The 72,089-nt window shown below is 33.0% G+C and overlaps 1 non-coding gene and 1 pseudogene across 1 annotated transcript; one reads left to right on the top strand and one right to left on the bottom strand.

Moving 5' to 3' along the window:
* Positions 1 to 24,912: 24,912 nt before the first annotated feature.
* On the top strand, positions 24,913 to 25,031 carry LOC120590675 (5S ribosomal RNA). The gene has a single exon (XR_005649741.1). It is a non-coding gene; the product is annotated as a 5S ribosomal RNA (ribosomal RNA).
* Positions 25,032 to 36,548: 11,517 nt separating this feature from the next.
* Positions 36,549 to 36,667, bottom strand: LOC120590677 (uncharacterized; annotated as a pseudogene).
* Positions 36,668 to 72,089: the final 35,422 nt, after the last annotated feature.

Genomic DNA, 72,089 nt, shown 5'->3' on the forward strand with positions numbered 1-72,089 from the left:
TCTGCCTCTCCACCCACAGTTTAGATTTTGAGACTTCTTCCCCTGAAATTTGGCCCAACTATAGCTATATGTAACAGTAGTACACAACTGAACCAGTCATCTCCAAGGAATTTGTAATCATGTAACATGAAAAAATGAATGTCTCTATGAGGAACAAGAAAGTCACTTTTATACTCTAAGAGCTGTAGAATGGCCGTGTTACACCATGTAGGACTATGAAGAAACAGTTTCATTTAGTCACACAGAAAGAACATTAAAAAGTGTCATACTCTAAGTAGATATGAGAGATGAAATGGCTAATGGCTTTCAGATCCTTATATTCAGTCTCTTCTTGAGTAAACTCATCTTTGCCTTTGGTTTCCAAGTATATGCAATATGAATACAGAAAATCCAAGCCTTGCAAATTGTAAGTCCTATGTGATGACTCTTCTTGCTTTAGCTTATGCAGCAAATATATACATATATGTGTATACACATGGATTTTTTTCAATAAATATATTGAAAATTGGAGTGTGACAACAATTTGAAAACTTGCAAACATACTTCATAACAGAAATACTGAAAAAAATAAGAAAATGTTATTCATGTCATGAATGCATAAAGTATATGTAGATATTAGTGTTTTATTATTTACTACCATAAAATATACAAATCATAGTTAAAATTTATCAAAATTTATGCACACAATCGTAGACCATGCATGGTGCCATCTGCAGTCAAGAGAAATGTAAACAAATGTAAAGATACTGAATAAAATTAACTGTAGTACATACTGTACCCCTGTAATAATTTCATAGCCACCTCCTGTTGTGATTGCAGCAGCTCAAGTGTTTCGAGTATCTGATTAAAATGTCATGTGATGCTAATCATTTACACATGAGCAGTTTGTCTCTCCAGTAAGTTGCGTTTGGCAGTAAAAAATGATCTCTCATGGTTCTCATGTACCTTTCATCATGTTTACTACAATACCGTAAAGCTTGAATAAGAACATGGTTCCCACATGAAGTGTCACTAGTGATACTGAAGTGCTTCCAAGAAGCAGAGAAAAGTCATGACATTACAAGAAAAAATTGAATTGCTTGATATGTACCGTAGATTGAAATCTGCAGCTGCAGTTACCCACCATTTCAAGATAAATGAATCCAGCATAAAGATCATTGTAAAAAAAAAAAAAAGAAAAAAGAAACCAGGAAATTCATGAAGCCATTGCTGCAGCTAAGCCAGCAGGTGCAAAAAAAACCTTGCTCTTTTTATGGAATACCTTTTCATCATATATTGAAAATGCAGCTTTTATGTGAGCATGATTGCCATAAGAAAGCATACCTTTAGACTCTAGGATAATATTAGAAAAAGCAAAGCATTATATGACAACTTAAGCAAAAGAAAGATGAAAGATCTAATGCTGGAGAACTTAATGCCAGCAAAGTAAGTTTGATAATTTTAGAAAAAGGTTTGGCTTAAAAAAATATCAAGATAGGAGAAGCAGCTTCTACCAGCCCAGAGGCAGCAGATGACTCCCCAGACACCATTAAGAGAATCATGGAGAGAGAGGATATTGCCTAAACAGGTATTTAATGCTGATACAACTGCCCTGTTCTAGAAAAAGAAAAAAAGCCACAAAGTACATTTATTAGTAAGGAAGAAAAGCAAGTACCAGGTTTACGTCAGTAAGGGAGAAGATAATTCTCCTGTTTTGTGCAAATGCAGTAGGGTTTCTGACCAGGACTGCCTTTATCTAGAAAGCTGCTAATCCCTGAGCCTCAAAAGGAAAAGATAAACATCAGCTGCCAGTCTTTTGGCTATACAACAAAAAGGCCTGGAGATTGAGAACCCCTTTTCTGGACTGGATCTATCAATGTTTTGTCCCTGAAGTCAGGAAGTACCTTCCAGTAAGAACTGCATTTTAAAGTTCTTTTGATATTGGACAATGCCCCTGGTCACTGCATGAGTTCAATACCAATTCAGCCTCTAGATCAGATGTCATAAGGACCTTTAAAACTGAGTACACATGGTATTCTATGTAAAAGACTGTCAATGCTATGAAAGAAAACCTTGATAGAATATCATGAAATGATGATGAGAGACCATCATGAACATTGTATGAAAGGATTACACCACTGAGGATGCCACTGTCATAGAAACTTGTTCCTGATCTGAGGAAGAAAGGCATTCAGTGTTTCTCTACTTCATATGGTAGTAGCTATAGATATTTTATAGATGCCCTTTAGTAAATTGAGAGTTTCTTTTTGTTCCTAATTTTCTGAGCGTTTTTATCATAGATATTTTTCTCTTAACTTCTTAAAACTACAGTAACTTAGAAAAAAATGCTTATGCTTAAATATATATGTAAGTGATACTGGATATATTTAATATGTAATTATATATGTATGCAGATAAACAAGTATGTATATGCATCTATGTGCACATAGATATTTAAATTGCTTCACTGCTATGGAAATCTATCAATAGGCAGCCAGAACAAGTTGACTTAAAAAAAGATAGTGATAAATGAGACAGATAAGTTAATTTGAGGAAAAGCATTACAGTCCAAGCAGGGACTACAATCTGAAAGTCAATATGTCTTTAATGTAAACATCAATGCAAAGTCTTCTAGTCACAAAGCCTCCTCTGCCAGCCACACTTGTAATCATACAATGGTGATCATCTAATATTAAAGGGAAAATAAAAACAGTTTAGATCCCCTTTTCAAATTTAAAAAGGCATGCATTAAAATTAAATAGCATAACCACAGACAACTTTACATCATCAATCTGTTAGTAATATGAATAAACTTCATTTCATAAGCATTAATAGAAACATGATGCTAGAGAAAGACCTGTGCCATTACTTATGTAGTATATTTAATCTGGGGTCAGAAGTCTTAAGAGCCACAAACTGAAACAGACAACAAATGATGAACATCAGTATTGGTTGTTGGAACAGAGCTCCAATTAGATCCTTGGGTAACATTACATGTTCTAAAATTACTTACAGAATACATCATCAAAACAGAACATTAGGCTTTTTCTTAAGTAGAACAAGAAAAATTTTTTCAGATTATTGTAAATCCAATTTTTTCGTTATAAAACTGTTTTCAGAGTTGGGTTAATGTTCGTGAAAAAAAATTATTTGTAAAGACCTCCACAGAAAGCTATTCTGAAATTTCCTTTGATAAACAATTATAGTATTAAAATTTTTTCATGGCTTGGAAATTTTCATTGTTATTTTACATAAACCCCATATTCCAGTTTTATTCTGAATGTGACTCTTCTTTTAGAAAATAGAACTCGTTTTATTTTTGAGTTCCACATGAAGACTCTTGATATTAAAAAAAAATCAATAACATAGTTTTCCATCTTTCATCCAATACATATTTATTTCCATTTTGTCTTTTGACCATGTAAGAGAAAAGATCCAAATTTCACTGAGAAGCAGTACTTAGAAATAGAGTGCGTGACCTAAGCAACGACTTCGGCCGTTGTCCTCTATGTAGTATCCTCATAATTCTTATTATGGTTGGGTTTTACTCTCAGGCCAGTCACTTTTATGTCTTTGAAAATAGTAACTGCTAAGCTTTGAAGGCTTTCTAACATCTGTCACTGCCCATCCCCTCCCACCTCCACCACTAAAGTGTAAGGTTCTGGAACAATACAATATGTGAAGAGAAATGTTACATAAAACATGATACTAATAAAGGGTAAAACCTTAAGCACATATATCCCTGCTAAAACGGGTGTGTGTGTGTGTGTGTGTGTGTGCGCACGCACGCGCGTGCACACATTTTTTATGAGGATACCTCCTCTCTAAATCCTCTTTACTACTTTGCATTTTGCAGCAGTTCTTTGTTCACATATATCTTCCATTCTCACACTTAAATGAAAATATTTTTAATCCAATCAAAAATTCCAACTGCTATGAGTTTTTCAAACCTTTGCCTTTGAATATTTTGCCCCTAGCACTTTAATCCTAATTGGACCTTTCACAAACCAGGAAGTTTCCAAAATATAAAGAGCTACAAACCTGCACAGCTCATTTACACTTTCATTTAACAAATAATTATTGAGTAAGGTGCTAAGGTTTGGGGAAACACTGGTGAGAAAACATGTAGTCCCCCACTATACTTCATTTTGTTTTCGTTTGGCTCTGTGATCACAAACATGATCTCATCATATAGTCATTGGATTTGTATTTTGACTTGCATTCTACAGTGTTTAAACACTAGACTTTCCAACACAAATTGACATGGCCATCCCCATGGCATTTGATACTCTATTAAGTCTCTGGAAATACGTTCACACTCTAGTTCTGCCCATCATGGCCAACTTCCCACCTTAATGAGCTTTGATTCTTCCCTCACACACAAACACACACAGGCCCGGTTTAGAGAACCAGGGTTATTCTCAAGTCTACATAGTGAAGCAACCTCTTCTGATTTTCTTTTCCTATCCTACTAATCATACTGTCTCCTTTCACTTGCCTCCCCTCTTTGCTTTGATCCTAGAGCCTAATATTTAATGAGGGTGTTATATTACTGCCTTTACATTTTTAATTCAAAAATACCTTGGCTCCTTGATCTTCAAGATTTCAAAACCATAACATTTCTATAATTTGCTTTTATTGTTAGACTTTGTTATTATTGTAAATTTAATTTTTTATACTCACCCAGAGACCATGGCAATGGGTGCAGTTTTATAAAACTAAAAATTAAATGAGTAAATTATAAACAGATGTATCATTTCTTGTATATGTGTTCAGAGACTGAGGAAATGACTACAATTTCAAATCAGTATATAAGTAAATAAGCATTTCAATATTTAAGCACAGTGTCATTATGCAAATTACATTCTTCACTTCACATTTTAAAATGTCACCTTCCACATCTGACAAAGACAATAGGAGTATTACATAAAAAAATAAATTAATTAAAAATTAAAATGGCAAGTGCTACCATTACTCTTATCCTCACTTCTGAGAAATGAATTCTTAGTGCCATTTTCTCTGCTTGTGAAGCCATCAGCATTTTAATGTTTGGTATCCAACATGGAAAATGGTGGGAAAGAAGAGCTGTGACCTTAGTGTGCAAGCTCTCACTTATACGGTCATGGCAAAGATATGGGATTCAACAACCAAACAGCCTCCCCTAAAGGATAAACCACAGTAGTCTGCTCCTCTCACTTAAACATTAGCAACTGTATGTTATACTGTAGGCCCTACAGTATAGGGGCAAAGATTATAATGAGATGTGGCACAACATAAATACATCCTTACACAAAAAATAGCAAGGAGAACTGAAAACCACCAAGAAGTCTTCTCAGAAGTCTTCTCTGTTATTATTTGATGGCAACTTTATGGATCTTCCCCAGAGCTTTTCCTGCCTCTGAAAAATAGATACAGCTTTCTTTTCATTTTCATTCATTGTTGTTCACAAAAAATGAGAGCTGTGATTCTTATATCCATTATCCCTCCCGTTTTTTCTGGAGTTATAGTAGTGTTCATAGGTAGCATCTTTCTGAAGTAGTGCTAAATAGCAAGGTGAAAAAAAAATAATGATAAGCATCATATAATACAACCTTAAGCATGCACTTAAGAGCAAAAAATGTTTTAAAATGTCTTTTTGTCTTTGTTATTTCACAGAATCCTGATGCTTTGGGGGAGGGGGATATTCCCTGTGGATTTTTGCTGCATCTATCTTATAAATGATTCTCTTTGATCAAAATCTAGTGCTTTTTTTTTTTAGAGTCATAGAGGCAATGATTTCATATCACAATATTTTGACTCTTGACAGCTCAGTGGGAATGAGGAAAAGTAGGAAGGGGATTATCTAAAGGAGAGGAAAAAATGGGGGAGAAGAATTCAAAGTCAGGCCAAAGATGACAGACAAAGCATAGGAGCAGCTGTAAAAACTGTTACTTGATCTCTTCCAGAGATTAGATATTGGGGTGAATGACAATTTCTAATTAAAAAGGTGGCTGATTATTATGTAAGAAATGATACAATTTGTCTAAGACCTGGAGAAGATGAATTTTATTTGTAGAAAATTCTAATTTAGAGATATGCATTTTTAGCTGAACATCTGTGGTGTGTTTTTGATGGGAGACGTGTGATAATTAAATCCTTTTTTATTTTGTGCCTGAAATGTAATGTTCTTGTTGTATTTTTGTCATGTATCAATTTTTATATTTCTATAAACAAGAATAAAGCAAGTCCTCAATACTCACATGCAAAATTGAGAAGTTTATGCAATTTAGGAGTGTTATAATTAGATACCCAGATTATCGCATATTCATATCTCACCATGAAATCCTTTGGAGTTTTAATTTTCTAAGGTAAATGATCTCCTTAGTAGACTTATATGCATTAAAGCTAATTTGTAGGCCTCTTTCAGGGCAAATGTATATGCCTGTCCTCAAAATACTTGCTGCCAGGTGTTTTGTAACTTTGGTGTTGTCTTTTTAATATATCTCTTTCAGAGCCAAGAAGCATTTTCTAATTATATATGTACAGAAAATGATTTTACCATTCCAAAGGAAAGACATTCCTCTCTGAGTGTAAATCATTGTCTATAATTTGGCAGAACTTGTTTGGTTAAGTTAAAGAATACCATATGGATAAGCAAATATTTCAATAAGATAAATAATAATCTCAAATAAGCAGACATGAATATAATAGCATATATAAAATGTACTATATATTAATATATAACATTATGTATCATGTATAATATATACATTTTATACACACATGAACATATAATTATACATGTTATATATGACATATACACATGTATGCACATATTATATTATACACATCTTATGTATACATGGATAAATCATTTATATTATAGTAGTATATATGTATGTATATGTATGTATATATGTATATGTATATAATATGGATGCATGTTTACATATATATTAGCATTTATATATGTCATAATGTATATAATATGTATCATACAGACCTATAGTGTAGATATATGACCTATATGACATATGTATATATCCACACACCTTATATATTCATGTGTATATGATATAATATCAAGTATATGTGATGTGTGTGTGTGTGACACAGATATCAAACTATGGCTGTGAAAAGCAAGTAATTGTCCCATTTGTTTTTCCAATGGGCTCCCTCTAAATTTGGTTCTACACATATTGGCTGCCTTAAACTTGCTATTGCTACTCTGCTCTAGTATGTACAGATATATCAGGCATGACCGAAATTCAGTTGATCTCATTTACCATGTGTGATGATTATGATGAGAAACAGAAACTACATGTGCTCCCTGCACCTATCTGAATCATTTGCCAAGCAATTGTATATTTTATTTTCTTCTCATCAGATTTGATTTCTCTATTACATTGTGTTTATGGGGTTGGTATATGTAAGAGAATAATAGTGCTGTATCCAGATCATCCTATAGTTTTATGTTTACTATCACTGGTAATCCATAAAGTTTTCTTTTGGAAGAAGTACCAGCACACTCCTAGATTTCCTTTGGAGGGAATGGAGATAAAAAACAAGTTACATGTGGTTGGAAAATTGGTAAGAGGTAGAGCTTGAACTCAAACTCCGTTGTTTTGATTCCGAATGTTCTTTGAATTATACTAGGCTGCTTGTTTTCTCAGTTTCTGAGTCAAGACTTGTGGAATTGTTCACCTGTGACGGCCCCTGCAGGGTCCAGAAGGAGACTGGCTGACAGTGACTCATGAGCTCAAGTCCCATTTTAGGAAAGCTCCCAATCTTGACTCCATGTTGTTTCCTTTTGCATTTGCTTAATATATACATTAGTTTAATCATACAGAGAAAACTGGGACTTAAGTATAACAGTTAAAGGAGGATCATGATGCTAGATGTTCATTTTTTGGACTCTCCTTTCCCCAGTGATAGTTTTGCATCATGTAAATAAACCAAACATGCTTTCATTTAATATACAAGAAGATAACAATTACCTTATATATTTATTGGCGATGAAAGAGAAAATTTCTCAACAGTGGTAATTATCAATCAATGGTTATAAAGATAACTTTGATACACAATTATCTTTGGATGAGGTTCAAAAGAGACTCATGCTATGTCAATTTGAAGTCACATCTACAGTGAAGAAGTTCTATCTCCCCTCATAGTCCTGTACTTCTACCAGTGTTTACAGAGCACGTAGTCTCAGTCACAGACCTAACTGCTCATATTGATTCAATCAGAGAGAGGGAGGGAAAGTATAAAAATATTCTGTCCAGGGAAGCTGATGGTAAAAACAAAGCTGGATATGAGACCTAAAAGTCAGTGATCCCAGAAGACTTCTACTAAAATCACAGTAGCCTTTGAGAGTTAAAAGAAATTCAAGCTTTCCATTCTATCTCCCTTAGTAATTCTTATTTTTTTCCAAATATGTTTACAAACCCCAAGTGTTCTACATTCTCTAAGTTCTTGCAGCCATGGAACTCTTAATCTAACTTCCATCTCACATCACATTGCTATTCTCTTTGTATGGTTCTACGTTAATTTAAATAATAAACCTAACCTCCTTTAACTTAATGTCTCTACTGGTGTGACTACTTGAATGTGTTTAAATGTATGTGGGAGGAGGAAGAGGAATGATGAAGAAACAGAATTTTTTTGAAAGTGGTTTAGTTGGTATAATAAGAAAACACTATGAATACCACACTGACCATAGATTTCAGCTCCTACTCAAGTAACAAACAACCTAAATGACTTATGTATGCTTATTTATAACAATTACTCAAGAGTTACCTTTAAAGTTCCAGGTTAGCACGGGATTTTTGTTGAGAAATGTAGCTAGGGAAAACTTTTTTTTCTTAAAATTTCTTAAAACAATAGAGACAATTGAGAAATAATAATGAGTTGGAAATCGCTACTTCCAATTATTTACCATTTAGATTAGAAAGTCTTGCTTCAATAGCAGCCATATTTAGAAGGGTAAGGTTCATGTAGCATTGCTCACTATATACTTAACAGAGTCTGGAACAAAATGGGAGCTCACATATATGTACTGAATGAAACAGAACTTTTTTCGGTTTTAGCATTTTGTTTTATTTCTTATTATTTTTTCCATGCCAACTTTGAGCTTCTGATTCTATTTTAACATTGGTATTTTCACTTCCTAAGAATTTTTTTGTCTCTGTTATCAGTTATACATAAATTTTAGCTTCACTATTAAAGGGTGAAACCATTAAATGTGTCAGGACTGAGGAGGGAGTCAGTAAAGTTCATCCATGCAGGGAAGATGTTGGAGCAACAAATCAAGTAGAGATCTAAGGCAAGTAGTAGAGGAAACACAGAGAAAAAAAAGGGTAGAAAATGAGAACTAATCATGTTAACATTTATTTATAGGAATTATACTGCTTGACAGAAATTTTCTTTTAATCTTTAATATAATAGTCTGATATGTTCCTTATCATTTCTACTTCAGAGAGAAATTTTTAAGATCAGAGAAATTGTTGGATTGGCAATGGGAAAAGACATACCAAAGTATACTTTTAAAAAATGAATTGAATAATTAAAACTTAGATCCCTAACTCCCAACACACATAGTAATTCACAACAAATCAAAACTTAAATGTAAGAGCTGAAACTATAAAACTTCAGAAGAAAGCATAGCGATAGATCTTCGTGATCATGGATTTGGCAATGGTGTCTTAGATGTGACACTAGAACTATAAGTGAAAAAGGAAAACAGCAGCTTAATTGGACTTTAATAAAATTTGAAATTTTTTGTATTTTAAAGAACTCTATCAAAAAATGAAAAAAATCTACGGAATAGAAATCTACAGAATAGAAAAAAATCTACAGAATACATGCAAAGCATGTATTTAAAATTACTTGTATCTACTTTTGACTTTAAGGCTATTCCCTTTATGTTATACAATGTTATGTTTGTACCATAATGAGTCCATTATGAATATATAAAGAACTCTTACAACTCAATAAAAAAGACAACTCAACTAAAAATGATTTGAATATATTTCTTCAGAGATGTAAAAATGGCTACTAAGCACATTGAAAGGTGCTCAACATCATTATTCATCAAAGAAAGGTAAATCAAAACCTCAATAAGATATCACTTCTCACCTGCTAGGATTATAATCAATATGTCTGGTAAGTACAAGTGTTGGAGAGGACTTAGGAAAATAAGAACCCTCATATACTGCTGTGAGAATGTAAAATGGTATGGACACTTTGAAAACAGTCTAGAAATTCCTCAAAAAATTATAGAGTTATTATCTGATCCATCAATTCAACTTCTAAGTATAGACCCAAAAGAAATGAAAACATTCGTATACACAAAAGTTTATACAGAAATATTTATAGTAGCATTAGTCATAATAGACAAATGATAGAAACAACACAAATGCCCCTCAACTAATGATTGGATAAAAAAAGTGATACATCTATACAATGGAATGTTATTAAGCCATATGTAGAAATATAGTACCGATAGATGCTATAACATGAATGAACCTTGAAAACATCATGCTAGGTCAAAGAAGCCAGTCACGAAAAAATACTACATATAATTCCATTATATGAAATGTCCAGAAGCAAAATACAGGGAAAAAAAGTAAATTAGGAGTTGCCTAGGATTGGGGGAAATAGGAGAATAATGGTGATAGTTATAGGGTACAGGGTATCTATTTGAGGATGATGAATATATTCCAAAATGGATTATGGTAATGACTGAGCTTTGCTTGCTCTCTGAAGTGCATTTTGTTGTAATGAGTCACTTGAGTTGTATAAATAAGTTGCAGTTTTTGAAATAATGCCAACTCATATTTGTAGTTCATAAATGGACTCATTATGGTACAAATATAACATTGTATAACATAAAGGGAATGGCCTTAAAGTCAAAAGTCAAACCTATTAAGGGTGGTCTCAGAATGTGTAAGCAAATATTAAGCTCTAGTATAAATAGGAGCAACAGGAAAAGGAAAGGAAGTAGGAAATAAAAACATTTTCTGAAGTCATGTTAACATTTAAAACCATAACATCAAAAAAAAATTGTAAAAGACAACCAACTATAAAAGCCAAATATTCCATCATTTCCTAGGATCCTAAATCCAGTCTTAGAATACTTCCAAGACAGCATTCCAACAAGCCAGATTCAGTTAATTAAGGGTAGAGAACAAGGTATAACATTTTGCCTATTATACACCGCGGGTAATTCGATATTTTTAAATTCAGTTCATTCAATGTGCTAGTCATAGAGGTAAAATGAGTGTGACTATCCTTGTCCTGAAAAAGCTCAGAGTCTACCTGTAATTATGTGTATCTACACATACACACATACACACACAAATGTCAACAATGTCATGCACACTAATGTCAACAGGATATTGCATGTGGAAATAGATCCATTAGCTAATTAACATTAATTTTCATGAGTGACTTCATGTGGTGGATATGAGGTATAGTAGAGTGGTGATTAGAGAAAAACACATGTCATATAAAAGATATTTGATCCAGATTTTAAAAGATATGTATGTGTTTAATAGATAGACGAGGTTTCAAAAGAAAATTCTAGGCAAAGTGAATTAAGTTCCTATATAAATGGAAGCTTTGGGGAAAATTACAAGGTAACTTTAAATTGCTAGTGAGAAAAACTTCCAAGAAAAAAGTCCAAGAAAGAACAAAAAGAAATAAGTCCAAAAGCATAGGTAGAATTAAAGGTCATAAAGAGCCCTGAAATAGCCTCTTTAGAATAGAAAGTACAGACTTTATCTTATTTCAGTGATTAGAAATTACTAACAGGCTTTAAATTAGGTTTTGATAATCAGATTGTGGTTCCAAAGTAGGCAAGCTACTCAAAATTATCAGGTTATCAGTAAAACAAGAGAAATAAAATATTTTTTTTATTGGAACCTACTATAAACCAGATACTACGTGAGGCACTATAATGGATTAATCTCCCAACAGTACTGCATTAACTGATGAAATATACCAGTATACGTAATTCTCCTATAACAAAGAGATAATAGTGGGAAAGATTCAAACCCCAGGCAACTGATTTCAAAATCCAGGCTTTTCCGACTATGTCACTCTGCATCCCCAAACATTAATATATTACAGGATGCCTATAGAAGTGTTTATGATCTAGAACTAAACAGGCTTATCAGATAGAACAGATTCTCAGTAGCAGTTTTGAGGGTAGGTATGGGTTGGACATCGAGGTCAATATAAGAACATGATATAATAAGACTTAATCGCTAACCTTAAAGGATGTTAAGGCATGGCAAGACTAAATGAGGGCACAATAAAGAGAAATGTAACAGATTTGGGAGCTACTAAAATTCTAAAATTGAGCAAGTAAGAGACTTGGCATATCTGTTCTCAGTCTAAATTCCCCTCAGAGATTCTAGGAGCTCTGACGGATATTGGAGAATGAGAAAAATAGTCTAAATTCTACAGGATGTGGAGCCAATAGAGATGCTAGAAAGGGCATTAGAAATGAAGCTAGCATCCAAAATTAAGCAGAAAGACCAAGAAAATCAACAATTTTAAGATGCAGTTTTATAATCAAATTTGTAGATGTAGCAATATTACATAATATATTGAACTGTAAGTTTACCATGATTTGACATCAATCCAGATATGTAAAATATTCTATTCTAAACACAACAAAATATTTGCTGGACTTGTAAGGAGGTTCATGACAGGTGATGTAAGTTGGAGCTTAGAGAAGTTTCCTATGGTTCTAGAGTAGATCTTAACAAGTTATTAATAAGGATACCCTGTTTACAAGTGAGGACAAACATTTCTGAAGTTTGTAGCATATTCGGTATGGATTGGGAATACTGGTCAATAGAGTACATTCAATCAATCACAGTTCTCTAATCACAGGCAGAGCAATTAAATGCCAGTGCCTGGCCAAGGGGGTGAGTATGGCTGAAATTCATCCATGATCTGCATATCAAGGAATGTACCCTTATTTGGGGTTGAATCTGCCCAGAGGAAAGAAATCTATGGATTACTTACCAAGCAGCAAATCCTGATTTTGGATTACCTCAAGGGAGGGCTTTTTACTACTCACCCACTCAGACCTTCTTTTTTTCCCTACTTGCACCAAAACTCTCTACAGTCTAGCAAATTGACCACAATACGAGCTTGGAGTTCAGTGGAAAATCTCCAGTCATGAGGTAAAGGATGGATTGGATAATGCCCCTAGACAAAGACTTAGAGACTTCAACCAAGACTTCTGGGTTAGTTTTCAGGGTAAATTATAGGCACAGAGGAGACTCAGTTATCAGAACACAGACTACAGAAAGAATGATAGACATGTAAAGGAATAATTATCACATAAGAACAAGAAATCTGGAGTCATCTTTAGTTCAAATCCAGATTTATCATCTACTAATAGTATAAAATTAAGTATGTTAATTAACAACTCTCTTCCTAAGTTTTCTCAAATGTAAGTGGACAGAATAAAAATCTATTATTCAAAAGTTTTAATGAAAACTAACAAGGTAATACACAGTAAAGTGCTTAGCAAAAGGTGTGGTACAGAGAAAGGACTTTTTCTCTTTCTCCCTCTCATTTGTGTTTAAACATGCACATACACAGACACATAGACACACACCACATATGCCACACACCACATACACACATGCAAAACTTGAGCCAGCCATTTAACTTCTTTAACCCTCATTTTTTACATTTCTAAAATCAGAATAATATAATTTCTTTCTCAAAAGGTATCTTGAGGATCAAAATATTGTTAAATTATTATGCCATATATCACAAAAATGCAATTATCAGTAAGTAGAGAAGAATGGGTGGCAATATTAGTAGAAAATTACAGTAATAAACTACAGGACTGAGCAATACATATTGTGTTCACTCAGACAGATACATCAATTTTACTTAAGTTTTTAATCAAACAAGATTACAATATTTAAGTAGGACTTCAAATAATAAAAAGTAGAGCATAGTATTCCACACAGAAGAAATTTAGTGAAGACAAAATAGGAGGTGGGAAAATAAATGTCTGTGTCCAAAAGGGAGATCAGACAAGTGAGACTAGACTATGGTATACAGAATAAAATACTTGAAGGCGAATCTGGAAAGATAGTTTGGAACCTGATCATGAAGTATCTCAAACTGCAGGAATTAGATAGCAAATTGGGTTTTATTTGCTTTTCTAAAAGATAGCATCTAAAAGATAGTATTTTATTGATACAATTTACCAGCACCGAACCAGCCTAAGAATTGATTTCCAGCTCCTGTAACCTATCTCACAGTTTTGATTTAAATATTGCATGGCATGACATGTCGAGAACCTAGTGCACCCTTGGAAATCAATAAATAATAGATATAATTACAATGCATGTAGGAGGTCATTTTGAAAATACACAAGATAAAATCTTTTATCCTGTAGATCATAAACATGTAAAAATTATCTAAAAGAATTATGTATATTATATATTTAGTACTTTGCTTAACATATCAGATCTTTAAATTCATTTACACATATTCACATTATTAAAGATAAACATATTTATCTTTAAATATATTTACAATAATTAACAACACTTTTATCCCAATGAGAATTAAATAATGTATATGAAAGTCTTGCTGGTTATACGACGTGACTTCAAAAGCAACTATTTAATTAAATATAGGTTCAGGTGAGGGATTTTTCGGTAATAAATTCATAACCAGTTAATGAAACACTATAAACTCAATTGGTAAAGGCTTACATAGCAGTGGGAAAGTTATGAAACCAATAGATAGAATGTGGTTTTGGACTATGTGAGATTTTAGTTTGGCAGTGGCCAAGAAATGAAGCCAATTTTTTTCTTATTTGACACGCAGTAATTGAGCACCTACTATGTAAAGGCTCTTTGGCAGTTCTTGCTGTGACCACACAGAAATGACAGTCAAAAATTCTGTGCCAGTTTTATTTATCTTTTCAGCAAAAACTTACAGCCTTCCTGTTTGCCAAGATATGGTGCCCAGAGCTAAACAAGCTCTACTGAGTAGTCTGCAAGATGTCAAATGGCACTAAGCTGGTTTCCCTGGCCTAGGAGAGGCATTGAATTACCCACATTTCCTTGGGGATATTTTGTCCACAGCTCTCAGCTCAGGATATCAATCAAGAATCAATTATACCACATCCTCCGCATCTTCCTGCCCTCTTTCTATCAATAATATCCTTACTGTGCTCCAGGTTAACGCCTCAGCTGTCAGTACTTACTTCTAGTCAGCCTCTGACATAAGCAAAGTCAATCCAGAGCAGTGACAGTAACACTCCTGCTGGAACCAGACTACTTCCACCATGGTTACAGCTTCCACAAACTGCAGTTTTGAAACAAACTTAGAATAAATGCCATAGACAAATTCTGCTAAATAAAATGAAAATTTCAAACAATCAATGTTATACTGTACAGTTCTTTAAATCTGATTTGCTTTTCTTTGAATTGGCCAGTGTAATTCAATATAAACAACTACATTGGCCTATTAGTTCTCTCTCTAGTTTCCCCCTGAATTAGTGTATCTATCCAACAAGCCTATTTTGAGAACCTACTGAATTCTAATAACTATAAATATAAATAAGATATAGTTCCTCTTCTGAAAGAGCACTTAATTTAAAACTATGAGAAGTCAAGCAAAATTATAACTGCAAAGAAAGAGGCAAAACCTGAGTTAAGGGACAGGAAATTACCTGGGATGTGAATCTACACTGGGCATCCTTGTGAATATAGGAACAACAAAACCAATGCATTCACCAATACATTCAGCTAGAATTATTATTGAAAGTAGCTGGGAGAAAAGCTTTGATAAGTCACTGGGAGTGGAAAAATAACACCTGCAAGGGAAATATTATTTAGACTGAACCGCTTCTGAATTGGGTTAGTTGTGGGATTTTTGTTTTACTTGACGTAGCACAAATAGTAGAGAGGAATGCTTATAAATGATGGAGGAAAGGCTGTGTGCCACCATACACATTATTCAATATTCTCTCTATATACTATACAGGTCCTCTCCTGTAAATAAAAATTAAACAAATATTAATTTAAGAGCTAACTTCATATCATCCATCCTCCTCAAAATGACCATAGCCTCACTTAGGTATTTTATTAAATTGAAAAAAATAAAAAGCTTCATAATTTACTGATAATACAAAAGGAAAGGAAACAGGATTCTATTCTGTTCCAGATAAGTCTATAAACCTGTCTGTATCTGAATCTCATTTTCTGAGCCTGCCCTCCTAGTCCAATAGAGAAGTATATCGGTCCCTCTAAAATGTATCTCTGCCTGTGATCTGCATCTCATACTCCTCTCCTTTAAATCCCCAACTTTCATTTACCTGTAATGTCTCTCTCATTCTCATTCCCTCCTTTTTCTCCCTAACACCCTTACCCCTCGCCACTTTCCTATCCTGGATTAGTCACTTAGACTAGCAGTCCTCAACCTTTTTGGCACCAGGGAACAGGGCTCCTATGAAAATCTAATGCTTGATGATCTGAGGTGGAGCTGAGGTGGTGATGCTAGCACTGGGGAGCGGCTGCAAATACAGATGAAGCTTCGCTTGCCAGCCCGCCACTCACCTCCTGCTGTGCAGCCCAGTTCCTAACAGGCCATGGACCAGTGACAATCCGTGGCCCAGGGCTTGGGGATCCCAGATTTAGACTAAAAAATAAACTTCATTTGAAGTCACAATATGACTTGGCTCCTGACCTTCCCTCCAAAATCATCACATCTTTATCCTGAACCACAGCCAGTTTCTGATTCTCAGACACAGTGAGTTTTATCTCCTCTGGAAATTTATGCTTGCTTCACTCTTTGCCTGTAGGAATAATCTGGAATAATCAGCCTTTGCAACTATTATAAAGTTTGTTTGTTTTTTTTTTTAAACATACTTTGTCATAAACAGCTTTGGTCTTTAATCTAGGGATGGGTGGTTCATTATTCTATTCAGGTATTCCTACCCATTTAATCAAAATCTAACACTGCAGTATTTGGGCCATCTTTTTTTCTTCTCATCATCAGATGTTTTGCTAACAATAAAGTGGAAATTAGAAAAGGACTTTATCGATAAAATTAATGGTATTCAAGATATATGGATTAGCTAAAACATTTTAGAGATAACTATTCCTTAAATGAAAGCTTTTGTAAATTCTAATAAAGCCTTCACTCTTAATCTTGTGGAGAAACACTCGACACTTAATTCTAAAATGGCCATGTTCAATCACAATGTCAGAAGATTTTTATAACTGACAATGACTATAAAGTTAGCTGAATCCTCACTATAGTTTGAAAATTGTGTCTGTCTTAACTTTTTTATTCATTGATGATTTTACAAAAGCACTTAAAAAGACAGAGAACTGAGATAATGATTCAAACAGAATCATTGTAGTATTTTTTTTTGTTCCCCTTTACTAGTATATTTATCTTGATAAATAACTGTATTGAGAACCACCACACAGCTGTCTACATTATAGTGAACTTATTATTTCATTGCCTTCAGAGACAAAATCTTACTATTCTTAGAAACTCTTGGTAAGCAATTTCTTGTTTGTTGTAGAAACTTTTCAAATAATCCATTGACTCTTCAGTAAAAGGCATCAACAGATAGTTAAGACACACTGAATCTATCAGCTCGAAATCCTTGCTGTGGTATTCCCATTAGTACTAAACCAATATAACATGATCAATACCAAATCCTAATCAAGTCCTCAAATTAAAAGACACACCTTAAACCAAACTTCAATTTCTCAATAAAAATCAACCTTGCTCTTCCCCATTCAAGATTCTACCAAAGCTATGTTGAAGTAGTGTTTTCTCTTTGAGGTAAGAAATAAATTAAACTATCCCTTATCAACATACTATGTTGGAGACAGTCAAATCTATGCAATGGAATACGGTCTAAGACTAGCATTTATTGTGATTAGGCAGAAAATTTGAGAGGGAATAGTTAGCCTTTGCCTATATCAATATTTTGCCAAAAATAACTAAATAATTATTTATAACCAAGCTAAGTTGGGCCAGATTTTAACAGGGTCTATAATCAAATGTCATATTTCAAAATGGCCTTTTCTGACACTGGATCCAAAGTTGCCTACCCATTTAGTCACCACTTCATCACCTTTTTGTTTTTGTTTCATAACTCTTATTATAATCTGTTACCTTATAAATTTTGTTGTTTATGGGTTTTTTGTTTATGGGTTTATTATTTGCTTTCTCGCTCCTTCAAGCATTCTACAAACATATGGCCTACTATGTGCTAGGTAGTATTCTAGATGATGATGTTATAGGATGTTTATATATACTTAAGAACAGCTAGAATTTTACTTATTTTCTTATTTTGTTTACATCTTCATTGCCAGAACCAAAGACTTGACTGGCATATATTAGTCTCTTATTAAGTTTTTGAATATATGAGTAAAATAAGTAAATGAATAAATGAATATCCACTCAAATGAATGCAAAATATTTAGCCTGCACCTGTGCATCATTTTTTCTATGCCTTCTTACTTCAGCGTGCTCCAGTTTATTCTCTTATGCCAATAATATGCATCTTTGTGCCTGAAGGTATTCACCAAAGTAGACCAGAAAAATCAGAAATGTTTATATCTGTTAAGAATCCATAACCAATGACTGAGAGGAGGTAGGGTATAAGTATCTTCTTTGATTGACCTGCTTGTGCCATGAATCTGAGGGGTCAGATAAATGCTGGTTTTCTAATGTTGCCTTTATAATGCACTATATTTTGGTCCCTTCCCTTGCTTACTTCACTTCATTACTCCAAGGCCTCCTTCACCTACCAAGTAAACTACTTTTACTAGTATCTCATCATCATGATCTGCTCCAGGGGTATCCAAACTAAAACACTCAATTCCCAAATATATTGACTCAACTTTGGAAAGATACAGGCACTATAGGTACTAAGCAGCTAGGAGAAGCATTTGGTAGATCATAAGGTATTAAGAGACAGCTGAATTCTTCAGTGGAAGAGGTCTTCAGTTTATTTTCTAGCCATTCAGTCTCCTCTCATGTATAATCTCCCCCTTTCAAAACACTTGAAATATTTCCCAAGTTGAATCCTGGTTCTCATTTCCTAGTACATGAATTCTAACTTCCTTTGCTCATCTTCAATATTCATTTTAAAGGCTTCCTTTATTTTGCTAGGGGGAGAAACAACCTATAGCCTATTTTCACTTAATCTTCAGCTTCATATACCAGATTCATCTACACATCGCGAGACCTTTTCAAAGAATGTCTAATCCTCCGCCTATTACTGTATATGTTTATTCAAAAATTAACAATCCTACATACTTTTTAAAAGTATATTTTAGGCTTGAATATTTAACACATGGTCTTGGATTACAAACTTTTAATCTTTATTTATTGAATCATAACCTTAAGTGGTATAGTTCAATGCGTATTTATGATGTTATATTAAATATTTAATTATGATTCTCATTTCACTGATTATAACCATTATCTACCATAATCAAAAGTAACATTTACTTCCTATGCATAGCTTTATATAAAGCAAATCACCTGTGCTGTGGCATTTAATGCCCGAAACATAAGATATTAATGTGCACAAGCATCTAAAATAACATGCACATATTACTGCATTGATGTTAAATAAATACTGGTCTACTTTTTCATAAGTAAAATAAAAATATTAACATTTGGAAGGTATACTTAATTCACTCTACCAAAGTGTTTTAAAATTTTACTTAGAATTTCTTAAAATAATCACTTTATTAATAAAATTAATGTTTTTTAATAAAACATTGACACAACTTTTCAGAGCCACACTCACTTACTGTTGCTCTTCAGTTGTAAGACATAAAAAACAAAGGTAGTGTCTATATTACTACTTACATCTATTTGTAAAAATAATTTCATGTACATATTATATAGCAAAGTAAATTAGTAAGCCAAACCAATACTTTAGTAATTCAAGGCTACATTATTATCTCATTCCCAATTATGTGGATATATTAAGTCAAAGAGATTTTATGTGCTTGAATGATGCCAATAATTGTTAATTTTGAACTTCACTTGGTTATTACATAGGAATAAAGAGCTTTAAAAATTAAAACAAAACAAAATCAAAAAGATGGAAAAAATTGCACATTCTTTCATATTCTCAAAAAGGATGGATTTCAAGCTCTTATTTTGTCATTAAAAAAATGGGTTTAGCTACTTGGACAGAGTATTTTCCATTAACTTGGATGAGAGAGAGTAAAAATAGGAATTCTCTATTTAGATAAATACTACATTCCTGGAATGGAGAAAGAAGAGGAAGAAGTAAAATATATATTTCAATAGTATGACTCTTGTGATACTAAAACATGTTCGCCAAATTCTTTGACGGTCCTTACATTAAGAATTGGAATCTATGGTTCATATTCTTGAATATCAGGTAATTTGTGGCTGCTTTAAGCAACAAAATAGTGATATCATTTGATCTGCAAGGTCACAAAAGAGAGCAAGGAATTTAAAACCTATTTGAAGACATAATGATGGGAAACTTCCCTAATCTGGCTAGGCAAATAGACATATAAGCAGACAGTCCCAAACAAGATGAACCCAAATAGACACGTATTAAGACACATCATCATTAAAATGCCAAAGGTCAAAGACAAGGAGAGAATCTTAAAAGCAGCATGAGAAAGCAATTAGTTATCTACAAGAGAGCTCCAATATAACTTCCAGCTGATTTCTCAAGAGAAACTCTGTAGGTTGGAAGGGATTGGCAAGCAATATTCAAAGTAATGAAAGGCAAGGACCTACAACCAAGACTACTGTACCCAATAAAGCTATTATTTAGAATTAAAGGAGAGATAGAGCTTCCCAGACAAGAAAAAGTTAAAAGAGGTCATCAACACCAAACCAGTATTAACAAGAACATTAGAGACTTAAGAAAAAAGATAAAAAATATGAATAAAATGGCAATAACTAAATATCTATCAACAATTACTTTAAGTGTAAATGGATTAGGTGCTCCAATCAAAAGACACATGGTGGCTGAATGGATAAGAAAACAAGATCCTTACATATGCTGCCTACAAGAGACTCACTTCAGATCAAAAGACCCACACAGACTAAAAGTATAGAGATGGAAAAAGATATTTTATGAAAATGAAAACAAACAAAAGCTGGTGTGGCAATACTCATACCAGACAAAATATACTTTATTATTTTTCCCCAGTATATTTTCTAACTTATTTTATTTTTATGGTGACATTGGTTAATGAAATCCAGTAAGTTTCAGCTGTACATTTTAACAGTAAGGCATATATACACTTTAAAACAAAGGCTATAACAAGAGATAAAGAAGGACCCAGTCATCCCACTTCTGGGTATTTATCCAAAGAAACATAAAACACTACTTTGAAGGGACATGTGCATCCATGTTTATTAATGCATTTTTTACAACAGCCAAGACATGGAGGCAAACTGGGTGTCCATCAATAAATGAATTGATAAAGAAGAGGTGGTTCATATATGCAGTGGAATGTTACTCAGCCATAAAAAGAATGAAATTTTGCCATCTGTAACAACATGGATGGACCTAGAGGGTATTGTGCTAAGTGGAATAAGTCAAAGAGACAAATACCATATGATTTCACTTATGTGGGAGTCTAAAGAACAAAATAAACAAAACAGAAATTCAGAGATAGAGTATTTTGACGATTGCCAAATGGGAAAGGTGCTGGAGGATGGGTAAATAAACAGAAAGAGATTAAGAAGTACAAATTGGTAGTTAAATAATAGTCATGGGGATGTAAAGTATAGGATAAGAAACAGTCAACAATATTGTAATAAATATATATGGTACTAGGTTTGTTGAGGTGATCACTTTGCAATTTATATAAATGTCTAATCACTATGTTGTACATCTGAAACTAATATAATACCATATGCCACTTTTAACAGACAAATAAAATATTTTTTTAAAAAGTAGTCTAATGTAATCAACCTCTTACTAGGTAGCTAGCTGAGTGACCCAGAGAATGGTGCCATACTGGGGACTCAGTGTTGGCCTCTGTGGACAGAAGGGCAATTACCAGTCGCTGTACCCAGGTTAGCATTGATGTTTCATTGTTTCATGGTGCTGAGCTCATATATAAACTCCATTCATGCCACCATGGGCACTTTGTTCTGAGCCCCTTAGGCAATGACAAAAATGCCTGGGAAGAAAGCTGACTGGTATGCAAAGTATGGCTCATCCTAACCACTTATTAAAATTTTTTTCCACTGAGGTAACACTTTGCTGAGCATTCACATAAGATGCAAACATTTTCATATTCTTTGCCCATCAGAGAGGTCTATCTACATACATTTTTTCCAGACTTTCTTAATTTCAATTTTCTAATCATGTTCCTTCCAAGTCACTTACAATTGAATCAGATTACAGGCCACAGCCTATAAATCAATAAACATTCATACATAGGGCCACGTCTTCTTTTAAGAAAAATAAACAACTTTGCATATAGCTCAAATTCTACCAACTAGAAGGAATTCTCTTCACTATTGTTCTTCAGGGATGTTCCAGAAAGAAACTGTAGTGTTACAGTTGTCTATTTTTAGGTAGTGCTTGCATATCATACAGAACCATTTGTATGATCTGTAAACCAGGCCAAAGTTCTCTTCATTAGTAAACTGATCATAGGGAACTCCCTATGAGGCCAATGTCCCCTTACCATTGGACATTGAGCCATTAGTTTCTTTAAATCTAATCATATTAAAAATCCAATTCCAGAAATCTCACAACTCATTCAGAAAACATTCTTGTGATTAAAGTAATTACAATAAATTGTGATAAATCTTTCATCGTTATGTAAAAAAAAGAAAGAAAAGAAACACTATTCTTACCGGTAAACATACAGAGTTCATATTTTCTTTCTCCAACTCAAAACTTATTTATTTTTTTGTCAAGGCTTTGCAGAATCTTTGATTTCCAGACACAGCAGAAGAATGTTTTTTTGTTTGTTTGTTTGTTTTTGTTTTTTTACTTAACAAGTGAATTCAAAGCCTCTACCAGTAATAAAAAGTTATTATTTTAACAGAACTTCTTACAGCTGTCAAGGCTACCACAAACTATGCCTGGAAACCAAAAGCTTTGCAGAAATCACAGAATAACTGCTTAACTTAGATGCTTCTAAGCAAAAGTCAAATATGCTCATTCTCAAACTGTCGTACCCAAGGGAAAAAAATGCACTGAAGCCTTGATTTCTAAATTTAGTAAACACTTTAAAAAGACTTCCTGGATTCTTTGTGCTTCCTTATATTGACCATGATAGTTGGAGCTGTTAGTTCTATAAATACTCACTATTACAATTTTCCTGTCAATCGAGGGCTATAAGTAATGACTTCACATGGGCAATGACAGTGGGCTCTAAAGTTTAATGTAGAGAGAATGTGAAGTGTCACTTACCACGTTGCAATATACACAAGCTTATAGACAAAGTTAGGAGGGTGTGGTAAAAGGAACTGACATTATAAAACTTTTATCCTCCATTTTTTATTTGTGGACTATTTAAAAGACCTCTGTGAACCGAAACTGGTAATATCTCTGATACTAGTGAGTCTTGGAGCTATCTTGAATATTTTCAAAGAATGCCAAGGTTTACTGCTTGTTTTTGATGAAAATAATGCCATGCACTTACCATGAACATGTTTTCCAGGACAAATGGTTTCTATACTTCCGTGAAATAAAGTAGGGAGAAGAGCAGCTTACTAAAAATGAAAATTTTAGATTGATGTCTGCTCTGGCAGTTAGTTATAAACTGCCTATCAAGTCTTTGATCTTGGGATGGAAAAAAATTAGAACCCCAACAGACCTAAGGTTACCCCCCAAGATGACATGAATTAGAGGCTGCTCTAGCTAAAGTGCACATCTTCAGAGGCCCTGGAGTACACTTAATAACCTTGGATCGGTGAAGAACTCTTCTAGCTCCATAGAGGCCATGTATATTTATTCCAACTTTGTAATGTTAGACTAGTGATCAAACCAAAATTTGCTGCAGTGAGTAGCCTCAAGAACTACACAGAAGACTTAGGTACATTCCAGAGGGTGCCATTTTCCCATGTGTAAGCAGAATGAATATTGTAACATAATATTAAAGAAAAAAAAAAAAACACCAAATAAACATTGAACACAATGTGACATAATCACATTATCAGAGTATGTAAGATAAATGCTCATATGTTCAGCTCTTTTTAGTTACTAGCTTAATTCAAATGACAAATTCATACTTCATCAGCCATAATCAAAACAAATACAGAATCCCTTAGAGAATTATAACATTGTTGTACAATTTTATTATAGTATTGCTTTAAATTTCAGACCTTACGGGTTTCCAAAATAGTAGAGAACATATCGTTAATCAAAACACTCAGTATAAAGATGGGCACTGAAGCTCTTGATGACTTGAAGAAGAATTTATCTAGGGATTATGGGATGAACTGGTAGAAGGAACACAAGTTTCTCCATAATCTTAACTCCTTGCAATGTAAGTATATGCCTATTTCAAAATACCTGTAAGGCCAGTCCAGCCTAGGTTAGCTCCCAATAATTTAAGCAGTGAGTTCTGGAGAAACTGTTAATAGTATGTCTTTATTACATAACTTTGTCTTTTTAAAGGAACCTATGTAATGATAGATTAACATTCTTGTGTATGGAAGTCTTTTTCTTTCCCTGGTCAGCAGCAGAAGAGAAAAAAGCTAACTGAGGAAATATGGATCCCATCACCATGTATAAGAATAGAAATCTCGCGTCTTCTCATTTTTCAGAACGTGTTTGCAGAACTGATCATATCAAGTCAAATTCTTTCATTTTCTTGGCACTATGTAAACATAATGATTCTCTTATTCAGTTAGAGTCTTATATAGCCTAAAACACAGAGCCAAGTTAAAAACAGGAAAAAAGTTGTCTACAGCCATGCCACCCTGAATGTGCCTGATCTTGTCTGATCTCAGAAGCTAAGCAGGGTTGGGCCTGGTTAGTACTTGGATGGGAGACCACCTAGGAATACCAGGTGCTGTAGGCATTTAAAAAAAAAATAGAAAAGAAAGTAGAAATTAGGAATCTGAACATTGTCATTGTAATATATATAATGTTAGTAATAATAAAAGGTGGTTCTTTTATAGTTTTTTCCATACCTGTACTTTTGATGATTGTTTTTATTAATTGGATAAATGTTACTATGTAATTCATGTATATGTGATAACAAACAGTTCAGCCTATGTCTTAACATATTACTGTTCTATATATATTATATAAAACATTGTTATTGAAGTAATCATTCTTCAATCAAAAATTTTAAGGCCCTATATATTCTTGGCATATTCATGTAGCATTGAGTTAAAATCATAATTTAAATGCTTTCAGTTGGATGCAAAGCCTTGTATACAAAATTTTATATCAGCTTTACTCAAATGTGCACACCTGAAAAACAACCCAAATATCAAATTATGGAATAACCATAAAATGTAAAACTACTAAGCAATAAAAATGAATAAACTATTGATGTGACACAGAGTGAATGAATGTAAAAAGTATTATGGTAACTGAAACACTCCAGACACAATACACTATGTATGGTATGATTTCATTTATTTGACATTCTGAAAAATGTAAAACTATGGGGGCAAATCTATCAATAATTGCTAGGTACTAGGGGTTGGAGGAGGAGAGGACTACAAATGGACATGAGAAGTTTTGGGGGTTGTTATAAAACTATATACAGTTGTCAAAATTCACAAAACTATACATATAAAAATGACTGAATTATATTACACGTAAATTATATCTAAAAAATGTGGAATTACAAAAAGTAGTCTTCTAGAAGTAAGGGCATATGCTTGTTTTATTCGCTCCAAATATGCAATGAACATACTGAAATTTCATCAGTACACTGGCAATGATAATGATGATAATGTTGATGGTGCTGCTACTAATACTAATGATGATTAACATCCTTAAAAGCACTTTGGGGGGAAAAAAGTGGGGGGGATCTTAATGACAAGTAAAAAAGTTTGTTCTTACCTGAAAACATTATCTTATATTTTCAGGAGTTTGATTTAGCTAAAATTTAGTAATGAGATATAGCTGAGTATACACTTTACTTCATAGTTTCGCAGAATTTACTTTGGGATGCTGTAAGGGCTCATATAAACCACTTCTTATACTTTGGTGCTGCTGAAGCCACTGTCAAGCCCCATCCCCTTTTCCTGCCAATGTTTGTTTTTGCTTTCAGCAATGTTCACCTTCAATCAGTCTAAAATAACTAGTGAGAAATCAAAATTTCATAATCAGCTATAAAGAAAAACATATGTAGAACTGATCAAGATATAATCACGGACGTGACAATATCACTCTTTTTTTAAGATTCTACTTTTAATATATTTAGAGATTTAGAAGTTCTTTGGGGAGCTGTATAGGAGATTCTTCCTTCGAATAGTTTGTCATTCTCCTGACACGAATTGTGATAAGCTGGTATATTTTAAAAATTAGTGGAAATGTTTACAACATAAATATTATTTATAAACTTTTAATGTTTGTATAAACATTTTCAGAGTTAGGTATTTGTAGATATCATTTTATTTACAGTATTTTTTTTCCTATTTAGAAGTGTCAATGTGTTATTTATTATGTTCCACTAAATTATATTTATATGAACTTTGGGCTTCTACCAGTTAAATGCTATAACACTACTTCTGGTTTTAGATGATGGTGATTACATTTAAATAATTTTTATCAATATTGCTGTTTGTCCAACTGAAAAAAAATTAAAGAGAAAGTGGATAAAGCCTCAAAAAATAGAACAAGGGAATAGATGGTTTTGAAAGAAGTTAGACCATCAGGAGAAAGCACTTAGATTTTGAGGCAGTAAGACAGTTAAATCGAAGCAAAGGAAATTAAGCTTTTTCTACTCCTAGAACTAAAATTGTCTCAAGTAGATATTATTAAGCCATATTTTAAAAGCGCCAAAACCAAAACAGAGGAGTCAAGAAATGTGTCAAAGTTCTCAAAATGTACAAGTTTTTAACAAGTTTTTATAGCTAATCATGCATAATCAGTTTTCAACTGTTTTCAATTAATTTATTTCAATAGAAATAAAAACATTAATACAGCAAGAAGGTAGATATTCATCTGAATGTGTAAGTATATACCTGCCCACTTTTACAAACACAAATAGAACACCTGCTACATGGAAGATGCTCCATTGGCCTGGATCTTATTCTTAATTAGGTTAGAATCAAAGTCTTTTATATCATAATGATCTTGAAAATAAGATTTCTGGTGCCCACCAGAGATCCACTAAATATGAAATTCCCAGTGGTGGAGCCAGAGAGTTTGAATGTTTTACCAATTTCTCTACCCCTTCATCAGCCTATAAAAACAAAAAAGCAGACAATCACAGGGTTAATAAAAGGTAATAAGCTGAAAGTTGATGATCACTGTCTTAGAGAATTTTGAAGGTAAATCCTGGACTTGAAATTTTATATATTTGGTAAAAGTGATAAAGAAGAGTGTTCTAAGCAAGTGCTTCAGGCCATTTTCTGCCTAAGTTAACTGTCCAGTGGCATGATTTATTCAGTCACTTTCCTTTAGCCTTTAGTTCCTTTTATATAGCCACACAGACTAAACCTTTTAAACCTGGCTTTTATGACGTACGCATCTGCCTATCTGATATTATGTTCACTGCAGACCACCTACTTTTTCATAAAAGCCATCAAAAACCTTAGCAAATTGACTTAAGACCGATAAAAATCAGTGATCTGGGGATAAATAATATTATTGCTTTATATAAAATACCAAAGTTGTGAGCCTTCAGCTTTTTTCCCTCCCATTATTAAAAAGGACATGCTGATATATACCAGCTGAAACTTTTAAAGCTTTCTTTTAATCTTATGCTCTGAGAATGATCTTCAAATTCGAATACCAAGTTTATGTTGGCCTTGTAAATGCCAAGGTATTTCTTAGAGATACAATCATTCTGGCACCAGAATTCTCTACAGATAATTTTTTTGGAAGAAACTTAAACATGGTATTAATCTGAGCATGTTAAAAAATTACCTTTTTAGGAATTTTGTTCTACTCAGGGACAGAATTCTGCATTGAGGGTTTATCTTTTTTAATGATGTGAGAATATGAAAAAATTTAAATAAAAATTGATAGATTCTAAACTCTCATTGTAGAACATGTTTACGAATAACCAAGCACGAGAGAATGATACTTTGTGGTTCGTCATCCCAAACAAAAAGCACTAAATCATTTGTCATTTAAGCCTTACAGCTGTCAGAATAGGTTGTATAATTGTGACATTATAATACAACCCCACAAAATTTCAGTGGCTTAAAAATAGCAGACATCAATTTCTCATACACACTAAAAGTCCAATGAAGGTTTGCAAGCAGGCTCTGCTTTCATAGTCAGTCAAGGACCCAGAATGATGGAGGCCCCAATTTGACTGAGGACTAGAGCAAGAAGGTGGGAATTTTGCAATGGCTCTTAAAACTCCCAAAAACATATGAAAGATGTTTATTCTGCTCATAGTTCACTGGCCAAAGTACACTACATGGCCACATCTAACTTTAAAGGAAGCAGAGAAGTGTAAGCCTGCCACCTGCTTGGAAAATGTAAGTGGGAAATATCTCCTGAACCATAAGACCATCACAGGTCCAGGACTACACTTTTCAAGAGTTTGGAGAATGGCATCACATAATACAGGCTCTGATCACGGCACAGATCTGGTAAATGAGGCAACAACCTAGTGAAGTGCTATATCACAAGTAGAAAAGCACATGAAACTACTACCTAAGTCACCTGTGAAAAGGATGCTAGGCAGAAGGGTGACTTGACATTGCAAAGACTATAGATTAAATATGTAAGAGGGCAGATGGAGAAAGTTTCAAAACAGAGAATGGAAGATGGGACTTGGAGCATTTTCTCTGCTAATTCATGGTCAAATACAGAAAAGAATTTAGGTTACCTTGGATTTCAAGAAGAGGCGTAAGCAAAGTGGACACAGATAGCACATTTTAATTCAATATCACATACTTCAGAGCTATGTAAGCTCAAAACTACATACTAGGTTTATAATTATAAATTAATGGTGAAACTAGTCATACTAGAATTTAAAATAATTCAATTTGAAATAGTGTCATAGTCGCTTCAAATTAGAATTCATTTCTAAATTATTTTAGTTGGCAAAGTGATACTATTTGATTACTGCTACAATAGCTCAGAGACGATATTCCCTTCTGAGAGTGGTTCTGTTTTCCACCTTGAATGATTGAGAAAGTTAGACCTGTTAATTGTGGTTTTAACATTTTGAAGATTGATAACTATATTTCGCTGATCATGCAGCAAGATAGATATGACTAAGATGGCCCTTAAAAAATACCAGAGAATAAAAAAAAAATTAAAAAGGCATGATCTAGAGTATCACCAAGGTCTTAATAAAGAGAAAATAAAAATACTTATCTCTATTCTTTTACTTCAAATTCTTTAATTAGACAAATGAAGCACAATATACCTGTCTTTTTCACTAAACTGAGGACTCCTCAGGGTAGAGATTATGACTTTTTTCTGTGTTCCCTAGGGCAAACTGTGTGTGTGTGTGTGTGTACACACACACACAGGTACATATATACAGGTAGTATATAAACATATAAACATAAAAACAATATTTTAATATGGGTTATATGTGTGTGTGTGTGTGGAAGTGATGTGTGTGTGTGTGTGTGTCCAGTGATATTATGGAAAACATGAGAACAATAATTTTTGCCTTTGTGGCAGGGATATCTATGAAGACTTCTGCGACTTGCCGAGCAAATAAAATGTGGGTAGAAGCGACACCATGTCACTTTTGGGTAGAAGCTTTAAGAGGCAGTTTGGAGTTTACCGTATCTCTTTTCCCACTGCTGCAATAATGGTAATGTTCCAGACAGAGATTCTACTAATCTGGGTTCTCAAGCAAAAATAATGTGGACCAGGGCTCAGCTGACTAACAATGAACATGAGTGAGAAGCATCCTTTACTCCTGTAAGCAACTGAGGTATTAGTATGATTTGTTACCTCAGCATAACCTAGCCTAGTCCTGACAGACATACTGTATATTCAGAAAAAAGAAAAGACTTCAAAAAAACAACAAAATGCTGTTAAGAAACACAATAGTTAAAATAAAATCCACAAACTAAAGTTTATGCCTTAATATTTATAGGTAATTTCTTAGACTCAAGTTTAAATTATGAAGCTCAGAAAGTGAGTCACTTGGTCAATTTCACAAAGGGACTTCAAAATCCTTATTTCTTCCACTTCATGTAGGTTTTATTTTCAATTTGCAAAAAGGAAAACTGAGTTGGGATAGTTAATTTGTTACTAAGAAGGAGCTCAATTGACTTCACGTCTGGTGTTAATTTCATTGCTAGACTAAGAATGATGCTTTCACTGTTGGAAAGAGTATTTGAAATTTGTAGAGAACTGGTGTGAACAGCTGGCTATTAGCTATCTTAGTTGCACACTTTCCATCCCTTATTCTTCCCGCCTTCTATGCATGTAGTGAATCGGAAGGGGCAAAGCTCAGTTCAAACTTCAGCTCTGCCTCTTAGTAATCATATTGATGTAAGTTGCATACATATAAAATAAAGATAATATGTAATGCCCTCATACACTGAAACAATGCAGACAATAAATAAATATGAATTTTCTGTACTTTTGTATAAGAATCCTAACATAAATATGTATATGGCCAAATATGAGCAAGTCATAATTAGAAATGGGCCTCAAAAAAGTGGGTGTGAGGTTTTTTTCCTTCCTATAGTACCCAGCCAGTAAGAAAGGGTATTGCCCTGACATTAAAGTTGAGAATTAGACAGATTATAAATTAAATGTAATTTTCACATTTTAGAGATGTTGAAAATAAGACAAAGATTCAATTTTTCTTCTGCATTAAACTAGTTAAACACCAGAAATTTTCTGAATCTACTCCAGGTTAAGGAAGCTGACTGACAGGACTCATAAGGATTCTAGAGAACCAGATAGTCAAGTATGAAAGTGAGGGGCCTGTTATAGACTGCAGGTTCACAGTCTGTCACTCAGGCTCTACTCACCAGGGCTCAGAGAAAAAGAGAAATGCCTTAATGGGTTTACTGGCCCCTATTGAGATCAAAGGCAGTGGGGAACTTAGCCAGCTTCTCTTCTGCCTTTCCTAGTCCTTCTGCCCCTCAGATGATTCATCTGAGTCCAAATCAAGGATTCTTGAGGCCTGAGTGAACTTTCCATAGCTCTGAGGAAAAATTTTCTCCACTTAAAGGAAAAATTGTTATTCTCAAAAGGACATTCAATATTAATATTCTATTAGCAACCTTGCCCAGTTTCTATATACTCTGTAACCTAGTAATGTATTTATTTGACATTTATAAAAGGCATCCATGTTGTATCATGTTCTTTCCTCTGGGAAGCATTTATAAAATTGCAAGAATGTCTTCCCCCATTGTGTCTAATAGAATGCTAGAAACTGCAGGTAGAAAGAAGTTATTGTATTATCTACTCATTCTCTTGGTGAAAAAACATTTCAGCGGCATTTTTATCTCAACTCCCTCTGGTATAGCACTCACTTCATTTGGACGAGATTGGAACTCTGCTACTGCTCCTTATTGCTATACTCCAGTGTCTTCTATTTGCTCAGGTTTTTTTTTTTCCCCTCTCTGAATTAAAGTCAGTACTTTAAGTCCTACAGAAAGTAAATGTATCTGCTCTCCAAGGTTTCCTCACTTTGCAGGCATAAGATATATGGGTTATTTAATTTCCATTTCTATGCCTACAAAAATACACTACTTTCTTTTACTTGCTCCACAGTGGGAATATATTTGATTTATCTTTTGCTTTTCACACTAAACAGGAAGGCTTCAAGCCAAGTCTTTTCCTTCTGGAAAATACTTATCTTTTATTGGAGAATTCTTTTTGTCAATGCTATTCTAAAGCCATTACCCTTTGAAAACTGGCTCAACTGCTGACCAGGTTGAGCAATAATATAAAGTGGTTACCATGGTGGCTAGTGGCTTAATGAAAAAGAATCAGTGGGTTGCATTTTGCATCAGCAAATCAGGTCAGAAAGAAAATAACCTTTTTTTTATACTTCAATCATTTTAGTTTGGATCCTAAAACCTTTGCACTATTTGAAAAAATTCAATTATCAAGTATGGTAGAATATGTCCATATCTTTCTTCTTCTATAAGCCTCCTTTATAGACTCAGGACTTTGAGGAAGGCTCAATAATTTATTATTTCTAATTTCTTTTCTCCCAACAAAATATGCATTGGAAACTAAATTGCTTATATTTTACTCTTAGATATTATTGTGTGGTATGTTTTAGGTAGCTAGCTCATTTTGTTTAGAACTAATAAATAAATCAAGGGTTCTAAGTTCAAATCCCAAGTGAGTCAGTTAAGTTTGCTTGCCCCTAGCATTCCCGACAGCCTGCACTGAACAAGAATGTAAGTAAATCACCACTGGTAGACAAATAATCAAAAGTACCCACTTCCCTTATGAAAGGGTAATAGCTTCATTCATATGCATTAAAGAGAATCACTAAAAATATCCTGAAATCATTCTACGAGTAGTCTCAACCTTTCTGATAGCCTATGTATATTTCAATACTCTTAAAGCAAGACATTTTCTATAATCTTAGAGCTGGAAGTCATCATAGGTCTTTGGATCTGGCTCCCTGCCATCAAACAGGTGAGTACTTAGCTCATTCTCCTTTTGGAGATAGAGAACAAGGGTAGACATTTTCTTGGTAATGACCTTTAATATTCTTAAAGACAATAATGTCACTCCTTTGTCTTTTCATTAAACAATCCTAATGTACAATTTTTAGAATTTCACCTGCATATTTTTAGTGTGTTTTGTTTATCTGCTTTACTTATTGCATTGATTTTGTAGATAGTTATTAAATAGAAATAATTTTCCTCTCTGACCTTGGTCTACAATGACCAAATGGAGGGGCATGAATCCAACTCTGGAGAAAGTGACTCTTTAAAATGGGCTCATTGGGTACACCTGAACCTTACTGGATTTCATTAATTAATGTTACAATAAAAAAAACTACTTAATTTGCATTAAACAATAAATAAAATGTGCTCATTGGATTACTTGAAGTAATTTTCTTACAAAGAACGATAATCAAAGGTATTTAATCATTTGTATCCTATCGTATGCTTTTTTGAGGATTAAGAATAGTTTCCTTAATAATCTCAACATTTTTTAATGTAACTAGAACTATTTTATAATACAATTATAATGTATTTGCTCTAAAGACATAATCAGTCAGGAGGGTCCATGGGAGGAACTAGGGTTTACGGCGGGGCAGGGGGAGGGGGTTGGCGAAAATTCTCCCACTCTATTTAATCCTCTACATAATTCAAGAACTGTACAGGAAGAACTCTGTTTACAGTATAGCTCTATGATTGTAAGTGCCCACCTCTTAACTTCCTTTTTTCCTTTTATAAATATCTTGGCACACAGGGAAGTGTGTGCACATGGCTTGCCATGTCTGCATGTACTGGGTTGCAAGCCTTCCTTTTTCCCCCAAATAAATTTTTTTGGTGATGAAACACCCAGTCAAAATTATTTTTCAGTGAACACAGTCTTAGGTGAATTATTATTTACAGAATAATCAACACAAACAGGAAAAAAAGTACTAATCTGTTAGCAACATGAATAATTTCTATCAGCGTAATTACAACAATATTTAAAAAAAAAAAAAAAAAACTAAACAGCCAGAAAATACATCAGAAGGAAACATTTCAAATCAGAGGGTGTCTCAGTGCAGGAAAACACTGAGCAAATCTTAAAGCAAGAACTGATTATCATTGTAGGTGGAGAAGGACAAATTGGTCAATGGACTTTTGACAAGAAAATAGAAGTTAAAAACAATGGAAGAAATATCAGTCACAGAAGAGAAAAGCCCAGAAATTAATCTTTGTAGTTCTTTTACCTCCAATGCTAGAAAGCATCCATTTCACAGTTGTTCCAGAAAGGGTGAGAGTTTCTCTTGTGGCTACTCTGAAAGTTAGATTTGCTAAATTTGCTTTGGTTCACAGGCAGAAATGGGTCTTATATACCTCAACTCAAAAGATAATGTGGGCTCCATTGAAATGCATTTAATTGTTTTCAGCCAGTGAAGGGAGTAACAAAGGCCATTATCATCAGATTATCTAATCCTCAGTTTGCATATAGATGGAAATTCTGAGAGGTCCCTAATTTTATTACTTTTGTTGAGAGTTTCATGATAAGTTTACATATATTTTAAGCTCAGTATTCTAAGGCTGTTCCCCCATTTCTGACATTAATGATTCCTTGACATCTCCTCTAGTCATACTTAACTAAAATCAGGTCATGTCGATTTTAAAAATATTAACTAAATAAAATTAAATCTTATAAATCTTTTTTGCAAATAAATCCTGGGTCAAGATGTTCATTGGGTACATAGGAGCAATGAGAGAGACTATCCTTGTCTTTTTTTTTCTTCTTCAATAAATCGTTCTCTGCCTCCATTGCAGAAGTAATAGCATTTCTTCATGTTCGCAACACTTGTGAATTTAGATTTCCCAAGTCATTAACATAAAAACATCTATTTTAATGAAACAGATATAAAGAGTGCCACTTTTGTTAAATTCTTAATTTATTCTTAAGGCTGAATTAATTTTTTTTTAACTAAAACTTTCACTGACAACTAATGATGTGGCACAGAGTCCTTTGGACTCTCATAATTTGGTAATTTTTAATATCCGGAACAGTGGTCATACTGTATCATAATTCTTTACATAGTCCATGAGATGTTTGAAGGCAAACAGAATTATTTAATCAATCATCAGTGTAATCCTGGCTTCTACCACAATGCATAGCACATATGCACTCAATAAATGCGTGTTAATATGGACTGAATAAATAAAAATTTTATCTCAATATTGCTGAGTTAACCCACCAATTACATCTGGCTCCTGAACAAACTTCTAACACTAACCACTGTCATATAAACAAGGTATATTTGCTTTGTTTCCTAGCCTTTTATCCTGAACTACGTGGCTTGGCCTATTGTCTTAAAGATGCACATCAGAAACAAGGAGTATAGATATCCGCTCCTTGTTTTGATGATGTGTGTATATGTGTGTGCATGTATACATGTATGTATGCATTCATGAATATATATAAATATACATACATATATGTATATTAGATATAATAAAATCCTGTGTAAATCAGTGTCGATACTGCAATTACAGCAGAATATGTAAACATGCCATTTGTGACTTTTAAAAGAGAAGCTTAAGCCTATTAAACTAGTTGATCCTTTCTTCATTAACTATATAATCTTTAATAAGCCCCTTAACTTTTTGGTGCTTTAGTGTTTTCATCTGTAAAATGGAAATATTTCCTACCTTATAGTGTTACTGTGAAGTTTAAATGACATACTATATACTAGGTGCTTAGAATAGCAGTGCCTAATGCAAAGTAAGGATTGTGCTATTATTACTATTATTTATGGGAAGAACACTGCCATTAAAATTTTATAACTATCTCTGTGAAATATCTTACTCATAGTTGTAACATTCACTACTTTAACCAGATTTCATATTGAAATATTAAACTCTACAGAAAACTTGAATTATTCAATAAACTTCCATATAATATTCATCTTTATTCATATGTACCATACCCACGTACATACCATTACACCTACATACACAGAGGAATGTAAGATGCTCTCCAGATACAGTTTTGAATAACTATATTCTAGGGAATTTTTTTATTATAATTACAACCAATAGTTTTGTTTTGATTTTAGAGACTCCAGTTATACATACATTGGGACTCTAGTTATATAAACCTTGGAACTTCATGGCCTATAGTCTATATTTATCTTGTCTTTTCTACTTCATTTCACTTCAATTCTAAGGCTGATTTTCAATTTTTTTTGATATTATACTTTTTATCAAATCTATTAGCTAGATCATTTTGTAAGTTTCTAGATTTTTTTGAAGTTTTATTTTCGTTATTGAAATTGGACACTTTTTTTATATATCGCATTTTTACTCAATTCTATAATGAGATTTTGAATTTCTGCTTTCATGTTTGATTTTGTTTGACTGGTTTTTTTTTTTTTTTTTTTACCTTGAAATGTTCCTTTAAGCATATTTAATTCAGAATTCAGAGTGTGGAATACATTAATTTTTTTAGAAGATGGCAGGGAGACTTTTAATCAACTGAAATGTTTTAATTCTCATTTTCTGTTTTGTTTTCTTATAGTAACTTCCATGGATGTCACTTTTTTTACTTTTGTTTGTTTTTCAATGTTTTACTTTCCTTATCAGAGTTATGTTTGTATGTAGACAGTTATAAGTATTTTGGGTGACTTACTAAACTTCGAGAGGTTCCAAATGTCCTTCTGCTGATATATAATAGGTAGGTTCCATAATCAATGCTGTAACTTTTTGGAAGGCAGGTATTGCTATTCCTTCTGATCTCATGATTGAATTTTTTTTTTTTTTTTAAATGCCTACAGCACCTGGTCTTCCTAGGTGGTCTCCCATGCAAGTACTAACCGGGCCCAATCCTGCTTAGCTTCTAAGATCAGACGGGATCGGGCACATTCAGGGTGGCATGGCTATAGACGAAGCAATATCTTTTAACTCCTTTTCCACCAGGCCTCCAAGAGATCCCTTTCATTTCCAAAACATTCTCCTGCCTCCAAAACATTTTCTAAAAAAAAAAAAAAAAGTCACTTCTTATTCTGTATGTTTTCAAATATTCTTTTTGATTTCCCAGTAGACAATGCTCAGATATGCCAGGCCTCTGATAAGGGGCGATATGGTTTCTGCATTTCCTTCATCTGTCTTGCAGTAAATTTATCTGTTTCATTATCCATGGACTCCATATCTTACTCCTGTCTTCTAGATTGAATCTGCTTAACTCTTTACTGAGTTGTAGGTTCTGGAGCTGGCTCAACTGTATTTGTGCATTTATTTCCCTACTTACAAGTAATCTTGAAAATTTTAAGTATTCTAGGTATAGTCTAGGATGAGATAATGTTGGTATAATTTGCTTTTTGGTACGTGTGCTTGTATGTGAAGTGGGGTGATGTGGAGATATTCAATTTTAATAGCCTTTTGATCCTACAGAAATCATTTTTTCAAGCTCTTTGAAGTCCAGTCCTGAGTTATCTAATGATTTCCAAAGGAATTTGTATTCTGATGAAATAAGGGAAGCAAATGCATTTAAGCCACAAGAGTAGCAAGGAGACACGGCAAAAGGGGTTACGTGTGTGAAAGTGTTAAAACAAAAATGCAACATTCCATTTAACAAATGCATTGAATACTTGTGTGTGTGACAAGGTACTATATTTAGTACTAGTGACAACATGGTGAATAAGACAAAATAAAGTCTTTCCTTCCTGGAATTTATAGTATTATGAGACAGATATCCAATAAATATCTATAATAACTACAATGTCTAAAACTAAACACTTTGACTAACATCTAGAACATACAAAATAAATAAAATGTGGCTAATAGAAATAAAAGCATGATGTATATAAATAGGTCATTCAGAGAAGGAGAAACCTAAATGGTAAACGTAGGAAGAAATTCTCAACCTCATTTACACTGAGATAAATTAATATTAGAACTTTCCTGGAATAATGCTTTACACCTACTAGAAGTGTTTGAAAGTAGTACAATACTACATATTGGCAAATACTGTTAATGGTCATTCAAACTGATACAGCAGTTATGAAGAGAATTTGTACAATAAATTGGCAGTAATGTGTACAATATATAAATGTTCCATGACATAGGATTACCGTGTGTGTGTATCCAAGAGAAAATAATACATAATGATGTTAACTGCATAAGTCCTGGAAAGGACCATATTCAAGGATAGTGTCTGTGATGAAATGAAATAGGAGGCAGTATCACTGTTCATCACTACACCGTCAATGAATGAAATATGATATGTATAATGTCAAATGCTATTACAGCTCTTAGAAACAATCAACTACAGCAGCACTGAAGATCTTAATGAGTGGGAGAAAAAGTAATAAACTAAGGACATATAAATTAAATACATTAAAAAGGTTTCCTGTGATGAGGAGTTGAATAGAAATAGAAATCAGTTATGAAGGGATAAGAAAATAACCTGATAAGAGGGAGTTCTTGCAAGAAACAATGAATGACTGGTCCAACTCTCTATACCTAATATCACAACAAACACTTGAATGAAATATAACAAGAAAGACAAACTTTGCTCTTAATCATCCTTTCTTGATTAAAGGTATATATACAAATAAGCATAGTTATTAAAAATCTCATTCTTGATACATCTGTGACTTTTGTTAGGAAAATATTGGCCATTTTTTGTTTTTATTCATTTATTTCTTTCCAGCTATAGCTTTTAAGGCACATGAATCCTTGTTTTTTCTTAAGTTAGCAAATTTGTATTCTGATTATATTTACTGGAGAGCATTGAAAAAAAATACAAGTCATAAAAGTGGCAAATTGGTTCAAAATTTATTAGTAACTATTTACTCTCTAGTTGGCTTAGCTCCCTCTACCTAGCACAATTCTGCTACAGGTGTAATCTTCACACGCTTTCTACTTAATGGTGCTATTTCAATTTCTCACATCGATTTCTTAGAAATATGGTTACATTAGTCCTTTTAAAATTATCTTTTAATATGTACTGCTGTTTTGTACTTGTTTTTCCTCTTCAAGCATTTAATGTCCTGTGACTCTTTAGCAAAAAACAGTAATTTAGCAGATTCTATAAAAATGTATGTCTGAAGTGATGACTTGGAGACTTTAAGATCCTAAATTATCTTCTGAAGTATTAAAGATTAAATTACTTAAAGATTTTAGTGTTATTTTCATTTAATTGGAACATTTAGTCAATTAACAAACTCTGCTTGACAATTAGCAGAAAGGTTTTCTTCAAAGTCCAGCTCAAACATTACTTCCTGTATAAAAATCTCCCTCATTCATTCCATTTAATTTTAAAGAAAATTAATTGTGCATTTTTCTCTAATCTTCTATTACTGTTCCTCTTTGGCCTGGAATATGCTTTTTATGCTTTTAACTGTGATCTTTTCGCTATGTTTTGTTTTTTGTTGTTGTTTGTTTAAAACTATTTGCTCTCTATTTCCTTTAGTTTGGCAGATTTTCTTCAGTTTTGTTGTTCTTTTTTGGGATTAATTGATTTGAACTACAATTGCTTGATGTGTATTTTATCAATATTAGTTTTAGTTATATTCTATAAAATTCTCACTCTCTGCTTTATCATTTAATGCTCTGAATGTTTTTGTTTGCTTAGTTCTTCAGTTTCCTTTCTAATAATAATCTATAATATGGTTCCCAGATTGTATCAGTGTCATATGAGGAGCTTGTTAAACATATAGCTTCCTGATCCCCAACCTAAATTCTTTGAATTAGAATTTTGAGAAACAGATCCCTTAGATCTGTATTTTTAAAAACAGCTACATGTGACTATGATGTACAATTAAATTAGTTGGGGACCACTTTACCAGCTGTACTTTTATTCAGGATTAATTCCCCTTTATCTGTACTGTTATGATGTGGTTATTTTCTTTCAGTGGAAAGAATCATTTCCTCACTGGGTACCCAGATTATTTCCTAATATATAATTCTATGATTTTCCTGTGTCACATTCCCTGTGAATACTAGTATCGCCTTTGTCTAGTACTATTTTAGACCTAGGGAGAAGTCCTTAGCTTTGGGCTACACATTTTAGATAGCCTTACATTTCACAAACACACAAAAATAACATCACTAAGAAATACATGGTGTCTTGAGAACTCAGAATTTGGTGCCCAGGTCTGACATAACATGTCCCATGAGCCAAAATGTTTACTTTCATATTTAACAGCATCTAGACCTCAGGGAAACATTTCTTTCCAATCCTTGCCCTATAGCTTTGAATGGAAAGGCAACTATGTCCAAATGGTTTGAAGATTTGTCAATAATGCTGCTGCAGATGTGAAGAAAGTCTGCTCTTGAATAAAGGGAGGATTTGAGCAATTCAAGCTCTTAGATAAGAGGGGAAAAAATAACAATAAATCTTTTCAGAGAGCAATAATGCGATAGATTCTTACATATTTATGATTGTGTGATATCTATGTGAAATTGTATTGAGGACAAGAAAATAGTTTTTAAACATATAACGCTTTTTAATTATGCATATTTGACTACACATCAAAATAACATTCTCCATCAATAGGACATCAGACATATGTTAAAACTATTAATTTCAATCACGTTTGCCATCTGATAGCATGTAATATATAATTTTGGTTTTCTAAATTGTTATTAAGACTAACAACTAATAAGTTGTTAGTCTGATTTATAAGTTTTAAATATTTGAACACAGGCTCTGTTGCTTCCCTTTATATTATTGTACCAGGCCCTATAACTAGCAATCAAAGCTTTATCCCTAGTAACAGTTTCAGTAGGCTATTACTTCTTCTGAGACTCTGGCAACCACTGTATAGCAACAGCAGTATAATGCCACGCTTATGACCAAATGGAAGGGCTGCTTGTCATGACTTTGTTATAGACAGAGGGCAATGTTAAGAGGAATGTTTATCATTGTGTCAAATATATATTGTATACTTAATAAATGCTCACTGAGTTGAATTGAACTCATTTTCTCATGCAGCAGGACATTGGTAGAAAATCTCTTAGACATTAGAGGGCCTAACAAAACCAGAGGTTAACTAGCTTACTTCTTACTCAGGACTCATTTCTCACATGGACTATAAAGTCATCTTTCTAACTTTCCTCCGTCTTTTGTCCTATCTGTCACAAAGTTAATCTGAAAGCAATAATGTGCTATGATAAAGTTAGGGAAAACACATTAGAAAAGGTGTCAGGGAAGTCTCTGAGGAAGTGACATTATTTTTCTGAGCATGGCATGATCAAATGGAAAAGAGGATTTTTGGCAGAGGGAACAGCAATGACATGCGCTAGCAATGAGGAAGGGGCTTGGGCATCTCAGGGCCCATGAAAACGACAATGTTGAGCAAGGCGAAGAAGTACAGCACAGCTTCGATGGAAATGGAGGTAGAGACCAGGTAAGCAGTATCTCCTTTTAAATCATGATATGTGATTCAATTTTATTCTAAGTTGAAAAGACATCGATGTTTTGAAACAGAAATGTGATATGAGTATGATTCACTTTGTAAAAAAAAACCATCATCGCTTATGACAGATATAGCCAAAATGAATATCACACCATTTCAATTTTCCATGTAAAATCTTTCAAAACCTTCCTATTAAAAAGAATAAGTCCAGTCCCATTTTTCACAAAGCTATCTACGATCAGGCTTCTGTCTTCCTACCCTGTTTCTTCTGCAGTCATCTCACAGGTCTTCTGTAGCATTCCTTAAACATAGATATGCTTGTCATTCTTTGGATACAATGTGTTTTTCTTATATACATCTATGCTCCCTAACTTCTATGTCATCAAGGGGAAACATTATCCTGCTTATATCCTTGCAAGCTAATTTAAACATGTATATGTGAATATACATATGCGCTAAGTGAATGAATATTGTTTCAGTTGGTTATCAAATGATTCAATAATTAAGATAGTTGAAACTCATAGGGTTAGAGTAATTTGCCTGGGTGTGTATCCCATAACTAGAATGTGGTTGAAAAATACATTCTTCTTCCTATTACACAAAATGGTTTTCTCTCCTATTCCTTAAAATAAATGAGTAAAATCTTTGTTAAGCATATAATTCCGCTCTATAAATTTATCAGATTGACTAATTAAGGAACCAGGGATCACATTTCCTAATTCTGGAAATAACTCTAAACTTACATCTTCAATTTGTTGCATGTTTAAAAGCATTAATTTATTCAGGCCACCGTGATTCTTGAAATCTGAGTTTCAATGCTTAATTTGCAATGCTAATTTAACTTTTTCAAAATTTGGTAGTTAGATTCTAAAATAGGACAAAAGTTACAAGAAATTCATACTGTGAGCTCATAACTTTAGAGCAAAGGTCCTATTAGAACATAGAGACTGCATTTAGTAATTTTTCTCAAAGAGTATAAAACTTCTGGTTTTATATCGCTTTCAGCAGACTCAGTAACAACTATGCAGATAATTATATTTTATTCACTGCATTTGAGTTTCAAAAGTTTGAGTGTTGTATTATTTTACAAACTAAAAATTATAATGATAGCTCTCATTTAAAAGAACTTTTGTAGTTCAGAAAGTACTTTTATATGCATTATTTTTCTTCATGACAATCCTCGTGAAGTGGATATTATCACCCATCACTTCACGTATGTTGAAACAAACTGAGAGGGGTTGCAAATCACTCAGTGCTAATCAGTATTACGGCCACACTGGGGCCCATTTGGGGGCTTGAAATACATCCAACTTTGTAGCTTATTATACAATGACTAGATCTCTGATAGAAAAGAATTTGAGAGTAGTTGCACTGTTCAGTAGAGCAAGGAAAGAACTATATATTGCTCTGTAATATATGTTCAAATTTCTTTTATCTTTCAGAATCATAGGACTATAAGACAAAACAAGGCCTCTCTAGAACATAGAAGCAGAATATGTCTAACCTGAAAACAATTCAATAAGCAAAATGTTACTCATTTTGGCAATAGGAAAATGGAGTAAAACTTTAAAGATCTAAGTCAAGATTATTCATTTAATTTTTATTGGGAACCAATAGTCAGTGCTGAAGGCCTCCACTTCATTCTTTAGTTTAGAAACTTTGGTATCTCTCAAGGACTGCCATTATTTTCTTAAAGCAAAATAAAAATTTTTTCTTACTCTGTTCAAAATATGTGTTTAATATTATAGAATATAAAAACATGGAGAATAGGGTGAAGGGTTAAAGAAGTATAAATCAGTAGCTGATAGTTGGTCACGGGAATGGGGAGCACAGCATAGAAATTTGAAAAATTTCAGAGGAATCCATGCAATACCACGAGCAATGCAGTATGTTCTCTATATGTGGGAACATACCTAGAAAATAAAGTACTCTATAATGTAGGTTTCTAAGGATAACAAGTCATATAGCACGGAAGTGGAATTCTGAGACCCTTGGAAAAGCAGGCATCTCCCTACACAACTGAAGACCCTTGGAAAAGCAGGCATCTCCCTACACAACTGAAGGCAGATCGCCCTCAGGAAGAAGAGATGAGACCCTTAGTCAAAAGCATAGCATCAATTGGATGATGTCATAAAGTTGGCCTAAGGCGAAGAAAAACAACAAAGTGTTCAACCATGGAACCTACTTCTACCAACTGAGTGGGAAAGGAAAACTAAAAGGTAGATTCACACAAAAAGGTGTGGGCTGGGGAGAACATCCAGAAATACAGTCTAAGAAACCACAGTTGGGAAAATAAAAAGACCATATAGGGTACTGCACAATTCAAAGCCAGTAACTCAGGTAGAGAAATAGATGAAAAGAATTCATAGTCTTCAGAGTTTGGTGCTGTTATGTGTAAAGGAGATGGCTATATACTTTACTTATATTGACAGGAGGTAAGGGCAGGTGAGAACATTAGTGAACACTTTAGGAGAAAATCTTAATAAAAGTATCTGCCAGAGTTACTTTTCTTTGTGCTGAGTCACAGATAAATCATTTAGTATATGTGTGTCTCTTATACAAGTCTTCTACAACCATCACTAACCTGGATCCCAGAAAATGAAAGAGAGAAAAGTTGATAAAGAGGGATCAGAGGTCCAAACTGAGAAAGAAAGGTGGGTAGGGTGGAAGAGAGGAGAGAGAGATGGATTCACACAAAGATGTTATGTAAGTGCTATAAATATCAGCCAATTGGGCAGAGTGTCTCTTCAAGTACTCTCAAGGAAAGGCTGAGTCTCTTCTCACCATTATTTCAGATTCTTTCTGTCTTTATTTGGCATCTTCTCTGAATTATACCCTGATCAGCCCCAGAGACATTTTGCTATGATAGAACAAGAAAGGAGGAAGGGGAAGTAGGACAAGGAGGAAGAGAAAGAAGAAAACATAAAACATATTCTAAGTCTATTTATATGACATAATTCAGGTTTTTGGCTTTGAGACAATTGCTAAGAATACCATATTTATTATACATTTATATTTCAAGCTTCACTGTTAGATTTAAACCAAAGCAGCAGCAAATTCTAATATATATAATTTCAACTAACTCTCCCTAAAGTCCAATAAGAAAAGGAAGTTTAAGGCAAATACAATTATTTATTTCTCTCCTTTGCCTCACTTGGCCAAGCTTTTGTAGAAAGCTTTTAAACAAATGTTCCATTTCATGGATATGATTAAAATAACAGAAATCCTATAAAGACAGATTGAAAGGAGATGAACGCCTTAATCAACGGATTGGAAAGATATAGAACAAAAGTAGGACTTGCTAGTTCCTTCTGTGGCAGGTAATTTTGCCTTGCTGAGTTTATCTGAAACAAATAATCTGTATGGTTCTTCGAACTCTTCCATTTACTAAATTTTGTCAACAACTTAGAAAAACATTTTTAGAGCCATATAGTACAAAGAAAACTACAATTTGATAATTATTTAGCAAATTTGACCAATATGGACACATTTATACAAAGTTAAACTCTGTTATGAAAGGTCTCAACCCCCAGAAAGCAGCAGGGCGAAATCATTATAGTGAATAGAGAACTGACTTTCTAGTCGCGCCAATTCTAGATCAAATCTCCCTTATAATAGGCTATGTAATCAAGTAAGTTATTCAATTTTCCTAAGTTTCAGCTTTCTCAAATGTACGATGGAAGTAAAACGAACATGTACAGATATTACGAATTTTAAAAATCACATGTACATGTCTAAAATAGCTGATATTCAGAAAATGGTAGCTTGCTTTAATATTGTTAGTATCAAAAAATTCATATCTAGATTTTTGATTAAGCATATGCACCCTTCAAATTGAACTTAGTTATATGAAGATATTGCAGTATGTTTAATGTTATAAAATTTTTCTATTTTTATGTAATTAAGCTAAATATGTAATAATGACGGTTGTTAAATTAGTTTTGGGAAGTCAATTTAAAATGTTTCAGATATTTATCTACCCAAATTTATGAAGGTCTATGTAAGAATCTGCTCACAGAGGTTATTGCTTGAGGGAAAAATTAAAAGATAGTGTCAAGTTGGGAACTTTTACTTTTCATCTAATAACTTTGGCATTATTTGAATTTTTTACCTTGAGCACTGTGTGTTTGTGTGTAGTTCAACATAATGCATGTTAACAGTGTTAATTTCTAGGTGAGTGGTATTATGAATGTTTACATATAGTTTTAATTGTCTGTATATTCTGTAAAGCCTAATAATTAGGGGTAAGAAGTGTGGAATTAAACACACCTGGATTTGAGTTGTTTTGGTCGCTTCTTAGCTCCAAGACCTCTGGCTCATTGTTGACCTATCTACTATGCAGTTTTTTCATCTCCAAAATAGGATTAGTAATAATTTCTATCTAATGGGAAGATGGTGCAAATCAAATAAGGTCATGTTGAGAAGGCACCATTGTTTGTGGCTGATACATAATTAATGTTGAATAAAGAATGAACATTATTTCCATAATGATTATACATTAATTTTATGAAATTAACAGTTATAAATACTTTATTTTGGAAAATAAGTTACTATACAAAACATAAGCAAATTAGAAGTTGTCACCATTCATTCATAAATATTCAAAGTAATTTACTATCAATAGGTTCACCAACTCCTCAGAAAAGAATTATTCTTTTGAACCTTGACAGCACCTTATCTGAGATGCTCCCATTCTGTCCTGTGTTTTAGTAATTTTGTGTATTTATTTTACTTTCCCTCTGAACCCCACAACCTCCAATTCCTAGAAAGCTTCCAGGGGATATGGTGAAGGACACATTATTGATTTCCTTGGACTCATTAAGAGACTGAGCTTCAGTTAGTTACATTTCTACATTAAACACTGTCTAGCCATTATGTGCCAAAATCTGGACTAATATCCAGGTTTCCTAAAACTAAACTAAACTAGTGTCTTAGCTACTTCCAAATGCCCCTATAAAACAAATCATCTTCCTTATTCTGATATCTCATAATTTTGGCTATCTTGGTAGAAGTCTTATAGACTTTTGTACTTTTATTTAGAGTAAAGATTTAACTAATTTTCTGGATCCTCTAGTAAAGCTCTAGTATTTAAATTCAGTTAGTAAATAGATATGGTAAATAAATAACAACAGCCAGCAGGGGTGACAGTATATGGATAATATTTTAAATATTTGACAATTCGGTCATTCATTTATAAGATTATTAGATAATTTGAGGGACATAGTCTTTAGAGATGATTTAGTCTAAACTTTTCACTTTACTTTTGAGTCAGCTGAGATTCAGAAAAGTGACATAAAAAAATTCACACAACTAATAATTAAGAAACATTTGGCAAGAATGAATTAATTGATCTGGATTCCAGGACTACAGGTTTTGGTGTGCGGTTTTCGTTGTTGTTGTTGTTGTTGTTGTTGTTGTTGTTGTTTCATGACAAGCCCAGGTTGTAAAAGATGTAGCTAACAATAGAAAACCAATCATGAGAACATAGACCTGTCCTTGGTCTATGTTCTGTAATTGAGGGCCTAGTTTAGCCAAAGATGTCATGCATGAAATAAATATATAGTGGTTATATAAGTTCTAAAAAGAAGTTACAAGAAGAAGTCCCCTAAGAAAAGCTTAACTAACTTTACAATTTTCTCAGCAATGGCTTGTCCTTCGCTTTGTAGGTAGATGTAAATCTGACCAGCCATTACCTAGAGTTCTCTGCAATGATTCATATATTCTGATGGTTTCCTTATTGAGATCTATCCCCCTAGATATTGATAACTCTCCACAGAGGTATAATTTCACTAATAACCTCATTTCATATAAAATAAATACAATAATATGCTCCAGGATTGTTTTTTCTCCTTGCAGAAACTGAACTGTCATCACTTTAAGAAGGTGATGTTCCTGCTTTACAGCTGCAGTGAAATCCCCGACAGTGATTTAAAATAATAATAAAGATGACTATTTATCTATGTTTCTAATGCCAAATCAAGTAGTTAAAGTAACTGGAGGGAACTACAAAATCTTGTTACGTCACCCATTATCATAGCATGTGAGCTAAACATAAAACCTCACATCTGGAAACACAAAAAGTATGTGAGGATAGTGTCATTATAAAGAAAACAGTTGTATCTCATTTGTATCATCTAGTCTGTAATCTTTGGGGATGTTGTATTTGTCTTCTATTGCAGCTGTAAAAAAACACCACCAATTTAGTGCCTTAAAACAGAATTATCTTTTGGTTCTGGAGGTCAGACGTTCAAAATCAATTTTACTGACCTAAAATCAAGATGTTAGCAAGACTGGCTGCTTCTAGAGGCTCTAAGGGTATAGAAACTGTTTCCTTGTCTTTATAGCTTCTAGAATTTACTTACATTACTTTCCTTATTACCCCTTTTCTCTTATTACTCCAACCTCTTGCTTCTATCCTTGTATCTCCTACTACTGGCTTTTCTTGCCTCCATCTTATAAGGACACTTATGATTACATGAGGCTCATCCAGGTAATCCAGGATAAACTCCCTACTACAACACCCTTAACTCAACCACATCTGCAAAGTTCTATTCTTCATGTAAGGTAACATATTCATAGATTTCAGGAATTAAGACACGGACAACTTTGGAAGGGCATTAATAAACCTCCAGTTAATGAGACTCTTCTTCTGCTACTTACTGCTTCACTGTAAAGGGCCTAGCTCAGGTACAAACACATGGCTGAACTGAGATTTCAGCAATAATTCTAGGCAGAGAGGAAAAACATTATAACAAGAAAGCACAATAACTGGAGGAGAAAATAATAAACAATGGACTTGGCAGGGGAAAAAAAAAGTCTTTTCAGACTGGGCTACTGACGGGTGGCCATAAATCTGCAGAAAATTGGTCATCCTCATACACGGCAGTGGGGAAGGACAGCATTGGGCTCACACACCTCTAATACAGATCCCGGTACTGGTGAGTTGTCTTCACAGAGGATAAAATTTCTCAATCTCATTGACCCCTCTGTATGGCAGAGTTTTTCTTCACTTTACTTCTCCTCCCATGTCCCTTAGGTCTTTTAATCAGTCTGTTATAGAGATAACTCACTTGGTTGTAGAAATAATTCACTTTGTAATTTATTTCCTTCTCAGTCTTAGACCAAAACGTTATTCCCCCCCACCCCCCCCAACAGTTTAAACAACTGTTTTATTATCCTAGAGTAGGTACTCAATTAAGCTGCTCAGTTTGAGGTAAGAGATACTTAAGGTACCATGATAATTAGTTGCAAAACATGGAGTTTGAAATGAAGAGACATCAATATTTTAAACTATTATTCTTGCATAATTGTTTCAGATTGAAAATACAAAAAAAAAGATTTAGAAGATTTTATTAATATTTTTAAGATGAAATACCTAAAAAACTTATAGAAGGATAACACGGCAGAGTGAAAAAAGTACTGATTGGAAGATCAGAGTTCCACACTCAACACTTAAAACCCTGTGAACTCTGCCAGCCAACTAAAATTTTCTTAGCCTTGGCTACCTCTCCTTTAAAATGCAGCTTATATAAAAATGACTTTGATGATTATGTGAGATGATTTATCATGTATAAAATAGTAGATAAGTGGCATATTAATTCTTTAATTAGCTCTGAAATTTTATTGAAATATAAAAATAGGTTTAAATAGAAATTAGAAGTTGTTCATAGTTTATAAATAAAAATTGAAAAAATAGGTAAACTTTGAAATAACTTTAAAATATTTTTAAAGTAGGTTTGAAAATTTTCAACCATCCAAATAAATTTTGCTATGACATTATGTTGCACACCTAAACAGATAAAAGTAGTTAATAAAATATTGAGATTATATTGTTTTATTTACCTCCCTAAGAGATAGATACAGGAGGTCCTTGCTACTCAAAGATATTTAGTACTAGAGAAAGGCTTCTGAAAGTGAATCCACTGAAAATGAAAACTAAAATTTTATCATAAATATTGAAAAATTTTGACTTTTTAAAAAAAGAGATAGAACAAAAAATCATATTTGTATAGAAGCACAAAAGACCCCAAATGGCCAAAGTGATCCTGAGATAAGAGAACAAGTCCAAAGATATCACACTCTGCCTGACTTTAAATTATACTACAAAGCAACAATAATCAACAGAAAAACAGATACACATACCAATGGAACAGAATTGAGAGTTCAGAAATAAACCCACATGTGCTTGGGCAAATTTTCAACAAAGGAGCCAAAAAACATACAATAAAGAAAGGAAAGCCTCTTCAATAAGTAATGCTGGGAAAATTGGAAAGCCATATGCCAAAAAAAAAAAAAAAAAAAGAGACTAGACTGCTATTTGTAACCCCACACAAAAGTTAACTCAAAATAGATTTAAGACCTAAATATAAGACCTGAAACATTAAATTGCATAGAATACCTAGGTACTAAACTCATAGACCTTGGATTTAGACAGGATTTTACGAATTTGACCTCAAAACAAGTATAAAAGCAAAAATGAATGGGACTAAATAAAACTAAAAAGCTTCTCCACAACAAAAGAAACAATCAAGACAAAGAGGCAACCTTCTGAATGGGAGAAGATATTTGCAAACAATGCTTCCAATAGGGTCTAATTCAAAATATACAAAGAATTCATATAATAATAAAAAAAATCCAATTAAAAAATGGGCAGAGAATCTGAATAGACCTTTTTCCCAAGAAGATGTACAAATGGCCAACAGACATGTGAAAAGATGCTCAACTTCACTAGCTACAAGGAAAATGCAAATCAAATTCAGAGTGAGAAATCACCTCATACCTGTTAGAATGGCAACCATCAACAGGACAAATCATAACAAGTGTTGGAGAGGTTGTGGAGAAAAGAAACCCTTACTGCTGGTGGGAATGTAAACTGGTGGAAAATGGGCAGAGAATCTGAATAGACCTTTTTCCCAAGAAGATGTACAAATGGCCAACAGACATGTGAAAAGATGCTCAACTTCACTAGCTACAAGGAAAATGCAAATCAAATTCAGAGTGAGAAATCACCTCATACCTGTTAGAATGGCAACCATCAACAGGACAAATCATAACAAGTGTTGGAGAGGTTGTGGAGAAAAGAAACCCTTACTGCTGGTGGGAATGTAAACTGGTACAGCCACTATGGAAAACAGTATGCAGTTTACTCAACAAATTTAGAATACCATATGACCCAGCAATTCCTCTTCTGGGTATTTATCCTCCAAATTTGAAAATGTTCATCCATAAAAATATATACACCCAGTGTTCATAGCAGCATTATTCATGGTGGCCAAGACACGGAAACAAGCAAAGCACCCTTTGATAGATGACTGCATACATACACATATAAATATGTACTTAGATACACATACATACATACACATACATATACACACATATGTACACATATACACACACGTGTGTGTGCACACATACACACTGGAATGTTACTCAACCATAAGAAAAGATGTAATACTAACATTTGCAATAACATGGATGGGTCTTGAGATTATCATGCTAAGGGAAATAAGTCATACAGAAAAAGTTGAGAGACATATGACTTCACTCATATGTAGGGTAAAAACTGAAATGACAAATATAACAGAGACACATGGACAGTGGATTAGTGGTTACCAGAGGGAATGGGGAGGAGGCAGATAGATAAGGGCAAACGGGGTCAAGTATTTGGTGACAGAAGGAAATTTAACTTTGGGTGGTGAACACAATGCAACATATACACTTGAAACCTATATAATTTTATTAATCAATATCACTTCAATAAATTTAATAAAAAACAAAAACTGAACAATTTCCTTCTTAGTCAGTTTTTAAGAAAAAAATATTTGATAAAAGATTACCTCTATCTTCACATTTGATTTGATAGCATGACTATGAAGAGAATCAGTTTAACAGTAGTATTCCAGAGCTTAATTTTCTCTAGAGAATATTTTAGTCCCTTCATTCCTTAATTCTTCTGGTTCTTTATTTTTATATTAATTCAATCTTTTGACATACATTTATTGTGTCTCTTATGTGCTAGGTACTCTTTAAGGAATGTAGTAGATAAAATAGATATAGTAGATAAAATATAGTAGATAAAATTTTCAGTCACTATTTCTGTAGAAAATATAATGAATGAATGAATGAGGATGTGTATAGAATATCAGTGACATTCCATCTAAAAAAAAGTGGTGAAACAAAGCAAAAGAGTAGGCAGTGACAGAGTGCTATTATGAAGTGATTAAGAAAGGTGTCTCTGAAGAAGACTGACATGAGTCTTGAGGAAGGGGAACGTGCTATGTGAAGGTCTCAAATAAAATTCCAGGCACAAGAAACAAGGCAGCTAAAAGCCCTGAGGCCTGAACAAAGTTAATGTGTCTGAGGAATACTGAAGACACTAGCATGGTGGTAAGAATGTAAGAAAAAACAGGATAAATTAGTTTGGAGAAGTATTCCACTATGAGATTAAGTAGAGAATTATGTATGGTTGAAAGCAATTGGTGGATGTGTAGTAAGGAGATGATGTGATTTGTTTAAAAGGTATCATAGATAGATCATCAGTTGAGACTACTGAAGAAGTCTGAGAGCTGATGGTGACTTAGACTTAGGGTTAAGAGGTTAGGGTGATAAAAATTGTTTAGATTTGATATTTTCAAGGCAGAGACAATGAAATTTGTCAAATGACTGTCTACAGGGAATTAGAGTCAGATGTCAAAGGAGATTCCTAACATTTTGTTCTTATAACACTATTGAGAGATGAAGCTGTATCTGAGCTGCATGAAACGTGTAAGAGCAGGTTTGGGTTTTTTTGTTTGTTTTGAATATTAAGTGTTACATTCTTAGTAGTTATCTAAGTGGAAATGTTAAGTAGACAATTGGATATAAAAGTCAAGACATATAGGGAAATGAGGCTGGAGTTATAAATTTAGGAGTTACTAGCCTATAATCAATCTGAACATTTTTGTTTACAAGCCTTATTTACTATTTATTTTCTTTCTTGACTGTAAACTTGTTGATCTACAAATTACAGGTGTTCAGCAGTATTAAAACACTCATCTCTGGCTTCATAAATTTCTGCTTCTTTATATTTGCTATTTCACGTAACACTATTCACGTTAGGTTTAGCTAGTTCTGTCAGAAGTTTGCAACAAAAGTCATTGAGACAGACTGGTAAAATCAATGATTCAACATGTAAGAATATGTTTTAGAGTTAAGTAAATAATGGCTAACTTTACGTAGTCGAATTTTCAGTGACATTTTCCACATGTGGAGATTTTTTGCTTCCCTATAACCTTGCAAATTCAGAAACTTGAATGATAAATATAGCAACCTCCTATAATACTTATCTCCTAAAATTATAGATTCAATAATTTATTCAGAGTACTTATTGGCCCTTTGCTATGTCCAACATCAGTTTGATGCTGAGTATATAGTTGTGAATAATATAGACAAAACTCCCTCTCCTCATGGAAGTTAAAATTCTATTGCAGAAGATTAATTTAAATGAGTGAAATATAAAATATCGTAAATGTTAGTTTAAAAACTATAGATATATGTGTATGTTGCCTTGATCTATACATACATAATAGGTGTATATGTGTATGTATGTCCATGTCCATGTATATCCATGTACACATAATGTGTATGTATCACGGAGAGAATATAAAATACTAGAAAGTGAATGTAGTTTCATAAAGCACCTAGGAACTCTCACTGTATAGGTGACTTTTGAGTAGAGATCTGAAGGAAACAAAAGTATTAGAGGCTGAAGGTTACACAACTAGAGTTGGAAGAGGTTTTATCTGACTGTAATACCTACTAAACTGTCTAGGTATCATAAGGAATCAGATATACCCCATGTATTTTCTTAAACATCCCAATGGCAATTCTCTCTAAATTTAATTTTAAAAGTTATTTCTTTCTGAATATGTAATAGTAAGCTGTTGTAATATCAAAATATCTATACTACCTTAATTGTGTATGATTATAATTTAATTGTGAACATATTATATATTCAAATCCTTCCACACTCAAAAAAACACTCTAAGTTAAGTTTAATAGGTGTCACTGGAAAAAAAAAACAAACCTTTCCTCAATTTTAGTGTCCTCTGGGAAAAAAGATTTGGAAAGTATTTCTAAATATGGTGTGGCATTTTAGGAAGTTATGGGAAAAAAGAACAACCCCACTCCATGTCATTAGAATTTTACTTTTATTAACTTAAATTATGAAAATAGCTTAAGAAACTTAAATATTTTGAGGCCATAGAATTTATCTATATGCCATTTACTGTATGTAATGAAAATTGTCTTATTCTTATTTGTAATGTATTACAACTACCGATTACTTTGATGGCTTACTTTCATCCATCCATTCATTCGATAAAGAATGAATGCAGGAAATTCATATAAGTTGATAGCATTATTCTAAGCATGTTTTGCTTCAGGATTTTGTTTTTGCCTTTTCCTTTGTCTGGTATATACTTCCTCTAGATCTTTGCAAGTTTACTCATTCAAATCTCAGCTACAAAGAGAGGCCTTTCTTGACATTTAAGCCAAAACAGCAGCTCTGTTTACTCTCTGCCATTATCCTTGAGGCTAATAATCTAATATTTTATTATACTGTATATTTTATTACATTATATTAACATAGCACAACATAAAATATAACATTAATATATTAATAATTTCCTTATATGTTTCTTTTCCTCCCGCCAGAAGTGAACTCCAGGACAACAAAAATTTTCTCTGTTTACCATTTTTTAGCCATGTGTTTCAATATCTGGAATAGTGCCTAGAATATGTAAGGAGTTTAATAAATATGTTAAATGAATTTATAAATAAAAAAGATCATGGTAATTGTCATCAAAATGCCCATTGTTTTGTGGAGTATCTTGTAATGCAGTTCTCAAATTAATACAGCTTAGAGTAGGAACAGGAAATAACCTAAATAGACTTAAAATAAAATTTTACACTGAAAATTAGAATCATAACATTGAAATACCAAAGATAAAAAGAATAATTAACAGGCTCTTAACTTGACCAGAATCCACTGTTTTCACTTAATTTTATTTTAAAAGAAAAGGAAGACATACAAAAAAACTAGTTATATGACTTAAAAAACATTTTTAAGATGGTGATAGTATCATGTTAAAATGAACACAAAAAATTAGATTTCAATATTCAAATGTAATTGAAAATGTCATTCAATCATAACATTTTCTCTTATAGTCCTTTCCCTACCTTATGTGTTTAATTATTTAATAAGTACTTGTTCTTCATTAGTACCCCAAATAGTGTCCAAATGCAAAATTATCTTCTACTTCCAAAACTTTCGGTCATGGAGGCAAGAAATCAAAAGCATGAGTTAAATAGGCAAACTATAAATTAATAGAATAAAAGCCTATGCATAAAATACGAATACGATAATTTAGTTACCATCCTATCATAGACTATAATTCATTTTCAATTTCTAGCTAAGATTCTCCTAAGGACGTCATTCACAGCATAGCCTATTATATCTAGCCTTGAAACTTATTGAACTGTTTGAAGCCATTCCCTTTAGTCTCAAAATAGTTTCCATATTTTAGAGCCTATGTATTTTTCTATAATGAAAAGGATTTTCACCCTTTCAAATTTCTAGTGCCTTTGTAGTATCTTTTTAGAAATAAATTAGTAATTATTCTAAGTAGAATATATTCTCCATGCCTCACTAATATATCTTCTGGACATTTATCTTCCTTGCTTAAAAATTCTCAATAATCCTATTGATTCTAAACTAAAAGCATAAAGATCCATCCAAAATCAGCCAAACTTTACCAACTATGTAGGTTCTCTGAAATGGCTGTCTAGTGAATCACCATATTTTCTAAGAAAAAATCTGGTAAACATACACATTTGACTTTTTGCAAATATAATTACCTTTCTCTGCATTACAATCACTTTTTTTTTATTCTTCACATATAATTAAGTCTTATATATTTTTGAAGACTCAGTTTTACTCATTCCTCATAAAGCTAGGCAAAAGTTTCCTAGAGGGATCTCTCTGTATTCTGAACTTATATTTTAATTTATACTCAGCTATATGTGACTATATAAAAGTAAACTTTAATAAAATAAAATTATAAACTCTATTCTTTAGTTATACCATTCACATTTCATATCCTCAGTGGTTACATGTGGGTAGTGGCTACCATGTTGGACATATAAGTCAAGGGGCTAGTAATTAGGCTGGGTAAATCTTGGCTTTTGGAGAATGTCAATAGAACTGAAGATATGAATTAAAGTCGGGTGAGTACAACAGCCACTTTCTCATAATTGAATGTCTGTTTCTTAGAAGATGTAACTTGGTCTCTGTATCTCCTAATGTCAAAGTGAGGAAATAAGTAAAAACTATAAAACAGATTTCAGCTCCATATTAGAAAAAATTTACTTTCAGACCATAAAAAGTAGAAGACACCTCTTCAGGAACATAAAATTAATGGTTATGTAGTAGAACAGTTTATAGATTTGAGCCCTAGAAGACTGGTTGGGTTATGTGACTATAAAGACCCATCCTGCTATTAATGATGTTAATCTCATGAGTTGTCAGTGAAAGGAATCTTGTCTGAACACTGAAACATATACTTCTAAGCCCCAAATCAGAAAGTACTACTGAACTAGAATTTCTGGGAGAAATAGCTGATTATGTATTTAATACATAACCAAGTGATTCTAATATTCAGAAGGAAACAAACAGAGGTAAAAAAAAAAAAAAAAAGATTTACAAAATTCTATCAATGAAGTAGACCAAAGGGGACGGTACTATTTGTCAAGGGCTTTGCATAATAAAAAGATCTATGACCACATCTGAAAAAAAATAAGCAAAGTTTGAAAATATGGAAAGAGGAATGCATTTCAGGATTCTTAAGCTCAGGTATGACTCTGGCATATTCAAGGACCAGCAAGAGACAACACTGTCTTTTAAAAATATTTAAAGTGTGATTTAAAGAAATTATATGTATTATATACATATATACATAGATACATAGATACACACATATGTGTATATATACATATATATATTTATGTGCATATATATATCCTCTTCCACTGGAAGTTTAAATTTTAGAAATTAAGCACAACTAATGAACATAAGCAAATAAAATGCTAATGACATCTTTAGAGAACACTATGCAGACCTGAAGGAAAGCTGGAGTTACTAGATTGACTCAAGCTTGACAATTTGTAGAAGCATAAGTAACATGGAATCAAATACATGTGCTTTTAATAGGAACTAAATATTTTTGAAAACAAATGACAATTTTTAAGTGACTATAAGACTAAATACATACTCAAAAAACCATATATAGTATTTGCTTATCTGGAATAGAGGAATTTACCAAGGTAATTATACAAGAGGAGAGAAATAATGAAAGAGGTTAGAAACAGAGAATAAGGGACTAGTATTAACGGCTTCAATTTAATTCTTTAGACAGTTATTTATCGAGTGACGACTCTGTGGCCAGAGCCACACAGTATGTCAGCAGAGAAAAAAGATTTTGTTATATTGCAATATTTATGTGCTCATTAATTTGAAAGTGGAATAATAAATGTTAGTAAGTGATAATTATCATAATTGAGGGTTGTAGATGTGGTGATGTAAAGGTTTCCTGTAATATAATTATGTTTTTCTGGCACACCTCATAGATGCAACTCTTGAATCAGAATTCAATGATTATGACCCATAGACTGAATCTGCATAGGAAAATTGAAATGTAAGATAAGCAATCAATCAAAAATTCAAAATGTCATTGATATTTTTCAGGAAATGTTTTATACCCCTATATTATTCAGATCTCATTTTTTTTGTTTAGTTTCATATGATTATTTTTCTATTTACTTTTTCTAAGTTCAGGCAGGTCTGAGTTACATAAATGATGAACTGGAGTCAGCATCACCAATATTAATAATGGATGCAAGATGGCAGCTGAGAAATAACGCAATAGAGGCATGAAGAGGATCAAGGAGGACTTAGTCATTCTAAAGGAAAGGGGCTACCAGCACTCTGTGGTGATTTCCACTTTCCCTTTTGATCCATCTGATACAAAATTCATCTGAAAAATGATTTAATAGACCCAAAATCATACCTTCTAGAAAGTGGGGTTCTTTTATATACATAAACGGATATGTCATTAGATAATTTCATTAAAGGCTAAATTTAGTTGTGTCCCATATGTTGTTTAATTCAATAAACTTTTATTTTGGAATTACCATATAGTAAGGCATTATGCAAAACATGAGGATATGGAAATAACATATCCTCTCTAGCTTCAAGAATTTTATAATCTAGTAAAAGACTGACTTGAAAACTAATAACAAGAATACTCTATTTAAATAAATATGTTAGGAACCATGCAGGATATTATAGATGCAATTATGGGTAGGTGTAGCAAACACAAAAATGCCCCCTTCAAAGATGTCTATAAGTCACAAAACCTGTGAATATGTTTCCTTCAGTGGCCAAAGGGATTTTGATGGGTTTAAAAGGATGTTGAATTAGGCAAATTATCTTTGATTATCAGGTGGGCTGAATATAATCCTGTGAGAATCTTAAAAGTAAAAGAAGGTTAGAGTCAGAGAGAAATTTGATGATTCTATGCTGCAGACTTTGAAGATGGAAGAAGAGGCAAGAACTAAGGAATGTAAGCAGCCTCAAAAAGCTGAAAGAGGCAGGAAATGGATTCTTTCCAGAAGATTCCAGAAGAATACAGTCCTATTGACACCTTGATTGTAGTCCAACAGCACCCATTTCAGACTTCTAACCTTTAGAGCTATGATAAATTTGTGTGCTTTTAAGCTGCCACATTTGTGGTAGTTTGTTATAGCAATAGATACTAATACAGAAGCAGTGGTTACAGGCAAGTAAACAAACATGAGGAAAAAAGGTATGTAAAAATACTATATAGTGTAATAAATTAAAATACTGAGAATTCATAATAAGCAGTTACAGATTTTGAGTCACACAAATTTTGCGTAGTCTTCAGAGAATGGGTGATGTTTTAATTGAGTCCTGAAGTATGTCTATGATGTTTATAGATTAAAAACAACAGAAAAGTCATCTCAGAAAAAAGGAACAGCATCTGAAAACTTACAATGGTGTAAGAGAATACTATAGCTTCAAAAAACGAGAGAAAAATTAGTGTTAAATTCAGGGTAAGATAAAGGAACAAATGGCAAAAGAAGGAACATCACACTCTTCAACTCTAGGAGGCACTGTCACTTGTAGCCTGTGTGAATGTACACTGCACAACCTACAGAGACTACAATGTGTGTGGCCCACTAGTGATGCACTGAGAAGCCCTGTTGAGCAAGTTAATGAAGGTTTATGCAAGGCTGAGAAGGGCGCTGAATGACATTATAAATAATGTGGATCTATCTCATACTCACTAGGGTACTATAAGTGAATGTTTAAGAAAGAAGGCTCATTAACAAATCTAAATTCAGAAAGATAACACAGATGGAAGTGCAGGGGATGTACTGAAAGGTTCTTAGAGTAAAGGCCCAAGCTATAATTTTATATGATAGACACATCCAAACCAACATAATAATTATAAGAGACACATGAAAAATACCATCAAGAATTTTCAAGCCTCCAAATCACGTTTTTTGAGCTGAGTTACTTAGTAGTATAAATCTCTTCTTCAATTACTAAGTGAAACATTAAGGTGGTAAATGGGACAGTTTTTATCTCTTGAAACACTTCTTTGTGTGTGATCTATTTTACTTCAGATCTGTTTTGCTTCATATGGGAAGATAAAATTATCAAAATGAAACAAAAAAATGATTTTTATCGACATTTTGTACTCAGAACATAGGTCATTTCAAACCGTCGAATACTTCACTGATTCTTTATTCTTTTCCTTTAATTTACTTTTCTCATCTTTAACCTGCATTGGAATAACTGCTAGTCATGTTCTGGGAGGTGGTACAATTGATGGTTTAAACACCAGTCTGATGTAGCAGAGATTCAAAGGTTTGTTTTGGTCCAACTCACTTAACTTTTCATCTTGTTCTCTTGATCTTAAACATAAGAATGAAAGTACTAACCTTTGAACCTTTTAGAAATATTCAACACTCTGACAAATATGTAGTGATAGAAAGAGGAATATTCCAACATAATTGGATTTAATGCCATTTTTACACTATAACAGGAGAATTTTAAAGTATGCACTTTTAACTGGATGGCTAAAGAACAAGCAGGAAAAATTTGGTGGTCAATGTAGATAACCATTTCATTTTGGCATTCATGTAATGACAGTTTTCTTCATTACAGAAAGAGAAGATGATGCCAATAACATTATCATAAGCTGCAAGGGTCTGGAAGTATTGTTTTTCTATTTTATTTCACATACATCTGACCCTTATAGAATATACTGTACAATTTGTTACCTAACTCTTCAAAGATGAGAATATTGACATGTTAAAACCAATAAATGAGGTACAGGGGAGGTAGATGGGATAAATGGAGTCAAATATGTGGTGACAAAGAAATTCAACTATGGGTGGTGAACATACAATGCAATTTATATATGACTTACTGTTGAATTGTACACTTGAAACTTACTGGATTTCGTTAACCAACGTCACTATAATAAATTTTTAAAAAATAAAAAAGTAAAAACAAAAACACTAAAATAAACAAAGCACAGAACAGACTAAATGATTAAAATATCAAAAAAAAAGGAGCACTGATCTAGTAGTTCTCAAAGAATTTTTCACGGAGTGCTTCATAGGTGTTAAATAATAAAATGAAACTCGTCGAAATAAGAGAAAAGCTGAGTAAAATAGAGTGAAACATTGTTTTGTGCTCTAAATCTTCACAGAGCCACTAAAGGTAAGTTGATTTGCATCCAAAAAAGCCAGAGAACAGCAAGCAATATTTTTTAAAAATTATAAAGAGTGATGAAGTCAGTTATTAGTGGATTACTGCTTGCGTCTCCAAGGATTCAAAAAAGAGTAAACAAAATTCAATTCAGCAAGAGACTTAAGTTAAATGAATAAGAAAATTTCTCAGAGGAGCTGAAGAGGTCAAATGTGAGTGCTTGGAGAAAGATAGGATTTACTGCAGCAAATGAAAAAATGGAATATGATGTGCAAATTATTTCTGTTTATGCAATGATAATAACAACTATCAATATTTGAAAATCTTCAGAAACTGAGATTACAAATACAATAAATTCCCAATGGAACAGACATTCACGATATGACATAAATTATCAAGGATAAGGTTATTCTATTTTCAAGAGGCTGTGGGTAAGAATAAGTCTCAAAAAATGAAAAGAAAGCAGCAGTTTCTCTAAAAGTGATTATTAAATAGATATTTTATTGTAAGTGATAAAATTTGAGAAATATTGAAAATCAAAAGGCAAATGTGAGATGCCAAAATTGATAAGATCAAAATGATGAGAAATGTAAGAGTTCAAACTGGACTGATTTCTTTCCTTGGGTGAATTTAAGAGACCAAAATGGGCAGATTATGATGCCTTTGATTAAGAAGATAAAGATGGTAGAGTCTTATTTTCTACAGAACATTTTAAGAGGCAGTGAATGTAGTGTTCCAATCTAAAAAGGAAGAAATAAATGCAGTTTTTGACAGACATCAGAGCTCAAGAATTTAGCTGTGATGACTTAATGTTTGAGTTTTAGAAGACTTTGGGGCAAATCTTCACTATGTAGAATGTTTGAATGAAGGTACAATAGAATAAAAGGTAAGCTAATTATATCTTTTTAAAAAATTAAATTATTAAACTTAAGCCTCCTTATGTTTTTGTTAGCATGAACTACAAAAATTTTTATAAGAATTGTGCTGCAAGTTCTAATGAGAAAATGGAGAAAGTACATGATGTGAAATCTTGAAAAATCTCAAAAAAATCGTGACTTTCACTCAAGGAAAAAAAGTGAATTGTTATAGAAAAAAAAAAGTGAGGGAAAAAAACACTGTCGCTTTATTTTCAAGATCAGTTAAAATATTTTTCAAAATTTAGAGTGTCAAAGAATCTGTTGAAATAGCTAAGGGAACTGTATAACTATATACTTTTGTTTAATAGATGATAAAAATTAGAGTTTTTTTCAAATACATTTGCAATAATGATCCTATTGATCAAGCATTTACTTACTAAAGACCCAGGTCAAGCATCAATTACCAAGAAAGCTTTTGGTTTCAATTTTCCTTTGCCCATATTTCTCCCCTTTTTAAAGCAGAGAAAGCCACTCGTCTTTGGGATTTCTTTAATTCTGGCATGGAAAACATGACTTTCAATTAATTCATTCAGAAAATATGCATTTTGCATGAGGGCTACCATGCCCAATGCACATTGTTAACTAGAAGAAAGCTAAGGAAATCTGATATCTATGCTCAAGAAGCTCTAACTATGACCTTAAACACATTCTTGCACTGGGAACATTATTTTCCTTGATCGTAAAATGGAAAAAACAGTATGTCATAGAATTATTATAAGGATTACATAAATTAATTGAAACAGCATGTAGCCAACCCAAAAATTTTTGCTTTCATTTTAGAGGTGTTGTATCCCATACACTAATAGACTTACTATATTGTAGATCTATTTTCAAAGATTTTTGTTTCATTTTATTTCATTTTGCTTCTCCACTAGATTATAATTCATATCTTTTCTCCTGTAACGTAACTCAATGGTTAGCCTAGAGCTGAAACTCAACATTTGTGATTGAAAGAGAAAGGAAAGAGAAAGATACATAAAGTATGGCCATTGTAGAAGGGGCACTAAAGTACTTCAGCAAGATCAAAGGTTTTCCAGAGAAACTAGAACAAACATCATTAAATAAAATATAAAGCCATAAAAACAGGAGAAAGTAGGAATGTACTACTGCTTCCAGAGTTGCTACTAAGCTAATGATTTCTATTCTTGCTCTCTTCTTTTTCCATTTAAAATGTCATGTAAATGTTTTTGCTGTTAGATTATTTGTTTTTCTTTCATTCATGTCTATCAACTGGCTCCAAAATCCGCTTTGCTCTGCTACATTCAGAAACTAAGTGGTCCTATGTAAAACCTAGAAAATTAGTTTTTATAACAAGCTTTGGAAGAGAAAAAACAAAAATTACCATTATTTTACTTTATTTTCATCCTCATGTCAAATAGGAAAATTGAGAGTTATCTTTTGAAAATATATCAAGAACAATAAGCAGTTTGTTATTTTGACAAATTTTAAGCTTTTATGAGTGACACTAACACAGAGAACCTGTACTATGCCAGGCCCTTGACTAGGAGCTTTCCATGTATATTATTCATTTACTTCTCATGACAAATCTTTCAGGAACACTTTACATTCTCCATTATTATAAGCAAGAAACTAAACTTTAGTGAAGTAATGTAACTAAAGCTCAAAGTTCAAGAAATCACTAATGTAAAATTTATCTACATTATTCTTAAATTTCATTCCTGACCAGTTATTTGTTTCTACTTATTTTGTTCTTTGAATCTCTTCTGAAGTTCACAATATGACATAAATATTCTTAATCCATACTAGAGTTAGCAATGAAGAGAATCTAATTCTAGTATGGATTAAGAATATTTAAATCAGATCATGTCACTCTTCTATTACAATGTTCCATATCTTTAGACAAAAATCTAAACCCATTTACATTTAAGAACTTTGCCATGATTAGCTTCTATTTCCTATTTAGCTTTATTCTCTTCACTTCACAATTTTTACTTGCATTTTAGAGATGCTGAAATGTTACTAAAATCCTAAAGCATATCATTGTACATGAGGTTCCCACTGCATGGAATGCCTTTCTAAAATTTGTCTGCTTAGCAAACTCATTCATCTTTCAGGTACATCATGAGTTTAAAAATCCTTCAACCTATGTGATACCCTTAATATTATCAGACAGACCAAAGTATAATTTATTCTGTATGCATACTGTTCTGTCAATACCACCATTGAAGTAATTGAGCAATTGTATTATCAATCAACAATAACTTTATTTTTTTTTTTTTTTAAACCTAGACTTAGTCGAGTCCAATAAGGCTTTTTTCTTACATTGCATCATTTAATCATCATAGCAATCCTACATGGAAGGCATTACTTTTACAAGATCGACCAGTCAATAAGTCGTCAACTTGAAATAAAATCACAGTATGAAAAAAAGCTCATTTTTTCCTATGACACTTAAAATCTTTAGTGTTTCTTAATATAAGAAAGACATATGAATGCATGCATCATTTTTAACATCCTCACGACTCAATGGGTATGGAGTATACATACATGTATATATATATATGTATTTATATTTAAGTATATAATTTTAAAAGTAGACAAAGGCTATATCTTGTGGATGACACAGGATTTAAAAGTGGAAATATTTTAATCTTTGTTTAAATGAGAAAAGATATTTAAATAAAAAGCAATGATGGGGACTTGCAGTCAATATGTAAATTTCTTAGAAGTCTTTACCCTCATCTTTACAACAAGAAAAAACTAGGCAACTGAAAATCAAGCTTTTGTGGATCCATTAGAGAATTGAGGTTGCAAGGCTAATTGGTACCTTGAAATCAAGAGTCACAACCAAGATCTGTTTACCTGGAGAAGCTCCAAAGCAATAAACAGGTATCAACACTTGATTAGTAATTTTGACAAGCTCCTGAGGCTGAATGTGGACTAACATGACAGTGGGAGCTCCTGGGACTTGTCATGGGGGCACTCCCAATATTTGTGGACATTAGCACAAGAATCTTCAATAGGCTTAAATAGTAAAGCAGGAGAAAAGATTCCCTTATGATGCTAGAAAGTGGAGTGGGAAGAGGAATCACTGTGAAATATGCCCCAAGCTTTCTCCATAGCAATGGCCAACTCAACAGGGAAAAAAAACTGACATTGTTTTCTCCCACTGGAGGGAGATCATTCTTTCTACTTCAGTCCCCTCTAGACTTTAATCTCAAAGCAGGGGGAAAAAAATATTAAGGTCTTCAATGAAATAAATTGAGAATGTTGCAGCTATGAAGAGAATTACAAGAACAAGGAGAAAATGCTACACCATTGGGGATACATTTGTAATGATCACAAGCTCACTAAAAGACAGATTATAAGAAGCTCCCCTTTTACCTACACCTTAATGCCACACCAACAAGGGTCCTGTATAATGACTAATAGCTAGAAGAGTTATTTTATACATATCAACAAATTAAGGCAATAAACACAAAGTAGGTAATACAATATTGAGGAGAACAAAGTTGGAGGACTGACGCTACCGAACTTAAAGACTTACTTTAAATCTTCAATAATCAAGATAGCATGGTACTGGTGAAAAAAATAGACAAACAGATCAATGTACCTGAACAGAGAGCCCATTAATAGACCCCTATAATTATACTCAACTGATCTCTGACAAAGAAATATAGGCAATAAAATGAAGCAAATATCTCTCTTCAACAAATGGTACTGGAACAACTGGAAAGCCACATAAAATATAAATCAAGTTCAGACCTTACTCCCCTTCCCCAAAACTTACTCAAAATGTATCATAGACTTAAATGTAAAATGCAAAAATCATAAAATCTCTATTAGATAACATAGGAGAAAACCAAGATAACTTGGGCAAGATGCTTTTTTAGATACAACACTAAAGACATGATCCATGAAAGAAAGAATTGATGAACTAGACTTTGTTAAAGTTAGGAAATTCTGTGTCAAAAAGAAAATATCAAGAAAATTAAACAAGTAACAAGTTAGACAAAATATTTACAAAAGACATTTAAGAAAGGACTGTTATCGAAAATATACAAAGAATACATAAAACTCAACAAGAAAACAACCTGATTAAAATTTGGACCAAAGACCTTAACAAACGCTTTACCAAAGAAGTATATACAGATGTCACATAAGTATATGAAAATACACTGCATGTCATATATCATTAAGAAAATGTCCATTAAAGCAACAAGGAGATACTGTTACTCACCCTATAGAATGGCCGAAGTCCAGAACACTGGCAACACAAAATGCTGAAAAAGATGAGGAGCAACAGAAACTCTTATTTATTGCTGGTAGAACCACAAAATGGTAGAGTCACTTTGGATAACAGTTTAGAGATTCCTTAGAAAACAAAAACATACTATTACCACGTGATCCAACAATTGCATTTCTTTGTATTTACCCAAAGGAATGGAAATTTACAGCCACATAAAAACCTGCACATGGGTGTTTATACCAGCTTTATCATAATTGCCAAAATCTGGAAACAATTAAGATGTACTTCAGTAGGTGATAAATAACTGACACATCCAGATAATAGATTACTCCAAATCAGGGATCACTACACATGGAAATATTCTAGAGACTGTAGCAGGACTTCACAAACATTTTTATTTTCATGTCTGAAGCACTGTTTTGACAGCACTGAAGTAGACAAAATCTGTGACCTAAAAGAAGCCACTCAACAAAATATCACCAGAAAGGAATGAGCAAGTTGTAACTGTGAGAAAGCAGTCACTGAGGCCTCTTTTAAGAGAATAAGAATGAAATCGTAATCATAGACCATCACTGTATTAAAGTTATACTAACTCATCTTTGCCCTCATACTCTAATTTAAGGTTACTTACAGAAATATGTAAAAGATAAAGTTTAAAATAATTTTAGAGGGCTCATCATCGGAGGAATAAAAAGTAAAATGAAACCAAGATACAGTTTCGTATACAATGTGCATGTTCTGGTGTCAGGCACATGCAGTGTTTTGCTTGCAAATGTTTAGTAAAACTGACTCTCCAATCGAGAGAGAGAGAGAGAGAGAAAACACATTTAGCATATATTGCTTATAAAAGTATTATAATATACAAGATTCTTTATTGTCAATCCCTTACAGACAATTTATTCTCAATGTTTTCATTGATTTTTGCCAAAATCATATATCTCTAGCCCTCATATGACTGTAAATTTCATCATGATTTGACAAATCGAGTTGCATCAAAATCTGCACTTTTCTAGGACAAGCTTTTATAGGAGCCAACTCAAACAGGTAGGCACCAACAGTTAATGATTCACAATGACTAGCCAAAGATCATTTGAAATAGTATTTGAAAGTGTTAGTACATTTCTATTTTGTAGAAAGTATATTTAATGCATATTAATATTTGGATGCAAAGGATAAAACAGATTTTTCAAATATGTAATTCATTTAGTAAAAGGCTAAAAGCTTATCTCAGAGAAGTCAGTGACAACTAAAAGTAAGCCAGACGAAAAGTAAAGGTTATCAGCTAGTTATTCTATTTCTTTGATCAGTCCCTGGAATGTAACATTTTCTTTCGTTTGCTTTCCATCCTTCCTTTTAATCCTCTAGATTAGTTTTGTCCAGTCATTATGTAGAACATGATAGAAAATGGGAACCTAAAATCTATATATCTTAAAATTCAAGAGTCTACTATAGCCTAAGTAGCTCCATTTTCTGTTAAATCAAATTTGCAGTTATGCCAAAATGGAAATGAGCTAAACATGTATTAGGATAGTGTTTTAAATTTGCTAAAATTTGGCTATAGATTAATGTACCTCTGTCCGTATCTATTAGAGGTTTCAAAATTACACTTTTTCATAATGTGTCTATTGTTGCCTCAAGAGTTATGGTATGATTTATTCCAAAATTAATGGTAATTTGAGAGATGAGTACCAGGCTGTGCCCTGTGTCTATGTCTGAGTCTGCATTAGTTAGCTATTATTATATAATAAGCTACCCCCTATGTTATTAATTTTCTTCCAGCAAGCTAGTAAAGGCATTTTCATAGTTTAGGTAGGGTTTCAAGAAGTATGCAAAAATGATTAACTGGCATCTGAAAAATAAACTTATGTATTTTTAATAATTGTCTTTCACTAAGTTGTATGTAAATAAATACAAATACCTCTCATTCCTGAGCCATGTATGTGGTGGATAATATCTTAATTCATAATAAATCATTAAATACAATGGATTGAATGAATAGTTTATGATTGTAAAAATTATGATTTTGATCAAATATTTAAAAACCTATAAAAGTTAAATTTTCAGAGGTCTGTACATCTCTCATTGAATGTATTCATAACTTTATTTTTTATGATTATATAACTTTCTATATTTTATTGATTATATAAAGATGTATTTATTAGATTATATATTAACATATTCCATCATGAATTTTAGCGACTGTTTAGGTTACTTTTTATTTTCATCACATGCATATGTTAAAACATATTTAACCAGTTTTATACTGATGCATATCTAACAAGTTCCTAGTTTTAGCTATTTTGAAACAAAACAGGAAAATATGAAATCTCATTATTACTTTATAGTTCTACTCTCGCATGGAACCTAAATTGTAACCTTAACCACCATCATGCTCTTTGGAACAAGTACCAAAAAAGGAGAAAAATAAATATACCAAAACATAGCAACTACAGTCCTCAGTTCCAGAGCTAATAATGGTGCCAAAATTGATAATTAAAGAACCCATTTTGTGTTCTCCTTGCCCTTTGCCACTACACTACCTCAGGGATTTTCTTAAATGAAATAAACCAAACTTTCAGCCTTGTAGAAACCAAGTACTTAGTAATCCTGCCTTTTTTGGTTTCTGTATTTTCCCAGCAACTATTTTTACTGAAAAGGAGAGTATGAGGAAGAAATACCTGGCTCCCAGACATGAGCCTTTATCTCCCCTATTGTAGGAACTACCCAATGTCCTTCCTGTCAGTACTCAAAATCCACTATCTCAGCTGATACAGTAGTACCTTTCTCTGCCTGAGTGCAGTAACTTGAAGATAAAAAGAGAAGGCCTTGCATTGGAACCTGGATCTGCTCTGCTATAGAACTTTTTTTTTTTTTTGCTCTAAGACACAAAATAGGCTGCCTTACAGGTAACCAGGTAAATCTGCTAAAGCAGTACATTGATATTTAAATGGCTTTGTCTCCCTGCAACTGCACAATCATGCTACAAGCCTGATCGTTAGCTATCTCTGATTTTAGATACATGAGATAAAGAATTCTTTTAATGTCTAAATAGAGATGATCAGCATTCAGATTGTTCTCCACCTGAGATTATTATTTCTTTTTATTATGGTGACATTGGTTAATGAATTCCAGTAAGTTTCAGGTGTATAATTTAACAGTAAGGCATATATATATATATATATATACACACACACACACACACACACACACACATATATACACATATACATATATATATATACACATACACACACACATATATATTATATATATATATATATATATTTTTGCATTGTGTGTTCACCGCCCATAGTTAGACTTCTTTGTCACTATGTGCTGAGAATTTTAAGCCAAGAATGAAAGTCAGGTTTCATCAAATGTGTTCCTTGAACATATTTAGTGGTATATTCTATATTTTATTCAGTTGAAAATTCTATGTTTTCTTTTTACTTGGAAAAGTATATACTTAAATATGAGTTTTATACTAGACACTGCTATGTTCCATAAACTGACTATTCTAACATTATAGATGAAGCAGTAAATAAGAGAGACAAAAAAAGCTTTATGCTCATGCAACTTACATACTAGTTGGCAGAGGTGAGGAGAAAAAAAAGGAGGGAAATGTATGTTAGAAGATAGTAACTTTGAAAAAAATAAAAGGAGAGAGATAAGGAGTACCAGAAAGGCAGGTACAATTTTATTGTAATCAGGAAAAGCCTCTCTGAAACACTGGAACAATTACCTAGATAAAGTGAGAGCCCCAATTCTTCAGCTAACTTAAAATAATCCTTTAAAACTCAGCTCTTATCTCCTGCTAGAATAAGACAAAAATAACTGACATCTTACTCCCTGAATTACAATTTTGGGTTTGGTGTCTCATCTGTGTGTTTCCACAGCATTCTGTGTTTATCATTCTCATAACACTGACCTGATCAATTAAAAATATTTCTGTATGTCTGTCACCCTTTATCTACTAAAATGTCAACTCTCAAACAAAGAGACCATACAAATTTTAACTTTTGTATTCTGCTCTTAGCGATGGTGCTTAGTAAATATTTGTTGAAATGATTTGACCCAGTTGAACTCAGATGTTTTGTAAGCTATTCCATAATTATAGTCAAATCGTTCTTCTCCTGGTCTTCATTTCTTTTTTGTAAAATGAAATACACTTTAAGTCTCACAGAAGTTTAGAATAAAAGAGGGGTAAAATTATGCTATTAAAATAAAAATACTATTATCTAGGATGGCAAAAAGTAAAACCTCTCAGAGGAAATCACTAGTTTCTTCAGTTTCTTTGTATTGGCACTTCTTTTATCTTGAGTGTGAAATTGGTTGTATTTTCAGATCAGTGAGCACAGCAGTTGTACAAAATGAGTTATCGTTTTGAATTTCATTCAAACTTAAAGATGTTGATGGTTTATTTATTAAAAATTCATCCTTTTGGAGTCCTGCTTCCAGTATGGCTGAGTAGCTCCTACCAGACCAGTTCCTCTACCAGATAACAGCTATAAAATCAGGGAGCGTGGTGGAGAACAACCTAAATGCTGTAAAGTGTGAACAAAAGCAAACAGATCAATAAGGGAGCCGACATAAAGAAAAAAGGGAAGAAGAGGGAAGTATCAATTCCTATGTCTTTTATCCAGAGGGCAGCCTGCAGTAGATGCTATTCTGGAAATAAAACTCCAGTGGCAAAAGTTCAGGCCAGCCAATGCTGCTGAAAAGAGAAAAATCCCAGAGAGAAAATCTCCAGAAAAGATAAATTTGAACTTTGATTCTCCAGCTGACCCCTGTACCAGTTATATGAGCAGTCTTCAGCTAAAGATAAAATTATCCAAAAAAGAGTAAATGTAAATAATGCTACTCCTGAACATTTCATAATCAAACTGCTGAAAAATAATAAAAATATAAAGGTAAAATCTTGAAAGAGACTGTAGAAGAATGACATTTTCACATAGGGAAAGCCTTTTTGAATGAATGCTAACTTTATTAAAAATATAAAGTTCAGAAGGCATTAGGAAATCATTAAAGTGATGAATTATCAAACCATAATTTCATATGAGAAAATATATTCATTGACATTGAAAATGGAATAGATTTTCGTATAACATGTAATGGAGAGTTCGTTTCTATTGGACCAGCACTATAGGAAATTCTAAAGGAAGTTTCTCAGCCTGGAAATAAGGAACATTAAAAGTTGTAAGCTAAGCTAAATATAATATTTAGGTAAACATTTTTTTCTTTCTTAGTTCTTTAAAATACATAAGATTGTTTAATTCAAAAAGAATATTATATTTTCTTCTTTATAATGTATGTCAGAATAGAATAGCATAAAGAATGAGAACAGGAGATGGAGGTCTATGTTTGCAAGGTTAATACATATTTAACTAATACAATACGAACTACAATGGGACTATGAAAAATTAGAGATGAAAGAGATGTCACCCAGATCTGGCAGACATTAAGAGGATAATATAATAATAATACTGTGAATAATTTTATGCCAATAAATTTGATAATTAAGATCAAATGCACAGGTAACATCAGCATCATGGTGGCATAAGTTGTCTTTCAGGTATCCCCTCGCGAGAACAAAAATTTGGCTTATATCCACAGACAAAAGTGCCTTTGAGAGAGCTCTGAGATTTGATACCATACACTGAAGGATCTGGGGAAAATATGGGTACCCGTGTATAGGGTAATCAGCAGACGGTCCTTGGTCCTGGCTATGAATCCTGAAGTGGCTCATAAACCAGCTCCAGCCTTTCTTGACCAGGCCCAGGAGCCCTTGTAAAACACTGACTTAGACAAGCACTCACAGATGAAAGAGGCTTTGTAGAAGACCATATTTCCAGAGTAAACTTTCCAACACACAATTCAAGCGAAAAATAAATACATAGAGTTTGGATGCACTGTAGAGGATAGGAGGAATAGTTTGACTTAATATCCATCACACCTTCTCCAATAGGGGATGGCTTAGGGCCAACGGAGAGCTTCCCCAGCCCATGATTTCCTCTACACAATGAAGAATGTGTGAGTAAACACCTGCCTTCTCCATCTGTACAGGGCACCGTCAAAGAGACTCATTTCTCTCACCTCATTCAGAGTACCAAATCATGAGCTACATGACTAGAGGGCAGTTGTATCCATAGGAAATCTGAGAAGGCTTCAGAATTCCTATCAAGGCAATGGAAAATATTTCTCTCCCAAAGGCATTCAGTAAAGACTGATATTTTGATATAGGAAGTAACTGATATTTCATATATAAAGACAGCAATTCAAGACTTCAAAACATTTTTAAAATAATTTTTAAAAGATTAAAAAAAAAATGACACCAAAGGATTAAAATCTATGAGTAACCAATCCCAAAGACTTGGAGATTTGTGATTTACTTAATAATTCAAAACAGCTATTTTAAGAAAACGCAATAAGCTATGAGAAAACACAAAGATAATTCAATAAAATCAGAAAGACAATACATGATCAAAAATGAGAAATTTAACAAAAATATAGAAAAAAACAAATGGATATTCTGGAGCTGAACAAAATGAGAACTGCAATAGAGAGCATCAATAAAAAATTTGATCAAGCAAAAAGATCTGTGAGATTGAAAACAGAAACTTTGAAAGTATCTTATCAGAAGAATAATGAAAAAAAGTAGAAAAAGTGAAGAAAGCCCACATGATCTTGGGATACCATCGAAAGAAACAATTTGTGAATTCTAGAGGAGGCGGCTAAAAAATTACTGAAAGAAATAACAATGAAGAACTTCCCAAATCCAAGGAAAGATTTAGATATCCAACTTCATGAAGCCCTTAGGTCACCAAATAAAATCAATTTAAAAAGATTCTCTCCAGGATACATAATTAAACTGTCAAAAAATAAATAAATAAAGACAAGAAGAATAGAAGCAATAAGCACAAAGGTTGATAACCTGCAAGGAAAACAAGGAAATTCTCACAAAGACTATGGGAGGATTT

This window comes from Pteropus medius, unplaced genomic scaffold (assembly GCF_902729225.1).
Source record: "Pteropus medius unplaced genomic scaffold, Ma_sr-lr_union100, whole genome shotgun sequence".
NCBI lineage: Eukaryota > Metazoa > Chordata > Mammalia > Chiroptera > Pteropodidae > Pteropus > Pteropus medius.